Raw genomic sequence first — 60,948 nt, forward strand, 5'->3', positions numbered from 1 at the left:
ATCAGGCAGGCCGGCAACATGTATTCCACTGTCCCATAGCCAATTCATATGACACTCAGTACTGAACCTGGTAAGATTTCACCACACACGGAACCAGCGGAGCAATTATTCTGGCGTACCTTGCCAAACACGTCTTTGCTTTTGTGGTGCAAGGTTGCGCTGAAAATTAACTGGAATTATATACCTCCAACCCAGTGGGTACTAGCACACAGACGATGCATCATTATAAAAACACACACAAGGCAAACGAAAGAAAGCAAACAATTCTCCTGCCCAAATTCAAAAACCCTTTCACGCACCCTTGTATATGCTAAAAGTAGAAAAATATTTTCCTCAAAAATTCAAGGCACATGCAACGTCAGATCATTAACAAAAATACTTTTCTCCCTGCCCAAACAACCTCATTCCACAAACTGAAGAAGAGCAACGTGAAAAAGGTTGCTTTTGGATTCACCTGCCATCTTGAAAACAGAAGCTTGATTTATTTGCTGAACAGAAGGACAATGTAACTTTAAGAGTGGTAGACAGAAGCATGTTCACAGCATTGTGTTCTGTTGTGGAGCCCACATCCCCTGATTTTCAGCGTGTAATGGCTAAGAAGTCACAACTTTTAACTAAGCTCATGTCTTCAGTCCCCAAGTAGGGACCAGTTGTGTAGACGGTCCTCAGAACTCTTCAGTGAAGGCACTTTGAAATTTCCAGCATCCTTGCGGAATCTGGGTCCACCATAATTTTACAGAAAGGTACACCCCCCCAAAAAAAGCAATTAAGCACCCAGTGTAGGCTCTGGACAGTTTAAAGCTTGTTTTCCGTAGGGGGAAGAGATTGCTTCTAAAAGCAGGAACAAGAGTGGGGTTTCATCTTTGTCTTCTGAGCGAAGACTTTAAATTATGGCATCGTGTTCATCACTGGAAAAAAGAAGACAACATTAAGTATTAAATTTACACTGATGAAGCATCACTCAATATATTGTGTGTAGCGGACCTTCTTAGTATACGGCTTACTTGTGGTGCTCTGGCTTTTCGGTTTTCATTGTTTTTATTTTGTAAAAAAATATTTTTTATTTTTTTCAATTTTCCAAACGAACATCCAATACAAATATCCCATCTGGCTTCCCTCCCCCAACTATCATGGTTCCTTCGGTTATAATTTTCTTACTGTATCTCCTCAATAGTCCAATTTTCATTTATTCTCTCACTATTTCTTAGTCAATCGTTTTAACTATGCGTTTTAAGATGATCCTATTTGTACACAATAATTTTCCCAACAGTTTACACAAACTCCCCGTTCTTTATTAAAAGTTGTTTCTTCCTGGTTTCCAATTCTTCCAGCGAGTTTCTGACATTTCAGAATAGTCCATTAGTTTCATCTGCTACTCTTCCTTGGTTGGAATGTTTTCCATTGTTTTTAACTGGTTTTAACTGTTTAGGGAAGCTTTTAATGTTTAATAGGTTTTCGTATTTTGGAAGCCGCCCAGAGTGGCTGGGGAAACCCAGCCAGATGGGCAGGGTATAAATAATAATAATAATACTAATAATACTACTACTACTACTACTAATAATAATAGTAATAATAATAATTTCAGTGTTAGTTGCTTACACTGTGACTAAAATGTCATAAACAGTAATAGACTCAAGCTACCTAGGGTATCTGTGACATCTAAGCAGTGAAGTTTTTTCATGACAGTCTTTCTCAATGCAGTGCTTGCCAGATGTTTCAGCCTAGAACACCCATCAGCCTCAGCGGATGTAGTTGTAGTCCAAAACATCTGGAGGGAACCCCCTTGGGGAAGGCCACCTTATGGGTTTGAGCCACAGTCCATGGGGAGTGATCACTGTTCAGCAGTGTGCACTGTACAGTTGGACCCAAGCCTTATTCTCTAGCATTTTCACTGAAAAAGATCCAGTAGCAGGGAATCCCAGAGGTTTACCATTAGATGGACTAATTATGTGATCTGGTATAAGGCAGCTGCTCATGTTTCTCAGGCCAAGACAGCTAGAGATAATGCTGCACTGTGAAGTGGAAAAGCAGGAAGTCACTGACCGATCAACGATTCTCAAGCCTGTAGGAAGGGAAGGGACTACCAACAGAGATCGAACCCAATTCATGGGTTCCCTCTCTTACAAAATTGGGTGGGGAAGGGGAGAGCAGCAGAATAGGCCCCCTGCGTCACAGTACTGTGTGCAGCCTTGTTGGTGGTGCCCCCACCAAGGTCTCCCTGGTTGGTGCCAACCCATGACAGAGCCCTTTTAGTGGTAGCTCCCTGCTTGTGGAATGTGCTCCCTAGCAAGGTGAGTCTGTCTTCATCATTATTAACCTTCAGGAGGAATTTGAATTTCCGTTTACCCAGGCATTTGGCAGCAGAAAAATACCGTCCCTGGCAAGTGGATGGAAGAATGTTTATAACTTCCTTTAGAACAGCAGTTCTCAACCTGTGGGTCCCCAGATGTTACTGGACTACAACTCCCATCATCCCTGAGCTCTGGCCTTGCTAGCTAGGGGTGATGGGAGTTGTAGTTCAACAACATCTGGGGACCCACAGGTTGAGAAAGGCTGCTTTAGAATGTTTTTTCTTTGTTTTCTTTTTCGATAGTTTGTCTATTTGATGCCCTGGGCTCCTTAGAGAGGAAGGGCGCGATATAAATTCAATCAATCAATCAATCAATCAATCAATCAAGCCATGCGTGGGTCTTCCCTCTGTCCACATACCCTCCCCAATCCTTCGTAACTGGCATTTCCCTACTTAATATGGGGGCAGAATTAGCGGACACATGAGGGATTTTTAAGCATTACTTTTAAAAAATGGGGGGGGGTATGAAGGAGCCAGCTACGTTAACAAAGAAAACATGTCAAGGATATATACATGTGCAAGCATGTCGGAAAGATCTTGCACACAGGCGTACAAATGTGCATGAATGAACTAGCAAAACACAGCTTGATAACTACAGCACATCAAAGCTAAGTGCAAGGAAACCTCTGGATGGTTGAGATTAGATGGACCCCGCCACCACTGAAGCCAGCCTTGGGCTGAGCATTCCATGCATAAATGGGAGTCTGGAACTGCAAATAAACAAATGCAAAGATAAAACAGGCTGAGCTCGCTGAGAAGGAATGGCAATGTCCGGCATGCCAATTCCTCTTCCTTTGTCCTAAAGATAGTTGACTTTGGAGCAAAGGTCTAATCCTCCCCCCACAGAAGAATGAGGAGGAGGTGCGCCCGGGACATGGCTTTGCACATTTTGAAGCAAGTGGAATAACGCACCTAGGCATCTAAAGGTGTGGGCAATTGTTGGCCCTCCAGATGTTGCTGAACTTCCCATCATCCCTGGCAGTATACCTGAAGGAGCGTCTCCACCCCCATCATTCTGCCCGGACGCTGAGGTCCAGCGCCGAGGGCCTTCTGGTAGGTTCCCTCATTGCAAGAAGCAAAGCTACAGGGAACCAGGCAGAGGGCCTTCTGGGTAGTGGCACCCGCCCTGTGGAACACCCTCCCATCAGATGTCAAAGAAATAAACAACTACCTAACATTTAGAAGACATCTGAAGGCTGTTCAGTGAAGTTTTTAATGTGTGACATTTTAATGTATTTTCCATCTTTGTTGGAAGCTGCCCAGAGTGGCTGGGGAAACCCAGCCAGATGGGCGGGGTACAAATAATAAATTATTATTATTATGCTTGCTAAGGCTGATGGGAGCTGTAGTTCAGAAACACCTGGGCATAAGATGAACTTGTTGGTCCATCTAGTATGTCACAGATCAGGCTTCCCCAAACTCAGCCCTGTTTTTTGGCCTACAACTCCCATGATCCCTAGCTAGCAGGACCTGTGGTCATGGATGATGGGAATTGTAGTCTCAAAACATCTGGAAGGCTGAGTTTGAGGAAGCCTGTCATAGATGACCCTTGGGTCCCTTCCAACTCTTATAATTCTATGGCATCCTGTTCTCAGTGGCCAACCACATGTATGGGGGCAAACTTGCCAGCAGGACACGAGTGCAGAAGTACTCTTTTGTGTGGTTTCCAGCAAACTGGTATTCAGAAATATGCAGCCTCTGACCAGAGAGGCTGAGTATAGCCACCATGTCTTTATTATTATTATTATTATTATTATTATTATTATTATTATTATTATTATTATTCTGATTGGGTTACCCCGGCCATTCTGGGCAGCTTCCAACAATACAGTGGTGCCTCGCAAGATGAAAAGAATCCGTTCTGTGATTCTCTTCGTCTAGCGGTTTTTTCGTCTTGCGAAGCAAGCCCATTGACGGATTAGCGCTTTTAGCGGCTTTTCTGCTGATCGGATCAGCTGATAAGCGGCTTAGTGGCTTAGAAAAATGGGGGGAAAGGGGAAAAAACCAGCAGGAACTCGCAAGACATTGTCGTCTTGCGAAGCAAGCCCATAGGAAATTCGTTTTGTGAAGCACCTCCAAAACGGAAAACTCTTTCGTCTAGCGAGTTTTCCGTCTTGCGAGGCATTCGTTTTGCGGGGCACCACAGTATATGAAAAACGTCATGAAACATCAACCCTTAAAAACTTCCCTGAACAGGTCTTCTAAAAGTCAAATAGTTGCCTATCTCATTGACATCTGATGGCAGAGTTTCTACAAGGTGGTGCCACCACCAAGAAGGCCCTCGGAGCTGGACCTCAGTGTCTGGGCTGAAAGATGGGGGTGAAGATGCTCCATCAGGCATACTGGGCCGAGGCCGTTTAGGGCTTTAAAGGTCAGCACCAACACTTTGAATGGTGCTTGGAAATGTACTGGGAGCCAGTGTAGATCCTTTAGGACCTGTGTTATATGGTCCCGGAGGCTGCTCCCAGTCTGGCCTCCAAGAACTTATGCAAGAAATCTGAAGGGCTGAAAGTTCCCCACATCCAATCTAAAGAGCTCACCAACACACTGCTAAACGTTCAGAGTCCAACAGCACTGCTGAGGAGTTTAGCTTTGCTCAAGGGCTAACGCAAGAAGCAATTCTGAAGCAAGACGGGGCTACGTGCACATTCGTAAGGTGGGGATTTTTTACGAACAGCGGGGAGGGACGGAAGTTTATCGCTGATAAGCAGCAGAAGCTAAGAGGGCAGCAAGGTGGCTGAAGGAGTTCAAAAGAGGGGATGTCACAGAGAGCCTGGCCTCTCCCTTTGCCGAGAAAAATCAAAGGAAGCCATCAAACGAAATGAAACGAAGCAAGCAAGCAAACAAACAAAAAAAGGGCTTTCATGGTTAGACAGGAGAACAAAGCAACGTGGCGTTCATGCGAGTCTTGCCTAGAACAGGGACAAAAACTGCAGCATGGATGAAAACACAGGCAGGCATTTGGGTCACTAGAGTACTTGTTCTTGCGCTGCATTAAATGTGTGAAGATTGTGAGCCCAGTCTAAGGGGGACACCAGGAGGGTGAATCTGCAATCAAAGGCAGTATAATGCCATTTTGGGGGCCCAGGAGTTCTGCAAAAATGTTGCAGGAGGATACTAGCACAGCACTGCCAGGGCACACACAATGGGCTGTGTTCAACTAACTACAAACCACGGACCTTAATGAACCTCAAGTCCTGCCCATTAACTCCAGTGGGTCTACTCTGAGTGTGAGCAGCACCGAATACCACACCTTATACTTTGGATGCTCACTGGAGCCAGGCAGGCTGTGAATGCAGAGTGCTGCCTTGCACTGTGCCAGACAATTTAGATCCATTTAGATCCGTTCGTGGGCAATGACTCCCCAAGGTTTCATACACGGAGGTGGCCAGGATCAAACCTGAGACCTCTCAAGTTTGTTTGTTTTGTTGGAACTTATTAGTCACAAAAAAAGTGATCTCAAAGCGACTCACAATGTAATACAAAAATTAAAACCAACATAATCTAGGTCAGCAACGAAACACTCCACTGACCGCTACATACATGGTTCGGTACTGGACGCCCCGTTTTGCGTGGTACGTCCTGCATCCGATGTAGCCAACCGCAAGAAGTCCCAGCGTCAAGACGATGCCGCCGATGAAGCTGCCTGCGCTGAACCCTGAGGATGAGACTTGAGCCGCTGCACCTTTGGGAGTGACTGAAAGAAGACAGACAACCAGCCGACATGCTTATTATACGAGGTGCATTCCCCAAAGTTTTATGCCCCAGAATGCTGAGCAATAGCCATGGCACCAGGGCACCATTTCACACCGTTATGGCTTCCCCCAAAGGACTCTGGGAAGTGTAGTTTGTGAAGCATGCTGGGAGTTATTAGAGAGACCCCTTACAGAGCAACAAGACCCATAATTCCCTGTGAAGAGAGACTGTTTGTTGAACTATTCTAGGAATCACAACCAAAATACCCTCCTTTTAAGAGAGTCCTGCCCTTTGGAGCAACGGTCCTCTTCGGTGTGATGGTACTTCAGGTATTTGGAGGGTGCTATCATGTCCCCCACTCCACCCTGGTCCTCATCTTCTCCAGTCTAAACATGCTGCTCCTTCAGCCCCCCTCATAAAGGAAAGGTAAAGGGACCCCTGACCATTAGGTCCAGTCGTGGCCAACTCTGGGGTTGCGGCGCTCATCTTGCTTTATTGGCTGAGGGAGCCAGCGTACAGCTTCCAGGTCATGTGGCCAGCATGACTAAGCCGCTTCTGGCGAACCAGAGCAGCGCACGGAAACGCCGTTTACCTTCCCACCAGAGTGGTACCTATTTATCTACTTGCACTTTGACGTGCTTTCGAACTGCTAGGTTGGCAGAAGCAGGGACCGAGCAACGGGAGCTCACCCCATCGCGGGGATTTGAACTGCCGACCTTCTGATCGGCAAGCCCTAGGCTCTGTGGTTTAGACCACAGCGCCACCCGCATCCCTTCAACCCCCCTCATAAGACCACTTTATATAGCATCTTCACTGCCTTCCTATAAGCCTGTTCAGATTTACCTGCATCATTCTTAAAGTGTGGCATCCAGAACCAATTACAGTACCCATGACAATGTCTGACCAGTGCAGAATGAAGTCTATCGGTTCGCATGACTTCTTTTACTGCAGTCAAATCACACCACTGACTGGCTACAGTCCCAAGAGCTTTATGACATGTCTTCACCCCTGCTTTTAATCTCGTCTTTATCATTTTTCCACCTCCCTTTTTCTGAGGGGCTTTAAAAAGATGAGGTCCTTAGAAGACTGCCCGAATGAACCTTCGTACCTTATTTCTCACAACCAACTCTCAACTTGGCCCTGCGTACCTGAAAGAGCGTCTCCACCCAAATCATTCAACCTGGACACTGAGGTCCAGCTCCGAGGGCCTTCTGGCGGTTCCCTCATGGTGAGAAATGAAGTTATGGGGAAGCAGGCAGAAGGCCTTCTTGGTAGTGGCACCCGCCCTGTGGAACACCATCCCATCAGATGTCAAGGAAATAAACAACTATCTGACTTTTAGTAGACATCTGAAGGCAGCCCTGTTTAGGGAAGTTTTTAATGTTTGATGTTTTATCGTGTTTTTATATATGCTGGAAGCCACTCAAAGCGGCTGGGGTAACCCAGTCAGGTGGGCGGAGTACACATAATAAAAATATTACTATTATGATGGAACAATTCCATGAAGGATAAGTCTATCGAGGGCTACTAGTTTTCAGGATCTTTTCCTTTCCTACTGGACCGTAGCTGCAGATCAACACGTACCTGTCGCAGAAGCAGAAGGCAAAGTAGCCTTGGAAGTCCCTGTGGTCACATTAGGAGACACAGGTTTCACTGTGGTGGGCTTTGCGCTTGTTTTATTTTCAGGGTGGGCACTGGTGCTTACGTTGGTTCCGACTGTGGTGGCAGGAGCAGTAGGGGTTGTTGCGTTTGTCACATTGTGGGCAGGAGTGGTAGCATTCGGTTTAAGAACACCTGCGGACATGGCAAAACAGTAGGTTTTTTCTTTTTTCTAAGTTTTTATTATTATTATTATTATTATTATTATTATTATTATTATTATTATTATATTTTAGTAATACAGAAAAAAATGCACCCTATAGGTGCAAAGACATACAAAAATAAGGCTACTATTTACATATAAAAAATCCTTCCCACCCCCTTATCTTCCCACCACCACACCCTTTGACCCCCCTCCACAACATCTCGACTTCCTTATCTTACACATTCAATACCATCATTGCATTTTTTAAATTTTAAATTTTGATCTCATTATGACATTCCTAATTAATAATTTCTACTTTACTCCTTTAATCTAAGCATATCAACATAATCTTTCTTGAACAATGTTTGTCCATGTATTCTTCGAAACACTGCCATTCTAGTCTGAGTTTTTGGTTTGTCTGTCTTATGTATGGCATTAGCTTTGCCATTTCTATAAATTGACTTAATTTGTATAGCCAGTCTTCTTTTGTGGGTATTACTTCGCTCTTCCATTTACTGGCATATAGTATCCTGACAGTGACTGTAGCATGTAAGAAAATTCCTTTCTTTTTCTGCAGTATGTCTTTTCCCAATAAGCCTAATAAATATGTCTCTGGTTTCTTTTGTAAGTACAGTGGTACCTCAGGTTACAGATGCTTCAGGTTACAGACTCCGTTAACCCAGAAATATTACCTCGGGTTAAGAACTTTGCTTCAGGGTGAGAACAGAAATCGTGCTCCGGCGGTGCAGCGGCAGCGGGAAGCCCCATTAGCTAAAGTGGTGCTTCAGGTTAAGAACAGTTTCAGGTTAAGAACGGACCTCCGGAACGAATTAAGTTCTTAACCCGAGGTACCACTGTATGTTTTTAACAATTTTTTTTAGTTCTTCATAAATCATACCCCAGTAGGTCTTGGTTTTTTCGCAGTTCCACCAGATATGGAACAATGTTCCTTCCATTTTTCCATATTTCCAGCATAAATTAGACAAATTTATGGCAAAACAGTAGTTTTATGACTACCCAGTAGCCAATGTTAAAAAGAGACTACATGGGACTCGATTTAAGCAATAATTCATTATTATTTTTTAATTCTGCAGGAATTTATTATTCTTTATTCAATTTGCCTACCACCCTACAGGGGGGTCAACTTGAATAAAATACTGGGGGGAGCAGAGCTGCATAACTGGTCACATGACGCGATGCACGCTGGAGCTGATGGGATCCAATAGACTGAGCCGGCATAATAATGTTGTGTATTTAGAGACTGCACTCCACATTTTCACGAAGACCTTCCCCAATCTCACCCCCCCATGGTGTTTTGCATATCAAACTGTTGCTTACCACTTAGCAAGGACTCAATGAAGATAAAGTAACAGATGTCAACCAGAACTTGTGAAACGACATTCCGTTCCCTTGTTTTAACCTTGGGGAGCCAAGCTGAGCCTTTGGGAAGGAGACCCACAAACACCTCCCCCATCCCTTTCCGCTGCAGCTGAATTTTCATCAACGGGAAGAAGATGGATTGCATCAAGAGAGCAGGGAATCAAATTCACATCAAGTATGCATTCCTTAGTGATGTGTTTTGAAAAGCAGGTAGAAAATAGCGCAGCAGCTTGAACAAAGGTATGCGCTGCCTGTTACACTAAAAAGCAGCCTTGGTCAATGTTGATTGATTCCTGGTAATTATCCACATTTTGGGAGGATACCGAGAAAATTCAGTGGATTCTCAGGAATTTCCAAGCATCTTTTCCCAATCTTCAAATTTCTTTATTTTTGCTATTATTTACATCAGAGGTGGGGAACCTCAGACCTGGAACTCAAGGCTCTATCTGACCCTTAGGACTAACCTATTGTACAAATGAAAAACAAAACAAAACATTTGTTGCCCCCTGGCGTGTGACCACTGAGGTTGTTCAGGGCTCATGACCCCGATGCCTAACACCACAAATACTGAATTAGATTTTAATTGTTTTGCTTAAGCTTTCTGTCAAGATGGCTACTGTTTGTATGTTCTTTGCTATATTTCAGATAATGTACCTTTAAATTTCCTGTAATTCTATGTGATTCACTGCACATGTTGAGATCCATTTTAATGCCAACAGCATCAGCTTACTACACTTTTTAATGATAGCTGATCCATGGCCATTTAATGTACCTTTGGGGACTATTAATTTGGTATGTATTTATTATTGGTTGGTTAACATGCAGGCCTGCCATTTCTTTCACTGGTTTTCATTTCATATTATTGCTAGGTGATGAAGATTTATCACGGAAACAGTTCATTATCCTGGAAGAACTGTACTGTCTGCTGCTGTGCTTGGAGCATCCTATTGCGATGTTTGGAGCACCCATCATCTCACATTTGTAGGATATTGACTGTGGAAAGGTACAGTGGTGCCCCGCAAGACGAATGCCTCGCAAGACAAAAAACCCGCTTGACGAAAGGGTTTTTCGGTTTTGCGTTGCTTCGCTAGACGAATTTCCCTATGGGCTTGCTTCGCAAGACGAAAACGTCTTGAGCTTTTTTCTTAAAGCCGTTTGAAGAGGCGCAGTTGCGACGGACCGTGCTTCGCAAGATGGACCGTGCTTCACAAGACGAAAAATGCGGAACGAATTATTTTCGTCTTGCGAGGCACCACTGTATTCTGCCTCCATTTCAGTGATCTCTGATAGTGACTTACCACTCCTACCATTCCTGTTCATGGAACATTTATTTGATTCTTATTCGTTTGTGACTCCATGCACATATTATATTATATGTCTTCGGTTTGTGAATTTTGAAACAGTATAGCGTTATAAAAATATTGTCAGTATCTTATGAGCCGATGTATTGCTTGTTCTTCAGTGTGTTCTGTTTTGCAACACAGGGCACTTTTTTTGGTACCTAACAACACAAGCCTGAACAAATTGTTGCATGCCAAGCTGACCAGAGTTCAGTACAGTGGTACCTCTGGTTAAGAACTTAATTTGTTCTGGAGGTCCGTTCTTAACCTGAAACTGTTCTTAACCTGAAGCACCACTTTAGCTAATGGGGCCTCCCGCTGCCGCCACCACACAATTTCTGCTCTCATCCTGAAGCAAAGTTCTTAACCCAAGTTACTATTTCTGGGTTAGCGGAGTCTGTAACCTGAAGCGTATGTAACCCGAGGTACCACTGTAGCCATGTTTTAGTGAGGGGGAAAGGCCTCTTTTCAAACAAGAAGCTAACAGGCCTGTTGCAGAAGCTGCTCTGACTCATTTTGCAGCAAACCTTTAAAAAGGAAATACTTCAGCACCCTGCAAGCTGAGGTTTCTCAAGTGAAACTGCACACATCCTCAAACAAGTCTCATCCCATCCATCTCTCGCGTTGTACAAGAGTGCGCATAATGACCCCCCCAATGCAAAAGACAGTGTTAATTAAGGCTTGCTAGCCATCGGGCTCTTCCACTGATGTACTCACCTTGCAGCAATTAGGAAGCGTTGTTCCTTTGCAAAGCATGCATGAAATATAGGAACACATCAGACACATGAGGCAGACATGGAAAGCAAAGCCCTCCAGAAAAAGGATGGCCTTCACTAAACATCGAAATGTGCTCTCTTTTGGGTGTGTGTGTGTCAATATGTGCTTTATTTCATGCAGCACTTTCAATGCTCGTGTTAAACCCGCAACGAGTCACACTGTTTAGTCAATAAAGGTAAAGGTACCCCTGCCCGTACTCTAGGGTTGTGCGCTCATCTCACTCTATAGGCCGGGAGGCAGCGCTGTGCGCAGACACTTCCGGGTCACGTGGCCAGCGTGACAAGCTGCATCTGGCGAGCCAGCACAGCACACGGAACGCCGTTTACCTTCCCGGTGGTAAGCGGTCCCTATTTATCTACTTGCACCTGGGGGTGCTTTCGAACTGCTAGGTTGGCAGGCGCTGGGACCGAACGACGGGAGTGCACCCCGCCGCGGGGATTCGAACCGCTGACCATGCGATCGGCAAGTCCTAGGCGCTGAGGTTTTACCCACAGCGCCACCCGTGTCCTTGTTTAGTCAATACAACAGGTCAATGTAGATGCTTGAAGGTCCTTGAAGGTCCTCAAATAGGTGTGAGAACATTTCACAGATAGGTGGAGAGCATTGACGAGTCTATCACAGGGAATGTTTGTGTTTGTGCATAGAGAAGGAAGTGGAACCACAATTCCTGCCCCTCCCTCACTACTTTAATTTATTTTATTTATATCCTAGCTTTTCTCCAAAGAGCACAAAGGTGGTATACATTGTTCTTCCCCTTTATCAGTTAACCCCCCAAACAACCCTGTGAGGTCAGTTAGGCTGAGAGGAACTGACTGGCCGAAAGTCATCCAATGGTTGAATGGGGATTTGAACCCGGGTCTCCCAGGTCCGAGTCTGACATCTGAACCACTACACCACACTGGGTCTCCAAAACAGATATGCCAGAAATGCAGTTTGAACCCACCCCTCCATCCGGAGACCAGAACACCCAACACACAGGTTAAGGCTGTTTCTTGGTTCCCTCTTGGAACATGTACAAAGTTCTGAGATAAAAATATCAACATTTAGCGTGTGCGCGCACACACACAGCCTTGAGGAATGGGGCTGTGGGTCAAATTAAGCTCAATACTTTTCAATTGCCAAGCTCGTTTTGCAAATACAACGCTTGAACCTCAATCACGTAATAAAATATCAAGGTTTACAAGAGCAGCAAAATTAATCCAAACCGGACTTAAGCAACAACACAGAAGACAAAAGTAGCATCAGAGCGTTCAAAAAGGAGGGAGGACAAATAATAGAATATAGAGAAGAAAGCGTTTCACAAATAAAAGGCAACTTTTGCTTTTTGCCAGTGAAAGGCATAGGAACGATGACTTGCGCCACATCTTGCCTTAACTCGCACATGGCAACATGCCCAGCTGTGGTTTCTCCAAAGCAGGTAATTAATCTATGATGAAACATTGAAAAGCTGGGTTGTTGTTTTGAGTTAGGGGGGTCCCCTCCCCCCTTTTCATTTTTTTGGCCCCCGGTACCTTTGTTCTAGGTCCAAAAACAGAAACTGGAGCTTGATGTTTGGAACCAACAGCTCCAAAAGAAACGTTTCTCAAAAGTCAGCAGAATAATTAAAAACGAACCAATCAATCAACCCTGCAACTTTAGATCAGGGTCATAGATTTGAGCCCCCCCAATGGGAGAAATTTCCCTGCATTACAGGGGATTGGACTAGATGATCGTCATATTCACTTCTAACGCTATGATTCATGGGCGTCGGGTGAGAAAGAAAATAACTTTTAAAAAGTTCTTCTGAATAACAATAAGGTCGTTGGAGTGCCACGTGTGGATTTCATTGGGTGCTGGGCACATAGGGAACTCAGTTACTCTTAACTTGTATGTATTTGGGCTTTAGATACAGGAATGCATATCATTAGATCGTTTTCAATGTTCTTAATGTTTATATTTTTAATTGCATTATTTTATTATGCTTTTGGTTTGCCGCCTTGGGCTCCTTTGGAAGGCAGGATACGACAGGATAGGCTAGGATAAGATAAATAAATAAATAAATAAATACAGCTTAAAATACAACTGCGGATGTCACTCCAGAATATAACAACACACCATTATTTCAGGCATGCACTTTAAACCATCATGGCTTCCTCCGAAGGGTTCTGGGAGATGTAGTTTGTGAGGGGTGCTTAGAGTTGTTAAGAGACCCCCATCCTCCGAGCTGCAATTCCCAGAGTGGTTTAATGATCAATCTCAGAGGAAACTCTGGGAACTGTAGCCCTGTGAGCCAGATACCTGCATCCCAAGGCTCTTAGCCATAGGGTTGCTCCCTAAATGGAATAGCTTGCAAGGGTGCTTTATTGGAATTGCAACCTGAAGACTCTCAGCCAAATAATAATAATAATAATAATAATAATAATAATAATAATAATAATAATAAAAAATCTGACCTGCCCAATGTGTGAAAAGTATATCAGTCATTCCTGAGCAGCAACTTCAACAAGGATGTCCTTGACATCTTCAACACAATCCTTCTTTCCCAATGCCAGTTACGCAATTACTCAGAACAGAGAAGCAACCCCCCTGCCACAAGCCGTTTGGATAAGCAAATCATTTGCCTTGGATTTGGGGGCCACAGATGCAAGTGCTTTCATCTTAGTAAAGCAGAAGGGAAAAAAAATCAAGTAGAGACCTACTTGTTATTGAACTTGAATGGGGAGCTGCGGAAGTCACGTTCGGTCCTGCAGCAGTCACTGAAACAAACACACATAACATAGTGATAAATACATTTGCATTATTTTACCTTTCAAGTCTGAGAGGTGGGCAGAACCCATCCACCTATTAAAGTTGCCTGCCAGAGGTGGGGGAAGCTAGGATTCAAAGTGTTGGTGCTGACCTTTAAAGCCCTAAATGGCCTCAGCCCAGGATACCTGAAGGAGCATCTCCACCCCCATTGTTCTGCCCGGACACTGAGGTCCAGCGCCGAGGGCATTCTGGTGGTTCCCTCCCTGCGAGAAGTGAGGTTACAGGGAACTGGGCAGAGGGCCTTCTTGGTAGTGGTGCCCGCCCTGTGGAACGCCCTCCCATCAGACGTCAAGGAAATAAACAACTATCTGACTTTTAGAAGACATCTAATGTCTTAGAGGGACGCGGGTGGCGCTGTGGGTTAAACCACAGAGCCTAGGACTTGCTGATCAGAAGGTTGGCGGTTCGAATCCCCGTTACGGGGTGAGCTCCCATTGCTCGGTCCCTGCTCCTGCCAACCTAGCAGTTCGAAAGCACGTCAAAGTGCAAGTAGATAAATGGGTACTGCTCTGGCGGGAAGGTAAACGGCGTTTCCGTGCGCTGCTCTGGTTCGCCAGAAGCGGCTTAGTCGTGCTGCACCTAATGAAGCGGCTTAGTCATGCTGGACACGACTGGACCTAATGGTCAGGGGTACCTTTACCTTTACTAATGTCTTAGAAGGCAGCCCTGTTTAGGGAAGTTCTTAATGGTTGATGTTTTATCGTGTTTTTGATATTCTGTTGGGAGCTGTTGGGGTAATGGCTGGCAGGCAAGGAGGGCGACCAGGCAAATGACATCAGGCATGCCAGCCCGTCTCTCTGGTCTGTGTGCCACTCCTGAAATCCATCATTCTTCTTCCACGATGAGATTCTGTGACTCATGTCCGGAGACACTGAGCACACGTTAGCAGAGAAACAACATCAGCAGAATCCAGGCCTGAGGTGTGAGCACTAAGCTAGTTTATTTATACATACAAATCAGGACAAAGGAAAACATGGCTTCTCTCCTTCTTGCTCTCAGAGAGAAGAAGGAAACATAAGCAATACAGAACGGAACATCCGTTCACAAGACTCCGACAATCAGTGCTGGATTGTAAAACACAGACATGTAATTAAAACAATCCCACATGTCTGTACAGTGGAGGAATGGAATGCCAACAGGAGCTGCCCAGAATGGCTGGGGAGGCCCAGCCAGATTGGGGGGGGGGGTATAAGTAATAAAATTTTATTATCATCATCATCATCATCAGATCTAGGTTGCCAGCTGTATCCACATCCTCGGCCCTGATCTTGCTCAACCCCATGCTAAACACAAGAATCTTGCAACTACAAGTACTATGGTGAAAGGCTCAGAAAGCTTGGGACATTCACGACAATTTCCAGGAGCTTGGATTTGGCAACGTTAACACTATGAACCGAACCGGTCCGAAAAAAACATCTTTACGCCTCCAGCCTAGGTCTTAACGCTCTGAGATTTTGTACATACGCTGAAACAGAATGTGCCACTGTGTCATATGTAATGTCTTGTGACAATTAAGTTATCGTGTGATGGGATCTGTCTTGCCCATGAAGAGGAGTTTCTCTGGAAATGTACTGTATGTTCGATGAATATCCTGTTTGAAGGGCCTTTCACCAGAGCAATGAAATCTTACACAAACTTAATTGCGAGAAGATCCCATTGACCCCGGTGGGATCTATCTGGGGCTACACTGAGTGTGGCCCAGTTCAGACATCACATCATTCACCATGCTTTATTGGAAAAAAGCTTTGCGTCTTTGTGCTTTCTCACCATTAACCGCTGGCCCCACACTTTCCTTTGAGAAGATATTGTGGTTTGCTGAACCGTTGTCAGTGACATCCGAATCAGGAAATGGATAAGATTTAGATTTCTTAGCCTTGTTGGGGATGGGGACCCTGTGGCCCTCCAGATGTTCTGGATTACAACTCCCATCTTCCTTGACTACTGGCTGTGCTGGCTGGTGCTGATAGGACTCCAGCCACCTCTGCAGGAGGTCTACCTGTTCCCCATCCCCAACTTAAACCATCGTTTCCCTGTTTGGTTGCCACTTGAACAAACCACAGTATCCTCCCTAAAGCCAGGAACATGAGGGGAAGGGCAGAGCACATAGACATTTCACCCCCAGTATCTCTCTCCCAACGCTTTTAGGAACAGAGGGCAAGGCAGGGGTGCCTGGGCAACCTCCAGAGACCAGCTTTGGGATAAACACAGCAGCATGCAGATCTGTACGTAGGCAGTCTGTTCTCCTGGACTGCTTGCTAAGAGCTTCTGCAACCCACGCTAGGTGTGCGGTAAGCGGATTGTCATGCCCTGCCCCCAAAAAAGGACTAAGCGGAAAAAGGAAGAGATGCAGATTAGATAAAGGCTATATGCAGAGCTTTTATAAGGAGAGAGGGCAAAATACTGCAGTTAGGAATTAGCACTCTGCTAAACACAGATTCCTATGTTGGCTGGGCCACTGGAAAAGCAAAAGCATCCCTCTTCCATTTGCCTATGCCAGGAGAGGGGAACATGCTGTTTTCCCCAAATAAATTGGTAAAAATAAAGAAATGAAGGTTTCGGGAGGGGGGGGGTAAGTCACAGAAAAGAGCAAAATGAGAAAACCTGGTCACCTTTTGTAAGGTATATGAAGCAGAAAACTCCCTTCTCACTGCCAAGATTTTAAAAAATGAGACATGGACAGTGGTACCTCAGGTTAAGAACTTAATTCGTTCTGGAGGTCTGTTCTTAACCTGAAGCTGTTCTTAACCTTTGGTACCACTTTAGCTAATGGGGCCTCCCGCTGCTGCTACACTGCACAATTTCTGTTCTCAGCCTGAAGCAAAGTTCTTAATCCGAGGTACTAATTCTGGGTTAACAGAGTCTGTAATCTGAAGTGTCTATAACCCAAGGTACCACTGTAATCATGTGTGTAGATGTGCATATGTTAAAGGTAAAGGGACCCCTGACCATTAGGTCCAGTTGTGGACAACTCTGAGGTTGCGGCGCTCATCTCGCTTTATTGGCTGAGGGAGCCGGTGTACAGCTTCCGGGTCATGTGGCCAGCATGACTAAGCCGCTTCTGGCGAACCAGAGCAGCGCACAGAAATGCCATTTACCTTCCCGCTGGAGCAGTACCTATTTATCTACTTGCACTTTGACGTGCTTTCAAACTGCTAGGTTGGCAGGAGCAGGGACCGAGTAATGGGAGCTCACCGTCATGGGGATTCGAACCACCAACCTTCTGATCAGCAAGTCCTAGGCTCTGTGGTTTAACCCACAGCAGTCGCCATATTTCAAAAAGTGAAAATCTGCACACAAAGGGTGTTGAGCTATTTTTAAGGAATTTTGCCAAAATATATGCTTCTGACATGGGTGTGTGTGTGTGTACACACACACGCACACACACATATACGTGTTCTATGGGGAACTGGCTTAAGGCACCAGCGCCATTGCCAAACCAACTGTGTAGCAAACATGACACGAAGGCTGGAAACATCAGCTCTGCCATGTGACAACTGGACACCATCATTTTCCCCAGCTGTAACAAAACATGTCTCTCCTGCACTGGTCTCTACAGCCACAGCAGGCACTAAACTCTCCAATAGTTTGACTTTACCGCCAAAGGCACACTCCTCCATTGTCTCTTGAGACAGATGAGTGCCATCATATATATATGAGAATGGGATGATACTATAAATTATAAAGCACGTTTAGGCAAACTAAGGCCCAGGGGCCGGATCCGGCCCAATTGCATTCTCAATCCGGCCCACGGATGGTCCAGGAATCAATGTATTTTTACATGAGTAGAATGTGTGCTTTTATTTAAAATGCATCTCTGGGTTATTTGTGGGGAATAGGAATTCGTTCATTTCCCCCCTTCAAAATATAGTCTGGCCCCCCACAGAGTCTGAGGGACAGTGGACCAGCCCCCTGCTGAAAAGGTTTGCTGACCCCTATTATAAAGCGTTGCAGACTAAATTATAAAAGTGATTTGCTTCTAGTGATGTGTTTATTTATAGCAATTCTTAAATAATAAAGTTAGAACTGTGACCAGATTCATATTATATGTGAGTTTTATAAGTGCATGCATATTAGTATCTATTTATATGTTTATGACAACACAAAATAAAGAAAATAAATAGAAATTCGGAATGCTGGCTTTCTCGACAAGGGGTTCAATGCTGTTAATCATTCTGATGATTCATTCAACCGGTACTTTCCCAAACACAGAAATTACACCTGTTGCTTTTCTCCACCTGTTAAAGAAGTCTGCCCTCCTTTTTAAGTTCTGAAGTGTCTGTTGACACTAGGAATCTGGGGCACTGTCTTGTTTCCATACCCACAGAATAAGGTGCATGTCTTGCCCTCATGATGTCTGTGTCTTTATTTTGGAGATGTGGCGAGGGATCAAGGGTCCAACTTATGCCGCAGGGCACAGTGAAATTGCAGGCTGTTATGCTCCATATCTAATTCACCCTTTTCAAATACCTCTAAGAATCTCCAGGCATTTTTGGTAATACTCATGGCATGCAGAAAATCTCTCCTCCACCCCATCACTTTCCCCCTTGCCCCCCCCCCACTCAGGAATCTCCAAAATTAAAATTGCTCTCCTGGCTTTTAGCCCTCCTTCTAAGGTATAATGTGAATCCCCCCCCCTTAAAGAAAGCTTTACCTAGGTACCTGGGACACCTGTGAAATGACTGTAGGGTGGCCCAGAGACAAGTTAAGCAGGTGTCACTCACCCTACCACTGCAAAATCACCTTGGGAGAAGCTGCAAGGTTTAAAGCAGGCATAGGCAGGCAAACTCCACCCTCCAGCTGTTTTGGGACTACAACTCCCATCATCCCTGACCACTGGTCCTGTTAGCTAGGGATGATGGGAGTTGTAGTCCCAAAATTTCTGGAGGGCTGAGTTTGCCTACACCTGGTTTAAAGCAAAGAGGGGACAAAGCTTAATTTCAAAATACAGTGGAACCTCAGTTTTTGAGCATCTCAGAAGCCGAATGTTTTGGAAGCCAACCGCCGAAAACCCGGAAGTAATTGCTTCCGTTTTCGAATGTGCCCTGAAAGTCGAACGGATTCCACTGCAAGTTTTTCTCTTTTTTCTCAATGGATTTTGCCGACTGCCCATTGCTCCTCGGTTTTCGAATGTTTCACAAGTTGAACGGCCTTCCAGAACAGATTACGTTCGAAAACCAAGTTTCCACTGTAGTGTTTTCGGAAGAGGAGAGGGAGCAAGTTACACCCTGGGAAAACTGGTTTTAAGAGGGGTTTAAAAATGCAATGAACAATGTTTTCCAATATAATCTGCAGTGTAAATCTTCCACTTCCTCCTAAGGCTGTTTCCTGCAATTGTTTCCCCTACTGCTATTCTAACGCTTTCTATGCCTATGTGGTGAGCAAGACCACTTGGCAATGCTACCCAATTCGATTTGGCTGCCTGCTGTTGTTTCTGAGCACAGACAAAACCAGTTCAGAGCACTATTAATACATCCGGCACTGGCTGCATGAGATCCTACTCAATTGGGGATCATTATTCTCCCCTACCAGTCAATGACACCCATGCAGCGTGAGAGCTGTGCTTCCTAAAGAAGCAAACTTTTCCGTCTTCCTTTGCAGCAATTCGGGGAGTTACCCAAAGGGATGCCTTTCTTACACTGATGAAAAAATTCACAAGATATCCCCCTTTGGCTCAGCCCTACTAACAATGTTTCTGCAGTTCACTGAAGTGGTGAAAGTATGATTTTTATCAGTGCTTCTCAAGCTATCTGATGTGCTGGAGTGGGATTTCCCCCACCCAATGGGCCAGGAACCAGTCCCAAATTTGGTCCTTGAAGCATCCCACCCAACCTGTAGTGAAGACATTGCGGACCAGCACTGGTCCATGGATGACACTGTTTCACAATATGTAAGAATAGCAACACTGATGGATCTGTTGGTTCCTATACAGATGCTGCTCTCTGGCACACAAGCTTGAGAAAGATTGTTGGAACAGTAAACTAAAATACACGGGGAGGGTGGAAAAGGAGTAGAAAGACAGAGGGAAGTATATCAGGAGCCAAGCATAACACTGGATGCATCGTTGTGGTTTTTAAAAGTTCTAGCAAAAACTTGCAAGCTGTGTTTAAATTGTCTGTTTACCTCTTGTCAAAAACCTGCAAATCCCCAAACCTTTTCAAAGCTACTTGACTTTTCTGGTAGACGTTACAGGAAATGCAACCACCTAAAATGGCTGATGCACATCCTTTTCGTTCTGTCTACTTCACCTCGTTTACCTTGTGTCACGATGTTCTGCACTTGCCTGCATATAAGGCTCACATTTTTATCTGCTAATTTTGGGGGTGGAGAAAATACAACAGGCCACATTGTCCCCAGTGAGATGAGTTCCACTAGACATCACCTAGACTTGCAGTGGCCATTTACAACCCACTTCAGGCTGGGCCTTGAGACGAGCTCAAAGGGTCATAAATTCTTTTTAGCTACAGGAAGGCAAGCTATGTTTATTACTAGCAAGTTCCCCCCCTTTTCACAAATGAATCCTGAGTCAGTGTTAGAAATTCAGATATAAAAACTAGGCACCAAATGGCTCCTTCTACCAGGTTTGCTGTCGCCAAAACAGAATGCCTAGTTGCCATTTTGGGGGCAGACGGCTCGGAAGTTGTATTTTTCAATAGGACTTTTTGGTTCCTGTAATTAATTCCGATTGTGCAGATAAACTATCACTGTTAGAATTCTACAGGATGTGTTGCTACTCCAGATTCAAGGAGGCACATACCTCCAGATGATATAGACGCCGGGCACTATCCTGACACTCAGCTATCTTCACTTGGTTGCAAATGGCCAATATGCAAAATGCGCCTGGCAAATTTCAAAAGCTGCCTGAGATGCTACATCTATTTCAGAGCAACTGTGCTACGTCCCTCAGCTGCTAGATATTTCACAGCACATTAAATTTAGCAGAGTTCCCTTCAGGCTTCTCAAGGGTCAAGGAAGACTGATTTACAACCCAGAAAGAGATAATGTAATCTTGAACTATCTTCTTAGCCAATATTTTCTACCTAGGTCTTTTCCAAGGTCAGGCCAGCTGTTCCATCAGCTCCATCTGTGTGGGGCTGATTCATCCGAGTCTTATATAGCAGCAAGATCACTGAAATCATCCAGAGGAACTACGTTAGTTGCCCCCCCGTGTTTCAGAAAGTTGAGTGTTTAGCGCCACTGGTTCCATGCTGTGGAACACCTTTGCAGCACACACCTGTCAGGCACCCCTACCTTTTGATTTTCAGGCATCTCTTCAAGACTTTTTTTTTTAATGTCAACAGGCCAATTCAGCAGCTTAAACTTTCAGGAGGAGCCAGCCATTTTTATGCATATCCTGCATTGCTTTTAATGCTTTAATTGTGTCTCTTTTGAAGGGTTTTTGGAGAGGAGGAGTACAGTGGTACCTCTGATTACGTACTTAATTCGTTCCGGAGGTCCGTTCTTAACCTGAAACTGTTCTTAACCTGAAGCACCACTTTAGCTAATGGGGCCTCCCGCTGCCGCCACACAATTTCTGTTCTCATCCTGAAGCAAAGTTCTTAACCCAAGGTACTATTTCTAGGTTAGCGGAGTCTGTAACCTGAAGCGTATGTAACCCAAGGTACCACTGTACCTGTGGTAGGGGGCATGTCATGCTCCTTCTGGGGTAGCTTGCCCAGCCTTGGTCCCCTACCCTGCACTCAGCTCTCACCTGTGGCTCACAGAAGCTGTCAGCGTGCAACGGAGGCCACACCTCGGAAATGGCTTTGACTGGCTAGCTAAACCAGGTGAGGGGTAGCCGACTGGTCTCAAACCCTTGGTGAGGGACTTCCCCTGCATGCAAAGACAGGCTCTGGTGAATTGAGCTGACAAGACCAATAGTGGCCCGAAGAAGGTGGTTTATGCACTTGCTGTAGAGGGAAGTGAGGGCCAGATGGGGCTCATCAACCTGGGAAGGCAGCCCATCCAGGAGAAGGAAAACCTTGATCCTCAACCTCTGCTGCCCTGCGAGGTATTTTAGGGGGAAGAAAAGGTCAAGGAGTAAACCCTATGCAAATCTGGAGTATAGAGTCCCTAAGATGGCTGGAGGGTGCCTTGTACACCTCCTTCAGGCAACTCCTCCAGCCAAGCTGGTACCGAACGTGCTGCTCTGCTTTCCTTTGGACCACATCAAGGAGTGATGGCAAGGAGTCTTGCCATCTGGGCAGCCCAGAAACTCCATGCGCACTGCCCAGGCTTGTGCCCCAGAGAGGTCCCTTCGGTGCTGCTAATGCAGCCATTTAATTTCACTCCCGGAGGCGCACTCCACTCTCTCTCGAGACAGATGGATGCCAACAATCTCTCTTGTAATTTTTGTTGTATATATGATATATGAGGAGCAGTCTCTAAATGGTTTTTTATACATCAACCACTTCTATATTCTCAGGGGCTCTTCTACCCTCCAGGCACTAATCTGGGGACCAAATGACCCAATGTCCTTGTGGATACTCAGACTTGTTGGCACGATCAGTCTGGCAGGTTTTACAGCACATGCCCCCTGATGGTGTGGGGTCACCGACTCAGGTGCTGAGCACCAACTGCGGTTCCTCCAAGTTCCCCTAAAGACACGAAGGCAGTGGACCGTTGCCTTCTTCCTCCAATGCAAGTGAGAGCGCAACACAGATGCATAGCATGTCATGCTAAATTTAAACCATGGTACACTGCAACATGCATGATCTGCAGCAAACTCAAGGTTTGGTACCCCCCTCCATCCTCTTCTGCATCTGGGAGAAAGACTTTGAAAAATTAACTTTTGGTTTTGCCCAAACCAGGAACCATGGTTAACAATACCTATGGCTCATTAAAGGAAGCCAGCTGCGCAATCTATGGTTTAAAGTTGGTTTAACAATTAACAGCAGTCGGTTTCAAAACAAGACCATTTTAAACCATAGCTTATGAAGCTGGATTCTTTAAACCAGGCATAGCCAAACTTGGCCCTCCAGATGTTTTGGGACTGCAACCCCCATCATCCCTAGCTAACAGGACCAGTGGTCAAAGATGATGGGACTTGTAGTCCCAAAACATCTGGAGGGCCAGGTTTGACTATGCCTGCTTTAAACTAATCATGGCCGGTGTTAATCACGGATGAAGCAGGAAGCCATGGTTGACTAAAAGCAAAAGTAGAGCTTCCTACATAAATACAGTGGTACCTATGGTTACGTACTTAATTTGTTCTGGAGGTCCATTCTTAACCTGAAACTGTTCTTAAGCTGAAGCACCACTTTAGCTAATGGGGCCTCCTGCTGCCGCTGCACGATTTCTGTTCTCACCCTGAAGCAAAGTTCTTAACCCGAGGTAATATTCCTGGGTTAGCGGAGTCTGTAACCTGAAGCGTATATAACCTGAAGCGTATGTAACCCAAGGTACCACTGTAATGCTAATACTAATTATTGCCCCTAAAAGTAGACCTTGTCATTAAGATTTAGTAGGTCAAGCTATTCTAGCCTTTGGCAAGCCGGTGCCCTTCAGTCCAGATGTTTTCAATCACAGCTCTCATCAGCCAGGCTGTGCTGGAGGAGCCTGATGGAAGTTGTAGTTAAAAACATCTGGAGGGGGCCAGGTGGGCAAAAGCTGCTCTAGAAAGCAACACTTGCCCTTTGTTGGCAAATAAATGAGAGAACAGAGTTTTGATTGGTGAGATTCTTATCTTAGCAAACATGTCTTAAGATCTGCAGGCCTTACTTGGAAGGGTTTACTTCCAAGCCAATGTTTTGCCTCAGCATGTCAGTCTTTTGTTTACATGCTCTGGCCTTTGCTATGATGGATCACGAAGTGCTTGCAGTTTACACTTCATCCCCCAAGATCCTCCCAAGGGCTAGAAATGAAACGACCCTCTTTCTTTTGGTAGCAACAACAAGACCACGCTGTTTGTTACTCACGGAACTGCAATAAAGCCACACAGACTGACACAAACCTCAGTGACCTCAATCCTCCCTAAACCTATTTTCCAACAAGAAGCAAACTGCTTGCTTGGTGGTAGGTCAATTTCTGGCTGCGTTCACACGAAGGTCCCTTTGTCGTGCAAGAAAGGATGTCGGAACGGGATGGAAGAAAGGCGTCCCAGTTCTATTTGCTCTGAAAACATGAAACAGCGTCTAAGACCCATTGCTCCATCTGTTCTGGCACTGTCTATTATGACAGGCAGGGATTTGGGGACCGTCCAGACCTGCTATCCCCTCCGTTTTTGTTTTGTTTTTTTTAAGCTGAGATTTGGTTTAGAACTGCGCTGGAACCGAACCGGGGACCTTCTCCGTGCAAAAATTAAAATAAAAGCACGTGCACTTCCTTTTCTGCGGCCGGCCATGCAACCTAGACGGCGCGCACAACACACAAACGAAAGTTACCCCGAGGTCTCCAAATAACTTTCAGGGTTAAGAAAGCGGGGGCTTTTAAAAACTGGCGACCCCACTTCTTGAGCTGAGCCGACTCTGCGGCGGGAGGAAGGGGGAAACATTACAAAAATCCGTGCAAGTTCCCGCTTGCAACAGAGAGGGAAATGAGCAAACCTTCTTCCGACGCATCCCTTTCCGAAAAGCAGAGGGCGTGGGAAGGCGCGCGCGAGGGGACCTGATCCGTGGAGAGGAGCAAAGACAACTTTCCCTTTTTCTCTCGCTCGCGGCGGGGGGGGGGTCTTCCCCGCCCCCGGAGAAGAAGTAAAAAGGCGACTTACCCGACTGGGCGGCAAAGCAGACGAGCAGCAGCGCGGCCCCCAGCAGCTTCTTCATGGCGGCCTCGTGGAGAGGGACGAGAAAGCGAGGAGAACAAGGTCGACGAAGAGGAGGCGATCGCAGGCGCTGCTCTCCGACCCCACGCGGTTCTGCTCCTGCCCCTGTTGCTGCGAGGAGCCGCGGGGCTCTCTTCCCACGTGACGGGCTAGGAGGAGGCTGGGCGGTGGATGCGGGCCTGGGCGGGGAGCCCGGAGTGGCGCGCCATTGGCCTTTTGTCTCCGGCGCGCCCCGCCTGGAGAGGGAGAGCCTGGCCACTTGCAGCGCCGAGCGCGAGCAAGGGGGAGGGAATCGTAGCATTTGGGTGGGGCCTCGAGGGTCATCTAGTCCAGCCCCCCCCCTCATACCTCCCTCCCCGCGCGATGCAGGCATCTTTCGTCCGACGTGGGGATCGAACGCGCAACCCTCGGGAGGTTGTGGACTCTCCTTCCTTGGAGGTTTTGAAGCAGAGGTTGGATGGCCATCTGCCACGGATGCTTTAGCTGAGTTTCCAGCGTCGCAGGAGGTTGGGCTAGATGACCCTTGGGACCCCTTCCAACTCTGCAGTTCTGCGAAAATTCTCACGCTCTGCGGACTGAGCGAAGGAAGGAGGCGGTGGTTGCAAAAGTTGTGCATGAAGGAACAGCGGCTATTGTTGATTAAGAGCAACAGGGTCAAAACCTGTGGGAGGAAAACTATGAATCCCCGTGACTGGTGGTGGTGGAATAATAATAATAAAATAATAATGGCTGGGTGTCCTAAATCTTCCATCATTTGGCTTTGTTGCCTGCCCATGAGTTCTAGCGTTATGAGGGAGGGATAATAATAATAATAATAATAATATATAATTTATTATTTATACCATGCCCATCTGGCTGGTTTCCCCCAGCCACTCTCTTTCCTCTTTCTCCATGCCATTGTACAGTCATACCTTGGGTTACAGACGCTTCGGGTTGTGTTTTTTTGGGTTACGGACCACCGAAACCCGGAAGTACCAGAACATGTTACTTCCGGGTTTCGGCGGTCGCGCATGCGCAGAAGTGCTAAATTGCACTTTGCACATGTTCAGAAGCGCCGAATTGCAACCCGCGTGTGTGCAGACGCGCCACTGTGGGTTGCAAACTCTGTGGGTTGCAAACGTGAATCCTGCACAGATCACGTTCGCTACCTGAGCGTCCACTGTATAAGCTGCTAACTCACCTTTTCTCATCATTACAGAAATATAACAAGTGGTCATAAGCAATAGAGAAAAGCGTATCAAGAAGTATACAATAAAATGAAACGGGCCCAACGTAAAAAAAAAAAGTCTGGCACTATTTTATTTTATTTTTTTGCAAAAAAAATGTAATACCAAGAGCAGCAGAAAGTAAGCTCCTTGAAAATTAATTCTTGACCCCCAACATTAAATCCTTAAACAACATCCCCCCCCCAAGCGTCTGTAAGCATCCTCTAGCAGGTCCTGCAGGCCTCACAACAAGGATGACCGCTCGCTTCTGCAGCATTTTTGTAGCTGGAGTCAGTCAGGGCCCTCCCAGGCCTGGTGGAAACAGGCTAGCAAGGCAGGGAGCAGGTCTTGTATCAGTCAGTCAGTCAATTTTATTGTTTATAGCCAGTGGCCATCGCAATACAGGATGAGCACAAATCACACAGCTACAAAACAAAAGACGTTGCATGGACTTGCAACAAAGATGGTCTCTCTACAGTTTCTTGAAAATAAAATCTTTAAACTGGATGTGGACTACTTGAAATAGACCCGTAGTCGTTATACTGTTCAGACACCGGGCCCCTCTTTAACCCAAACAAGGGTTTGGGGACTCATTTATTGTTCTTCTTATTATTTTTGACCCCTGTATCTTTCTGGTGGTTGTGCTACTGCAATACACCTTTGGCCAGGCCTAGCAGTGGGTACCATGGCATCTTCTGAAGGCCCATGAAATGATAGGACCGACATCATCAACATCATGATTATAGTATTTGCATGTCTCCTGTCCACAAAAAGGAACATGCTCTAAGCAGTTTACAGCAAAGAAAAAAAGGAATACGCCTCAAAACCAATGGTTGCAAGAGGAGTTTCGTAATAACATAATAAAACAGGAACATGACCGTGAAAATAGCAACATGCAAGAAAACATTTCGGTACTATAAATACAGCAAGATTACACTCACAACATTGCATCTCCTGGTAACAGCAAAACAGCTGGATGGTATCACCTTGGTCCTAGAAACAGCCAGTGTTAGAAACTGGGATAGAAAAGCTAGGAGCCAAATGGCTTCTGGGACCAGGGTTATGGGTGCCAAAATAGAATGTCTATGTCCAGAATGCCTAGACTGGGGTTGGGTGGTGGGCCACAATTTTCATTTATTATTTTGATGAGCATGAATTAATACGCAATTCACAAGAAGTGACACATTGTTAATATCACACTTTTAGCAGAAATTGTTGATACATGTTTAATTTGGTGTTTTCAGTAAAAATATTGGTACCATACTTGAGTTTTCAAAGCACTCTGTTTAACATATTGTCTAGCCTAGCTTATACCTTGAGGCTTCAAAGCTCATACGTTTCAGTAATCCTTGAGTGTCAGCCAGGCGCAAAAAATGGCGCCAGGCTTTTTGAGGTGCTTGCAAATGGAGAATCTCGAGGCGCAAAATGCGTCTGGCGCCCTGCTAATTTCGAACCCTGGAAACACCCCTCTCATGATGCTGCTCCCAGTCCCTCTCCTGCAGCAACTCACAAGGCTTCCAAAAGCAAGGGCAGAGAGAGCGGGAAAACCCCTCCCATGATTGTGCTCTGAGGTTGACCTCAGACATTTCTTTCAATAGAGCGCTGCCCTCTGTATACAAAGGGGGGCCACCCTAGAAGTAAGTTGAGGGCTCAGTAGGTCCTGGACTCAGCCACACTTGCCCAGAGTAGCCTAATGCCCACATGTGCACTCATTCATTGGCATCTGTCTGTCTCAGGAGACAGTGGAGGAGTGCTCCAAAGCATTGGAGAGTTACAGCGCCTGCTGTGGCTGTAGAGACCGATACGGGAGAGACAAATTTTATTGCAACTGGGGCAGATGAAGGCGCCCAGTTTTGCTGCTGCAGATGCACCATGGCGTTTCTTATCCCTTCACATTTATTGATTTCTTTGTTACAAAAATGTATATCTTGCTTTTTCCCTCCTCTGCACACGTTCCAGTTTGTCAAGATCCTTCTTAAATTGTGGCACCCAGAACTGGAGACACCATATTCCAGGTGTGGTCTTACCAAGGCAGAATAGAGTAGTACTATTACTAATCAGTTCATGAAGTTCAGCAACGACAGATATTTTCCCGTGTCCGTGTGGGGTAGGTGTGTAAGTATGTTGATATGTATAGTATGTTGTTGTTTAGTCGTTTAGTCATGTCCGACTCTTCGTGACCCCATGGACCAGAGCACGCCAGGCACTTCTGCCTCCCGCAGTTTGGTCAAACTCATGCTGGTAGCTTCGAGAACACTGTCCAACCATCTCGTCCTCTGTCGTCCCCTTCTCCTTGTGCCCTCCATCTTTCCCAACATCAGGGTCTTTTCCAGGGAGTCTTCTCTTCTCATGAGGTGGCCAAAGTATTGGAGCCTCAGCTTCAGGATCTGTCCTTCCAGTGAGCACTCAGGGCTGATTTCCTTCAGAATGGATAGGTTTGATCTTCTTGCAGTCCATGGGACTCTCAAGAGTCTCCCCCAGCACCATAATTCAAAAGCATCAATTCTTCGGTGATCAGCCTTCTTTATGTATGGTATAGGTAATATAGAGTAATGTAGATATGTTTTATGTTATGAAGATAAGGTAGTGTGTTGTGTACGTGTATTGTGTAAATGTATATGTATGTGGTTTATACGTTAATAAAATAATTTATTTTTTTTTAAAAAGTTCAGCAACGACAGAGTTGAAATGTCTCCAAATGCCAGCAAGACACAAATAGAGGGGATAATACCTAAAACTTTGGGGCAGGGTGTTCAACATAGGAGCATTTAGAGCCCAACATAGGAGCCCAAGGGGCTGCCAAAGCAGTTTGCAAAGAGTTTTGAAAATCGCACATGCAATCTAAAATGGACAGAAATTGCATTGGGTGGTGTGAATAGAGAGCCAAGATGCTTCAAGTCCTCATGCCACAGCATCCAACAGGAATGTGGGAAGCTGCCTTAGACTGAGCTAGACCATTGGTCTATATAGCTTACTATTTTTAACCCTGACCGGCGTCTGCTCTCCACTGTTTCCAGCATGGGTCTCTTCTGCCATTACCTGGAATCACTAGGTATTGAACCAGGACCTTTTTGTGTGCTGAGCATCTGCTCTGCTAAGTTTCATCCCTGCCCCTGCCAAAATCTTGGAGCTGAGCAGCTGGACCTCACGCAGCCCGTGATGGAAGCAGTCTTGCTTTTTCTGGGAGTTGGCAGGCAGCAAGTCCTCTGAAGGGAGGGAGCAGCTATTGATTTACTGACAATATTTGTGCACTGCCCAAGGACAAAAAGTTTGCCGGGTGGTTTACAGTCAACTGCAGAACCATAAAAGGTTGCAAACGGAACATAAAAATCTAGAACTATAAACACAGCGGCAAAAGCAAAGTAAAACCAGGAAGGGCAGAGGGTTGGTGCAGAATGTGGCTGCTAGCTTGCTTGTGGGGAGGGGGAACTACTTTCAGAACGTAACACCCTCCCCGTGGGATTTGCCCTGGCTGCCAACCTGTTCCTGGGCCAAGCCCAAGGTGTTTGACCTAACATATACAGCCCTATAGAGCTAAGGACCAGGTTACTTGAGAGACTGTTTTGTCTCATACACCCAGTAGATTGCTTCAACCTGTGTTACAGTTTTTCCTGTAAGTTCCAAAGATCTTCAGGGGGTCCTCTCCACAGTAACTCGGAGCAGGGTTTTTAATGTGGCTGTCCCTGATCGCTGGAATACCTGTCAAGATGCAACAGGTATCACTTTCTGGAAACAATTGAAGACAGTTTTGTTCTGACAGGCTTTCCCCCCTGGAAACCAGATCTTTACAAGAAGGTATTAGGGTATTAGTGTATTAGTGTATGGGTTTGCTGTTTTTGTGTTTTAGCTGTTTTTAATTATCTCGTGCAAATCACCTTGAGATAGTGGTTCAGAAGGTAATTCAATAATAATAATAATAATAATAATAATAATAATAATAATAATAATACAGGATTTTTAAAGACTGAAAGACCTGAGAAAATACAATGATTCTCACAATGCTTTTTTTCTGGAAAAAAGGTGGTGGGGACTCATCACAAAGTTGTTGTTGGCCCTGTCACAGTGCCCCCCTCCCCACCTCAGGCAAAGTCTGAATGTAAGATGTGATTAATAAACTCAAGCAGACCACTACCACCTGCAACAGAAGGCTCACTTTTCATTTTTTAACCACACACACCCATTTTACAGCTATTGCCCCTGTAGGGGCTCAGGGACTGAATGTCTAGATGTCCTCTTTGCTCTTGTTGTATGTCTTCTGTATTTCCTGTTACTTAAGTGCAGTGTGTGTGTGTGTGTGTGTGTGTGTGTGTGTGTGTGAAGTGACAAGCCTAATTTCATCTTGGTACACCAAGTTTCTTTTGCACAAATAGTATTCTCAGTTTTTTTTTCCTGAGGCAGTGGTGCAAGGGGAATGTGCCTTGATTTACTTCTTGTTGTGATTTAGTCATTTAGTCATGTCCGACTCTTCGTGACTCCATGGACCAGAGCACGCCAGGCACTCCTGTCTTCCACTGCCTCTGTGGCATTTATATACCTTCCTTCATAGTATTTATCCCAGGATGTTTTAAGTACCAATGAGAACAAAGCAATAAGAAGATATACAGCAACACAATTCAAAGCAGACAGCCCCCAAGCCAAATTCTGAACTTGTTCATCCGGGGAGAACCTTTGCCCATGAATTCTGCTGATTTGTATAAAATGGCCTTCGGGTAAATGAAATGTTTTAGTCATGTAAGTAATCGGATTTGATGTAAACATCAGCTTTGCTGCCACCTAGTGCAATAGTGTTTTTATCTTTTTTTATTCTAGGGATAGATTCCAAGCATAACATTCCATCCCACTCGGTTCTTGTGGAACAGACAGACAGTTTTTATGGTGCAATTCTCCCTCCATGTAATGTGTACAAAAATGATATACTGGAGAAAAGTGTGCATATAAATACATATATTAGTGGCGGGGGGGGAGGGGAACATACAACAAGAATATAGTTTTGGAAAGTGTAAATTAAATAAGTTTACCTTTAAATGCAAAGTGAATTAAATTTCTTCCCAACCCCTAAGTTCAGCTGAATCCCAGATTCTTCCTTGTTTGTTTGTTCTTTGAACTAGAAGCTCCCTGCTTCAGGGCTGTGTTTTAGAACAAGGCCACTGAGCTGTATATAACCTTGAAAATAAGACAGTTTTGTTATCACCATCTGTGTGAAGGCTGAATCCAATACTGTAGTCAAGGTTTAACAGACAACACATACTATTTATGAACATAACAGTCTTAATACAAGAAATGAGGAATCATGTTCTGGTAGAAAAGGAGGTCTTTAAAGTAGTTATTGTTAAGTTGTGGGTGAACATATCAGACGACACAGCGATTCTTCAAACAGCTCTTGTTTATTCACAGGCCAGAACAGAACTGAACTGAAGGGTTCAGTCAGCCTGCTTATATAGAGCTCTAGTACAACGTAACTGTGACAGTTTTCTAAAACTATCCAATCACTGAATGTTACTTTCAATCCCTTATTTGCATAACTATCTACAGTATCCCCTGCTGGCCCAGGGTGAGAACTTCAGTACATAACAGTTACCGTATTTTTCGTTCTATAGGACGCACATATCCCCCTCCAAAAATTAAGGGGAAATGTGTGTGCGTCCTATAGAGCGAATGCAGGTTGCGCCGCTAAGCCCAAAGCCAGAACAGGAAGACGGAGCACTGCGGACCGCTCCGTCTCGCTGCTCTAGCTTGGGGACGGCTGCGCGCAAACCTCTGCAGGGCAGCGGGGTGCCTTCACCCCGCTGTCCTGCAGAAGCTAGCAAGGCTGTTCCCAAGCCAGAACAGCGAGATGGGGTGCCTTCACCCCGCTGTCCTGCAGAAGCTAGCAAGGCTGTTCCCAAGCCAGAACAGCGAGATGGGGTGCCTTCACCCCGCTGTCCTGCAGAAGCTAGCAAGGCTGTTCCCAAGCCAGAACAGCGAGATGGGGTGCCTTCACCCCGCTGTCCTGCAGAAGCTAGCAAGGCTGTTCCCAAGCCAGAACAGCGAGAGGGAGGGCTCCATCTCGCTGCTCTAGCTTGGGGACGGCTGCACGCAAACCTCTGCAGGGCAGCGGGGTGCTGTGCTCCAAAGGCTTCAGGGATCTTTGAGGCTGGCGGTGGAGGAAAGCAGCGCTTCCCTCCACCGCCATCACCACCAGGTCTGGTGAATGTACCTTGAACGCACCTTGTTTTAGAGGGGGAGAACAAGAAAAATCCCCCCCTGTTCTCCCCCTCCTATGGTCCGGTGCGTCCTATGGTCCGGTGCGTCCAATGGAGCGAAAAATACGGTATGTCTGGTGTCTCTCAGAAATTCTCAATGGATGTGAACCACTGGTGTATTTGGTGAGAAAAAGCCCACTTAGGTGGTCCATAGAAAGGTTGTGGAGCAGCTGAGTGTATCTGCATTTGGTTGATTGATTCGGACGACAAATTTTGCAGAACTTTGCTCACCCAAAGCAGGGGGATTCACTACATTAAAAATGGAAGATGTCAGAAATTAAAATATGAATTATGCACTTTGTTTTGAAGAACCAAAAAGGTCTAATACGTGGTTCGCAATTTTCAGGCTGTCATTGAAGAAAACGAAAGCTTGAGAATCTAGGTAAAATACTTATGAGACAAGAACTGCATTGTCCATCAGATGGCAGACTGAGACTAAGAAATCTCTATAGTAGATTGCATAGTAGATTGCTGTTACAGATAGGTAGCCGTGTTGGTCTGCCATAGTCAAAATAAAAAAAATTCCTTCCAGTAGCACCAAGAACTAACTTAGTTGGTCTTTAAGGACCAAGAACTAACTTAGTTGGTGTTTAAGGTGCTACTGGAAGGAATTTTTTTATTATAGTAGATTGCTGTTTTTCTATGTCCAGGAGGGCAGTTTTTTCCCTATGGCTTGCAGTTCAGGGCAACTATTTATGGCTCCATCTGCACTATACACTTAAAGCAGTATCATATCACTTTCCCCAAAGTATTCTGGGAGCTGTGGTTTGTTAAGGGTGCTGAGAGTTGTTAGGAGATCGCTATTCCCCTTGGAGAGTTACAGTTTGCCAGAGTTCCCTGGGAAAAGCAATTGATTGTTAAACCTGTATGGGAATTGTAGTTCCCTGAGGGAATGAGGTCTCTTAACAACTCTCAACACCCTAATAAACTACAGTTCTCAGGCAGGTAAAAGAAGTGGAGCTGGGGGTTATAGTAGATAGCTCAATGAAGATGTTGACTGAGCATGCGGCAGCAATGAAAAATGCAAATTCCTTGCTTAGGATCATTAGGAAAGGACTTGAAAATAAAACTGAGAATATAATGCCATTATACAAATCTTTACAAGGTGAGCAGTACCTTTCTCAGGACCAAAATTGAGCATGCAAGCTTTCGAGTCCTCCAGAATGCTTCATCAGTCAAGTTGTTTCAGGAAAGAAGAGTTTAGGGGGTGGGAGGAGGACGGGGGTAAAAATAAATAAGGCTGGATTTTGAAGGCGTGAGATTTGCGTTTAGACTCAGTCTGAAGATGAAAATTACAGACTCATACTCAGGCTAATAATAATAATAATAATAATAATAATAATAATAATAATAATAAATTTATACCTCTCCCATCTGGCTGTGTTTCCCCAGTCACTCTGGGCGTGTCCCAACAGAATATTAAAAACATGATAAAACATCAAACATTAAAAGCTTCCCTAAACAGGGCTGCCTTCAGATGTCTTCTAAATGTCAGATAGTTGTTTATTTCCTTGACATCTGCTGGAAGGGCGTTCCACAGGGCGGGCGCCACTACCGAGAAGGCCCCCTGCCTGGTTCCCTGTAACTTGGCTTCTCGTAATGAGGGAACTGCCAGAAGGCCCTCGGAGCTGGACCTCAGCGTCCAGGCAGAATGATGGGGGTGGAGACACTCCTTCTGGTATACTGGGCCCAGGCCATTTAGGGCTTTAAAGGTCAGCACCAACACTTTGAATTGTGCCCGGAAATGTACTGGGAGCCAATGCAGGTGGCAGGTTGCATCTGGGATTCTGCAGTGGAAGAATAATGATATGGATGTGGGAAACATTTCATAGAATTATAGAGCTGGAAGGGAGTCTGAGGGTCATTGATCTAGTTCTCATTTAAAGGAAGCTCTATCTAATTCATACCTTCTGAAATAATAGGTGAATCGAAACACAGCTGATGGGAAATTCACGCCTCTGAAATTTGCACTTCTCCAGGTTTTGCAATTCAGCCAAGTAAGGTGTGCATAAAATGTATATACCAAAGTAAAGTATGCATAAAAGTGCATATATTAATGAAAATAAATCACAAACTGATGTTGAAATATAGCAGAACTGTAAGAGTTGAAAAATGAGAAACTGAAGGAAACTGAAATGGACAGATTCACTCATCCCTAATGGCTGGTTTCCATTTTTGAAAACGTAAAGCGTGGCTGCTACCTAGAATTGTATTGTTCCTGGTTCCTGGTAAGACAGACATAAAGAGAAGCAGGGCCATCTAGCCTGTGGTTATCTGAACTCCTGCATTGCATCACAGTACTGGCCTGTGAAATCCCATGATGTACAGACATGCATTGTCCTATTAGATAGTACGCCTTATGTAACAGTTTCCCATCCTGCACAAAGCAGTACAGTGCAGCAGCTTGACAAATAGAGGGAGAGACCTGCTGCCAAATGCTTAAATCCTAAAGCTCTATGTGGATCTACTAATTTCCTGGTATTTTCTGTTTGTCAGTACTGGAAGGCATCACACCAGTCCTTCCAGATGACTGAGACATTTGTAGTGGAAGCTGGGGATGTATGAGGCAGGATGTGGGAACAATGGGGAAATTTGCTGGGCATTTTCTGTTGATGCTGCTGCTGTTGTTATTCAGACCTGTTAGTTGCTTGTCATCTGAAGGTCTGCAAGTATATATAGCAATACATGCATACTATATGTATATATATATGCATCGTATCCTAAAAACAAAACAAACCCCCAAAGTCATGACTTCCCCCAAAGAATCTTGGGAACTATAGTTTATTACAGAATTGAATGCACTCATTGAGAGCCCGTGTGGTGTAGTGGTTAAGAGTGGTGGACTCATAATCTGGTGATCTGGGTTCGCTTCCCCGCTCCTCCACATGCAGCTGCTGGGTGACCTTGGGCTAGTCACACTTCTGTGAAGTCTCTCAGCCCCACTCACCTCACAGAGTGTTTGTTGTGGGGGAGGAAGGGAAAGGAGATTGTTAGCCGCTTTGAGACTCTTTAGGGTAGTGATAAAGCGGGGTATCAAATCCAAACTGCAACTCCTCCTTGCTGTGCTCCTTAGGCCTGGCACTCCTGAGCTGTCTTTGTGTCTTCTAATAAAGAGTTAACTTCACTTACACAGTGTGATTTATTGCTGGTCACTCCTGGCAGTAGGCAAGTCCTAGTTTGGACTGTGTGTATGTATGAGGGAAGGGCTGTAGTTCAGTGGCAGAGCACCTGTTTTGCATGCAGAATATCTGAGGTTCAATTCCTAGCATTTTTGGGTAGGACTGAAATCCTGGAGAGCTGCTGGCATTCAGTGTAGACAATACTGACCTAGGTAGACTAATGGTCTAAGTCAGTATAAGGCAGTTTCCTGTTCCCCAAACATCCAGCTCCTGTGCCAGATAACAAACTAACCCTTAAAAATGCTTACAGACATTTTTTATAAATTAAACTGCTTTATTTGAAGCTTTTTTCCCGATCCCAAAAGAGCAATACATTAACCGACAGTTCCTTAGCCACTCCTTTGAAACATAACAGCAAAATTTCACTTGCACATTCTCTTTTCAGAGTTACAAGTGATTAAATTTGTTGAAAGAATCACGTAACATTCACATTTGCATAATTTCCACCTATTTCCTTAATTTATTAAAAGAGCAAGGATGTCGATGCCAGAATCACAAGACACTGTAAATATGAAGTTGTCTATAGTTGTCTACTCAACGCAGACCTACTGAAATTGTCGGGCGTGAGTAACTTAGGCACGTTCATGTCAACAAGTCTACTCTGAGTACAATTTAGTTAATCGGTTGGATTAAGTCTAGCAGAAGTCATTGGCCTTTTAGGGTAATCAGAAGCAGGAACCAATTCCCTTAGAACTTATCTTTCAAATTAGGGTAGAAAAAGGTCTGCAAATTTGCATATATATTCTGTCTGCTGTAAGCAGTATACATACTTAACTTACAAAGCTTAAGTGATTTTTTAAAAAAGATTTCACACTTCCCCATTTTGCAGTTTTGCTTCATTAAAATAACAATTAAAAAAAGGAAATGTAAGAGCAAAATACGGACATTTTATTTCTTCTGGAACATGTGAGGGGATTCATTTTCTTTTACCTGTGTGGAAGCAATATAAACAAAATTAAATAGAAATTTAGAAAGAGGTATTTTTAAAAATCCATATAGATCACAATGGACAAGATACTCTCAAATGCATACATTGTGTACATTACAAAAAAGGGAGGAAATTGTTATTGTAGTTAACCAGACGTTAACCTAATAGGGTATTCATAAAAAACACAATATCTTTCCCCCCCTGTTATGTTATGTTTTCTACATGGGAATGGGCGATATAAACACAGTGGGCAGCATGTTGGGGTGGTGTCACTGACCTGACCTCCCAACAGCTGAGTTGCTACGTCTTTTGGGGAAGGAGAGGGGAAGGTTGCAGAAAGTTTGGTGCAGTGCAAGAGCATTGCTGGTGTGTTTGTGCTGCGCTGACCTGCCCACCGCCTTGCTCAGCTCCTTCCTTCCTGGTAAGCAGCAGCGACTAACCCGTCGGGAGGTCAGGCGAGCACAGCTGCCCCACCACACAATCCGTTACTGACCAGTGTTCGGTCTTCTTTACTAGTTTCCAAGTCCATTTCTCCTGGAAGGTTTTTGTTCCACCAAGCCATTAGTCAAATGAACTGCTATGCGTTTTATGTATTTTGAAATTTGCAGGAAGGGTTCACATGTGCAATTTGGATGGATATTGATTGTTATATTGATGTTATTGTTCCTTTATCATTTTGGTAGCACCCCCGATTGCTGCACAGACCCACATTTGAATGAAATAAAATGCAAGCCTAATCACCAGTGTGTTCAGCTGGAAAAACTGGCTATAAATGAGTTTTTGAGCCCTCCAGGTATCATTTCACGTAGATTTCGTTTGAGTATTTCTGAACTCGGGGAGATTGGTTATTTTTTGTCCCAGGTTGTTAATTCATTTTACTGCTATAGTGAGTAAGAACAAGTCATGAACTTCCAAAGTAAAGCCTGTTCCTGAAATAACTGCATTTCGCAAACATTCAACACTTGTGTTTGGGATCCTTCCATTTCTTTCTTTTTTAATATAATATTTTTTATTTTTTTATTTTTTTCCTTTGTAACAATATTTCTTCATCACATATATCTTTGCTCAAATTGAGCTTTGACTTCTTCCTGTCCGATCCTTCCATTTCTTGAGCAGTTCCTGTGCTCATCAATAGTTGCATTTTTTCAATGTCACATAATTAATTCACATATATATATATATATATATATATATATATATATATATATAATCAGGCTTCAATTTCTCTATGAAACCACACTTCGTTATAACTAATTTAACATAGGGAAGGAACTTTAGACAGTGAATTTACCGTATAAACTCTGGATTCCGTCCCTGTCGTCATCTGAGAGACGGAAGTTATTTGGGTTCACATAGGAATAGGTAGGATACATCAAAGCGCCATAGACATTTGAATGAGCCAGCCCCAAAGAATGACCAAATTCATGTGCAGCCACAAGGAACAGGTTGACTTCTAAAACACAGAAAACAACTCAGATGAGCAGTGCGTATTTGCAGGGCCGGCCCTATCATTAGTCAAAGTGAGGCAACTGCCTTGGGAATCTTATGCTGGGAGAGGCAGCATTCCCCTAGACTAGGGCTGTGTACACACCATACATTTAAAGCAGCCTCCCCCAAAAGAATCTTAGAAGCTGTAGTTTACCCTTCACAGAGCTACAAATCCCAGCACTCTGAACCTACTGCAATTCTCAGTAGCATTTTATAAGCACAGTGCTACTGAAGGAGACCCACGTGTGTCAAAGTTGCTGTCAGGGATTCTTTAGATGTGATTCCTGCATTGCGGGGGTGGGACTAGATGACCCCTGGGCTCACCCTGCTCCCTACAGTTGCTAGCAAGTGCTTCTGGAAAGCATACAGATAGGGAGTGTAGTCAATAAAACCCCCTTTTCCTGTTGCTCCCTGCCAACTGCTATCCAGTGATTTCTGAATCATGTCTAGAAGCCATTGATAGACTGATCCTCCATGGATTTGCCCAGTTCTCCTTTAGCTGTCTATAATAGGTGCTGTTCTAGGGATGCGGGTGGCGCTATGGGTTAAACCACAGAGCCTAGGACTTGCTGATCAGAAGGTCGGCAGTTCAAATCCCCGCGATGGGGTGAGCTCCCGTTGCTCGGTCCCTGCTCCTGCCAACCTAACAGTTCAAAAGCACGTCAAAGTGCAAGAAGATAAATAGGTATCGCTCCAGCAGAAAGGTAAACGGCGTTTCTGTGCGCTGCTCTGGTTCGCCAGAAGCGGCTTAGTCATGCTGGCCACATGACCTGGAAGCTGTACACCGGCTCTCTCTACCAATAAAGCGAGATGAATGCCGCAACCCCAGAGTCGGTCATGACTGGACCTAATAGTTAAGGGCCCATTTACCTATAGGTGCTGTTACCTGCGCGTGACAGCGAATTCCATGCATGAATTGTATATAAAACAGTGCAGAGTTGTTGTTTTTGAGGGGTCGTATTTGCGCACAACACATTGATGCCCCAACGGGACCCGGCTCACACATTTTGAATATATATATATATTTACCTCTGTTGGTTTCTGACCAGCGTTCGGCCTCATCGAAGTGGGCATCTCCACCAAGGCCTGGCCCAGGGGCAAAAGCATGAGCCAGAACTCCGCTCCTCCCATCGAAAGGGATGTTGTCACCATGCTCTGAGTTGGAAAGGGAAAACGAGGTATTACCAGCAGTTCAGTCTCATCCATTAGTCTTGAAGTACACAGGTTGCAAGGACAGCCTCCCCCAACAAACTCTTCCTGGCTCTGAATTCTCAGCCTTATTCCTTAGCTCAGACTCATTCAACTATGGCAACTTCCGAGTTTGTTGTAACTTCAAGATCTGTCTGCGCTGTTTGTGTTCAGTTGCCCTGCCATGATGAGTTTTATAATGTAATTATATTATTATTATTTATATTGTATTTTAATAATGCTTAGGTATGCTGCTCAGAGCCATTACATTAAATTGCAGTTAAGAAACAGTAAAAAGAACAACAGCAACAGCAGCAACAACAACTTAGATTTACTACACCCAATCTCAAAAAAGTCTTTTGGTTTTTGGGATTGCTGTGTGTGGCTTATTTGCTTGTGGAGTTATAGATGTTAAAAGCACAGCTCGTCCAGTTGGAATTTACAGGATTATTATTATTTTTAAAATGAAATGGAACAATAGTCCACATAGTCACAGTTTATCATGCCCATTAAGCAACTAAGCATGGGTAAAATCAGCTAGCCCCTTTCTAATAGATTACCATAGAAAAGTTGTTACTGATGGCAATTTAAACTTGGATCATATATAATGGGGGGAAGGGAAGGGTTGACATCATGTGACGATTGGCATAAATCTATGTTGTTGTTTAGTCGTTTAGTCGTGTCCGACTCTTCATGACCCCATGGACCAGAGCACGCCAGGCACTTCTGTCCTCCACTGCCTCCCGCAGTTTGATCAAACTCATGCTAGTAGCTTCAAGAACACCATCCAACCATCTCATTCTCTGTCGTCCCCTTCTCCTTGTGCCCTCCATCTTTCCCAACATCAGGGTCTTTTCCAGGGACTCTTCTCTTCTCATGAGGTGGCCAAAGTATTGGAGCCTCAGCTTCACGATCTGTCCTTCCAGTGAGCGCTCAGGGCTGATTTCCTTCAGAATGGAGAGGTTTGATCTTCTTGCAGTCCATGGGACTCTCAAGAGTCTCCTCCAGCACCATAATTCAAAAGCATCAATTCTTCGGCGATCAGCCTTCTTTATGGTCCAGCTCTCACTTCCATACATCACTACTGGGAAAACCATGGCTTTTACTATACGGACCTTTGTTGGCAAGGTGATGTCTCTGCTTTTTAAGATGTTGTCTAGGTTTGCCATCGCCTTTCTCCCAAGGAGCAGGCGTCTTTTAATTTCGTGACTGCTGTCACCATCTGCACTGATCATGGAGCCCAAGAAAGTAAAATCTCTCACTGCCTCCATTTCTTCCCCATCTATTTGCCAGGAGGTGATGGGCCCAGTGGCCATGATCTTCGTTTTTTTGATGTTGAGCTTCAGACCATATTTTGCGCTCTCCTCTTTCACCCTCATTAAAAGGTTCTTTAATTCCTCTTCACTTTCTGCCATCAAGGTTGTGTCATCTGCATATCTGAGGTTGTTGATATTTCTTCCGGCAATCTTAATTCCGGCTTGGGATTCATCCAGCCCAGCCTTTCGCATGATGAATTCTGCATATAAGTTAAATAAGCAGGGAGACAATATACAGCCTTGCCGTACTCCTTTCCCAATTTGGAACCAATCAGTTGTTCCCTATCCAGTTCTAACTGTAGCTTCTTGTTCCACATAGAGATTTCGCAGGAGACAGATGACGTGATCAGGCACTCCCATTTCTTTAAGAACTTGCCATAGTTTGCTGTGGTCTACACAGTCAAAGGCCTTTGCATAGTCAATGAAGCAGAAGTAGATGTCTTTCTGGAACTCTCTAGCTTTCTCCATAATCCAGCGCATGTTTGCAATTTGGTCTCTGCTTCCTCTGCCTCTTCTAAATCCAGCTTGCACTTCTGGGAGTTCTCGGTCCACATACCACATATGCCTCCCCTTCATGGATCACTGTCTTGCCGTGGCGAAGGGGCTTGAAGAACTCAGAGAAGCTATGAACTATGCCGTGCAGGGCCACCCAAGATGAACAGGTCATAGTGGAGAGTTTTGACCAAACGTGATCCACCTGGAGGAGGAACCGGCAAGCCACTCCAGTATCCCTGCCAAGAAAACTCCATGGACAAAGACAACAGGCATAAATCTATAGAAGCCGTTTTCCAAAATGGCCACCTGCCATAACCCTGCAGTTCTTTGTACTCCATTTTTGTTCCTAATACCACCCTGTATAATTTGGATACATCAGTAACCCAGGCTGCCTTATAGCTTAACCCTACCTCCAAGTCATTTATGAACAAGTTCGAAAACACCTGTCCTGTCCAGATCCTGGGATCCATTTTTTTTATACATCCAACCACTGTCCATTTAGTCTTAGCCTCTACTTCCTGCCCCTGCACCAATTACTGATTTAGAAGAGGAAGTGCCCTTTTATTCCACGACTGCTATGCTTGTCGGAGGTTTCGGCAAAAGCTTTTCGAAAGTCCAAGTACACGGTGTCTACAGGATCATCCCTATCCATAAGCTTGTTGACACTCTCAGATAATTTAGAAAGCTTAGTCATGCTGTATCAACATCACGGCAGCCACTTCCCCATGCCCTTGTCCTATGTCACTCCAGTAGTGTTGACAGAGGAGAAGTGTGGGGAGAAAGAATCACATGGCTGCTTCCACTGTGAATGTCAGCAGATGGTAACATACGACCTCATCCTGCAGTCGGGAAATTGGTATGAATGAGTCTGGTACAACTCTGTACAGAGAAGAATTGTGGCTGGCAGGTCCAGTGTTTGGGGGCAGTTGTCACGGGTGGAGTTTAGATGCAACAAGCTTTGGAGTGCCCCAGGATCTGTTACTTAGGTAGCAGCGGAGAATGGTAGTGTACAGGGCCGGATTTAGGTTTGATGAGGCCCTAAGCTGCTGAAGGTAATGGGGCCCTTTATAAGTCCAGCTTATATTTTGTCAACAGCAAATCGTTGCTGTTTTTTGTGTTGAATATATGCAGGGACGCGGGTGTCGCTGTGGGTAAAACCTCAGCGCCTAGGACCTGCCGATCGCTTGGTCGGCAGTTCGAATCCCCGCGGCGGGGTGCGCTCCCGTTGTTCGGTCCCAGCGCCTGCCAACCTAGCAGTTCGAAAGCACCCCCAGGTGCAAGTAGATAAATAGGGACCGCTTACCAGTGGGAAGGTAAACAGCGTTCCGTGTGCTGCGCTGGCTCGCCAGATGCAGCTTGTCACGCTGGCCACGTGACCCGGAAGTGTCTGCGGACAGCGCTGGCTCCCGGCCTATAGAGTGAGATGAGCGCACAACCCTAGAGTCTGGCAAGACTGGCCCGTACGGGCAGGGGTACCTTTACCTTTATCTTTATATGCTATATGGTAATGTATGGACCTAATAGGTATCTAAAGCCATTTGCACATAACAAAGTATGTACATCACAGGAGCCTACACAACACAAAACACTGTTGCTGTATGTAGGTTTTATTTTATTTGTTTTTTATCTTATACAGTCGAACCTCTGTTTACGTAACCCTCTGGTTATATAAACTTCGGGATGCGCGTGCAGCAAACCTGGAAGTATTTTACCGCTTCTGCAGAAGCAGTCTGCACATTAGGGCGGTTCATAAAAAACCTTTTTTTTTTTGGAAAATGCCTGCTCCAAAGGTCTCATCTAGGAATTATATAGCTATATCTGAAATTTCATGCATATCGGTTAATATCTTGACCCTGCTCCATGAAAATAGCTATTTACTTGGCCGTTTTCCTATGTCGGGAAGGCTGAAATTTCAATTCAGTGGAGCAGGGTCAAGGTATGCATGAAATTTCAGATATAGCTATACAATCCCTATTGTAGTAAGACAAGACCTTTGGAGCAGGCATTCCCCCCCCAAAAGTTTTTAATGAACTGCCCTACTGTGCATGCGCAGAAGTGGTCCTCAGGTTGCAGAAACCTCGGGATCTGAACGGAACTCCGGAATGGATCCCATCTGCAACCAGAGGTACCACTGTATTTTGGAAATGTACATCCAGTTTCTCCCCTTTATTTTTTTGGGGGCCCCCCAAGAGAATGGGGCCCTAAGCTATAGCTTGTTTAGCTTATATGTAAATCCGGCACTGGTAGTGTAGCTATAGGGCATCAAACAGGTGTGAATGGCTATACAATTGACCCTACCCATGTGGCTCTTCTTCGTTCATGCACCCCCGCCCCAGCGCTGTAGGATTGCATCATGGGGGAGTGGCCTCGACCATCTTGAGGACAGATTCCTGCAATGATCCTAGGATGGGGCTGTCCTTGGAGATTGTTTGGAGACTAACACCATGCTCCTTTAGGGCATGATTCTTTGTCCCATAAAAGGTTTTAAAAGGTGAACACTGCATAAACAAGGCATTGCCTCCTATCCATCATGGTCACTGCAATCTGCAGAGGCTTCTTGGCAGTGCTATACACAGTGCTATACACTGAAGAAGTGTGCATACACACGAAAGCTTATACCAAGAACAAACTTAGTTGGTCTCTAAGAAGAAGAAGAAGAAGAGTTTGGATTTGATATCCCGCCTTTCACTCCCCTTCAGGAGTCTCAAAGCGGCTAACAATCTCCTTTCCCTTCCTCCCCCACAACAAACACTCTGTGAGGTGAGTGGAGCTGAGAGACTTCAGAGAAGTGTGACTGGCCCAAGGTCACCCAGCAGCTGCTTGTGGAGGAGCGGAGACACGATGCTACTGCACAATTTTTTAAATTTTTAAAATATATTTTGACTGTGTCAGACCAACACGGCTACCTACCTGAATCTAGTGCCTTGTGTATAGTAATGCAGAAAGGTGTTATATGAACTAAAAGTGACATGAAATTAAATGAAAGATAAATAGTGTGAACGTATATAAAGGCAAAGCTGACGACGGCTACTTAGCTACGAAACACCTTCCTCTGAAGGTCCTTCATACCAAATTTCAGATATTTCCCCATATATATATGTTTCAAAGGCTTGAGCAAGTTTTTAACAGTTGGGGATATTTTTTTAACTGCATTTCCCCTGTAAAAATAAATAAATCTCAGGTTCTCTGAAGAGGTATGAGACATGGACATGAGCAAAACACATCAGCCAAGGCAGCCTTACCATTATATGCAAAAGAAATTTCAATATCAGCAGGTCCTGTTGTTTTCCTGAACTGCAGGGGGGTCACATCGCTCCACACCTTAAATGCCTTTGCTATGGCCGCGTCTACCTTGCTTCGAGTCATATCAGGGGTGTAGTTATTAATCCTTTGAGCAGTGGAGGAAAATACGATATTAGTACTTAGCCAATTTATTTATTTATTACATTTTTCAGAAAGGTGAAGCTCAGCTAACCTGTAAGTCAGTAAGTTTTTATTCCATCTCTCAGTTCCGAAAGTACGATACTCCAAGACATCTGGCACGCCACATCTGGGCTGATCCATTACCTGCACAGTCTCTGTGTCAATCTTTCCTGTTACCTTCAAGTGAAAGAATTCCTGCATTTGTCTGATTTGTTCTTCCAGGGTATGCTTCAATACTTTTTTCACGGCTGGGAAAAACCTGTTCAGGTAAGCCTGGAATAAAAAAGGGAGAGGGGGACCATTTAGTTTGGATCTTTAAGAACATGTGAAGAGCCTGGTCTCACAGCGGCCAGCTAGATGCCTATGGGAAGCAGGCAAACAGCATTCTCCCAACTTCTCCCCATTCTGGCTCATTGCTTGCTCATTGTTTATCCTCTGAACATGCCAGTTCTCTCGCTGGCATTTATTTTTAAGTCTAATCTGCATTCCAATCACCCTCCTCCATCTATTGCCTTAAAAAAGCACCTGCAGTGATTTTCGAAAAAAGCACAGAACAGAGAGAAACCATTTGTTGCATTCTGTGTACAGAAGCCATAGAAAGAAGTCCAGTAATGAAAACGTTCCTCAAAATTAGGGATGGAAGAGAAATTCAATTCACTTTGCATTTAAAGGCGAATCTACCTAATTCACAGTTTCCCAAACAATATGCGACCCAAAACCCAGCTATGAGAGCCAGTGTAGTATAGTGGCTAGAAAGGGTGGACTAAGACATGGGAGGTTAGCGTTCAAATCTCCCCCTCGGCCATGTAGATAACTGGGTGACCTTGGTTAGTCGCTGCCTCTCAGCCTAACCTTCCTCAGAGGGTTGTTGTGGGGATTAAATGAGGAGGGGGAGAACAATGTATGCCACTTTGAGCTCTTTGGAGAAAAAGGTGGGATATAAATGTGATAGATTAGATGACGTGAGAGAGAGAGAGAGAAGATACAATTTGCTATTCTCTGAATTTTGCAATGCAGTTCTTCAGTCAAATACAAAAATGTATATATTAGTAAAAAGACTCTGCAAAAAGACATTATATTAGGAAAAAAATCTTTACAAATTCATGTCTAGCATGCAATACTATTACAGTGGTACCTCAGGTTAAGTACTTAATTCTTCCAAAGGTCCGTTCTTAACTTGAAACTGTTCTTAACTTGAAGCACCACTTTAGCTAATGGGGCTTCCTGCTGCCATTGCACCGTCGGAGCACGATTTCTGTTCTCATCCTGAAGCAAAGTTCTTAACCCGAGGTACTATTTCTGGGTTAGTGGAGTCTGTAACCTGAAGCGTCTGTAACCCAAGGTACTACTGTATTATTATTTTTAATGTATACATTAGGAGAAATCAGCAATAACATGCTGATGAATCTCCGTGAAGACTTGAAAATTTGCAAACTTATGTGGAAATGTGGAGAACCAGATTTAAGATAGGAAAAATGAGAAACCTAAATTGACAGATTTGCCCATCTCCCTACTCCACACAACAGCAGCAGGGCCCTTTCTCTATCGTTCTATGGCATTATCTGTTAACGCTGCGATGGCTACATACCTCAATGAATTTCAGATCCCTGATTTTCAATGCCGGATTCTGAACTGGAAAGGTGGAGCTGCAAGGCAACAGCATCACAGCCCACAGGAGCATCACATGCCTCATAGTGGAGGTTGCTGAAAGGTTGCCTGCACCAAAAGAAGACAGCCTTTGGTGTATCGCATCTTGGAGCCCAAATGGGCAAGCTTATATATGCCTGACCAGTGTGGCATGTTGTAAAAATCCAGGTGACTCACTTTATGGCGCTCGCCTGCTTTTTGTGTGTGAATGGCTCTGGATGGTCAAATGTCACAACTCCAAAATGATTACGAGGAAACATTAAAGGCATGTCTTTCCTCCCCTCCTCCTTGTTGTTGACATTTCCACTGATGTCATTTCGCTTTGTCCCCATCCCATCTTTCCTTTCACTCTCTAAAACCACAGGACACAGGGAAGTTGGCTCTTCCAAATCCACCTAAAGCATCTACTGTACGACCCCACCCTCTTTGGCTTGCCCAATCTTCTTTGTTTGCCGCTGAGACGCATTGCGACATTGTCTTCTGCCTTGTCTAGCTTTCCAGGTGCAAAGCAGGTGACTCGTCCACAGCTTAGGCTATGTGGTTAGAATTCTGCGCTTTCGGAAAGGTTTCTGTCAAAGGGGTTCCGTCTGAGGATCCGCTGTCAGTCGAACCGCTGGAAATCTAGAAGAGGCTGGCTGAAATGGTTGTTGTAACGTGCTTCCTCCCAGAGGACAAGAACAGGCCAAAGGCCCATCTTGTCCACTATTCTGTTCTCACAGTGGCCAGCTAGATGCCTTTGGGATGTTCACAAGAAGGACATGAGCTTAATGACACTAATTAATTAATTAATTAATTAATTAATTATACCCAGCCCATCTGGCTGGGTTTCCCCAGTCACTCTGGGCGGCTCCCAACAGAACATTAAAAACACGCTAAAACATTACGATCAAACATTAAAACATTAAAAACTTCTCTAAACAGGGCTGCCTTCAGATGTCTTCTAAGTCAGGTAGTTGTTTATTTCGTTGACATCTGGTGGGAGGGCATTCCACAAGGCAGGCACCACTACCGAGAAGGCCCTCTGCCTGGTTCCCTGTAACCTCACTTCTCGCAGTGAGGGAACCGCCAGAAAGCCCTCGGAGCTGGACCTCGGTGTCCAGGCAAAACGATGGGGGTGAAGATGCTCTTTCAGGTATACAGTGGTACCTCGGGTTAAGAACTTAATTCGTTCTGGGGGTCCGTTCTTAACCTGAAACTGTTCTTAACCTGAGGTACCACTTCAGCTAATGGGACCTCCCACTGCCACCACACAATTTCTGTTCTCACCCTGAAGCAAAGTTCTTAACCCGAGGTACTATTTCTGGGTTAGCGGAGTCTGTAACCTGAAGCGTCTGTAACCCAAAGTACCACTGTACTCTCTCCTCCTGTGGTTTTCAGAGGCCCATTGCCTCCGACAGTGGAGCCCTCATAGCTAGCAACCACTGGTAGCCTTACTGTATATGTCAGCTTTAGTGCCAAGGAGAGGGGTGTCCCTTGAGTTGTGCTACTTCCTTTTTTTTTTTTTTGGCCAAACAATTTCTATTAGTTTTTCAAATGAGTTGTGCCACTATCCATTGCACTTTCCATGCAGTGCTCACAATTAAATTGGATGCTTGTATTCTTATTGCTGCCTTTGTATCTGGGACACACTCACCGTGAAAATGGCTACAGCTTCTTCTTACTACTATTTCTGCTGCTGCCATATTTGGGACATGCTCATCTTCTTTTCCACAAGACCCCCTTTAAATATTCTTTGAGAGGGACCTAAAAGCACTGGACTTAAAGCACACAAGAGCCTCAGAAGATCCCTACTAGATCAGATCAATGATTGATCTAGCATCATGATTTCTGCAAAGACCAAGTTGATGCCTTAGTACTTCTTACGATACCTCTGGAACAGAAAAAGACAGAGAGAGCTCTTCTTATGTTCTTAATTATACATTAGAGGGGTCAATGGTTTGTCTCTATCTTCATCATTTGTCTTTCTGGAAATTAAACACAGATGCTACTGATTTCCTAATATTTTCCATGTAGACAATTTACCTTCATCTGGTGGTTGTGAATGATGGAATGCACCAGTGCCACAACCACCATTTTTATTTTTTAAAAAAGTGAAAGAAAGAGAATTATGGAGAGCATAGTGAGGCTTAATTTAGCAGAGACTTAACTTGTCCCCTTGATTTCAAGGGCTCTTAAGCATTTTGAATTTTCTGGGGCCACTATAAGTTGTTCCAATGTTGCAGTTTCCCTAGTCTCAGTGGTGGACTATAGGCCTTAAAGGGTTGAAGGCAAGTGATAGAGATTAGACATTTCAGGGTTTTGTTTGGTCTGCTTCAGTGGCATTCTGACTCAAGGTAAGCTCATAATTTAGATAAAGCCAAATGGTGAGTGTCTGTATCTGGTGTCTAAACAATCTCTGAACCATCTTGTGGGAACCAGACTGTTTTAATTACCTACCATCTGAATGAGACTTGGAAAATCCTTTCCTCACAAGGAAGTGCTGGGGATTAAGTTACTTCAAAAAGAACAACAATGTGCCCTTTAGCTTTATTTGTTTTGGGAAAGTTAAATGTTCATGCTTAAACTTTAAATTATTAACAGTTGCATTGTTTCATCCATTGATTTGTATGCTGTGGAATACCTTTCAACAATGCGAAGAAATTGATTTTTTAATTAATTTGCTTAAAAATACCACAATGACTAATTATTCTGGCATTTCATTCTAAGCAGTGATGTGATGTGCTTATGATCACTTTGGAAACGACAAGTCTGATTTACAAAGAACGCTTCTGTGCAGGAATGAGAGTAGGCAGGAATAAGTAGGTTTTCATCTTAGGGTGGTTGTAGAAGTATGCAGTTCACTCTGGGAAACAACAAGTGATCACAGGTTTACAGCTGAGTTATATATGGAGTGAATATTCATTCCTTCATTCATTCATTTATATTGTGCCTTTTTCTAAATGGCCTAGAGGCATTAGTACAGCATTAAAATGCTATAAAAAGAACAGTAAGCCTACTAAGAATGGCAGGCAAAACGGTTACGCCAGCAAATAACTAGGGCTGCCATATTTCAAAACAAAAAGTGAAGATCCGGACACAAGTTGTTGAGCATTTTTGGGGGGGAAATCTCAAAAGGAAGAAGTTTTTGAGCTTTTCTTAAAATGAAATTTGCCAAAATCTTCACTTCCGACATGGGTTGCCATACGTCTGGATTTTCCCCGGACGTTGTTTCCAATGGCTGAATCCTGGCTATGTCTGGGAAATTCCGGATGTTTGGCAACCCTAAAATAACACACACACACACACACAGAGAGAGAGAGAGAGAGAGAGAGAGAGAGAGAGAGAGAGAACCAGCACAGTGAGAAACTAAAAGGCATTTCAAATATTAGGACAAGCATGAGAGAACAAGATGGCTACCAAATTTAGCTAAGAAAGCTAAGAAAGCATAACAAATTCTGAAGGGCAACACGTCAATTACCTCTGTGTTTAGGCCTGGGGAACAGCATTTTGGTGAGCATGCTGAAAAACCTCTCTTTAAGATGGCTAGCACCCCCTCACCTCACAGAACAAATGTTATCAGAAACAGTTCTGGTTGCCTTACCTCGGAAAGGATATTGTAGTGATGGAAAAGATTTAGAGGTGACATGACAGAAGTTTATAAAACCATGCATGTCTTGGAGAAAGTGGATAGAGAAAGGTTTTCTCACTCTCTCATAACACTGGACCTCGTGGACATCCAACTAAGCTGATTGTTGGAAGACTCAGGACAGATTAAAAAAAGTATTCCTCCATGCAGAGCATTGTTAAATTATAGAACTTGCTCCCTCAGGAGGCAGTGATGGTCACCAACTTGGATGGCTTTAAAAGTCGATTAGACAAATTCTTGGAGGATAGGGCTATTGATGGCTACTAGACATGATGTCTATCTTTTGCCTCCATGGTCAGAAGCAGCAATGCTTTTGAATACAGTGGTACCTCAGGTTAAGTACTTAATTCGTTCCGGAGGTCTGTTCTTAACCTGAAACTGTTCTTAACCTGAAGCACCACTTTAGCTAATGGGGCCTCCCGCTGCTGCCGTGCCGCCGGAGCACGATTTCTGTTCTCATCCTGAAGCAAAGTTCTTAACCTGAAGCACTATTTCTGGGTTAGCGGAGTCTGTAACCTGAAGCATATGTAACCTGAAGCGTATGTAACCCGAGGTACCACTGTACCAGTTACTGGAAACTGCAGGAAGGCAGAGTGATCCAGCAGACTCTCCTTATGTTCTTGTATCATGCAGTGGTCCAGTTAGATCCTTGACAATGATCTTAGAGGACCATGTGCATTTTATCAGTAGTGTGATTTGTGAGGAGAGGTAGGTCCCGAAAGATCTACAATGGCTCCCAGCACATTTCTGAGCACAATTCCAAGTGTTGGTGCTGACCTTTAAAGACTTAAATGACCTCGGCCCAGAATACCTGAAGGAATGTTTCCACCTCCATCGTCCAGCCCGGACACTGAGGTCCAGCGCCGAGGGCCTTCTGGCGGTTCCCTCACTGTGAGAAGTGAAGTTACAGGGAACCAGGCAGAGGGCCTTCTCGATAGTGGCACCCACCACTGTGGAACGCCCTCCCATCAGATGTCAAGGAAATAAAGAACTGCCTGACTTTTAGAAGACATCTGAAGACAGTCCTGTTTAGGGAAGCTTTTAATGTCTGATGTTTTATCATGTTTTTAATTTTCTGTTGGGACCCTCCTAGAGTGGCTGGGGAAACCCAGCCAGATGGGTGGGTTATAAATAAATTAATTCTTCTTCTTCTTCTTCTTCTTCTTCTTCTTCTTCTTCTTCTTCTTCTTCTTCTTCTTCTTCTTCTTCGCCAGTGACATCCTCCTGGTCACAATGTGCTTGCCAGGACACAGATGAGGCAAGGCAGCAAGGTTGGGAGAATTCTGGACTGGTGCCACCAAAACAGGCCTTTCCTCACTGCTACCTATCAGGAGAACACCACCACCTCTTCTTCTGCCCCATCTCCAACCATGAGCCACTGTAGCTTAAATCACGGCATCATCTTGACCCAAAAATTGATTGTGCTTCTGTTGCCCACATTGATTTGAGATAAAGCACCACCTTCTGATAGAAAATGATTTTATATTATCTAAGCGAAGATAATAAAGTGAGCACCTGCAACTATGAACACACCTAGCTGGCTGCCACCTGAACATAACATTTGTTTTTAAAAGAAGGATGCTGCAGCAACCAGCGTTGGTGTATCTGGGTGCTGGCATGCCCAGGCTGACTCTGGTGATGATTTCTGACCTCTTTGTTGCTTCCCCCATCATTTGCTACTCTCTGGATGGTCATTCGGGATAGCTCAGTCGGCAGAGCATGAGACTCTTAATCTGAAGGGTCAATACCCACATTGGGCAAAAAGACTCCAGGATTGCAGGGGGTTGGATTAGATGACCCTCGTGGTCCCTTCCAACTCTAGAATTCTATGATTTTGGGGGAGGCCCTAGGCTATACTGCACTGGACTCTGATGCCTAGCCCCTAGTGGGATGCCCTGTGGAAATACTGATGAATCAGAAATAATAATAATAATAATAATGGTTCCTGCCTTGCCCTTCCTGTTTATAACCAGCACAGTCTGTATCCACCATATTTGCTCTTGCATTAACTATTAGGCATTAGCACACTTCCTTGATCTCAGATGAAAATGATCCGCACTCTTATTTCGTGCTTAATGCTTCACACCAGATCTTGGTGGCTGCCCATTGTTCTGTCTGCAAGCAAACATAAGGCTTTGAGGTTTATCCAGGAATTTGTGGTGCCTTGCCTGAAGGAAAGAAGATGTTTGTTCTTGGTCTTGGCTGGCTCTCAGATGACCCCTTCTCTCTGGACATTGCACAACGTTACGGCAGGCAGCTATATTAAGAGCACAGGAAGATCTCTGCTGGCTCAGGCCAAAGGTTCTGGCCATTTAGTCCATTGGCCAACTAGATGCCCTAACCTAATGGAAAGTTCACAAGCAGTACCCACGTGCAACAAGCACTGTCCCTATTGGTCAATCCCAGCAGCGGCATGTTGCCTTTGAGGCTGGAAGTATTTGTAGTCATTGTATAATCTGTCTTTCAAAAGTAGTAAACAGGTGAAATAGAGGTGTAGGTATATTGCAATTTTCTTGCATGGATAGAAATATTCCTTGGATGACTTTATGATCAGAATGCAGTAACAGCTCATTAATTTCATTGCATCTGAGGGTTTTGTTTTTCCAAAAAAGCAGCAGGAACCACATTAACCCTTATAACTTATAATTTAGCAGAAGTGCTAAATCATGTTTTGCGCATGCGCAGAAGGCCAAATCGCAACCTGCGCATGCGCAGACTCGCAGACGTGGGTTGTGAATGCTGCGGGTTGCAAACGTGTATCCCACACGGATCACATTTGCAACCCAAGCGTCCACTGTATAAAGGCAAGGAAAAGTTTTTTACAGTCCTTTTTTATTTCAATCTTTACAGAGGCAGGCTATAGAACCCAGCCTCTTGGATAATGGCGTTGTTCCGAGTGAATCTCCACCCTCCCATCTCTCCCACTTCCTCATTCATCACTTCTATGGGTGCCACTAAGTGCCCTCTGTCTTTGAGCTCTTTGCTCTCCTACTTTTAAGGCTCGCTTGGTTCTGGGAGATGGAGGGTCTAGAATACCTTCTAATGATAACGTGTCAGCCGGGTGTTGCTCTGGATCTCCCATGATTTCCCAACTTTCCCCCTCATCTGCCTCTAAGCTGCAACCGCCCTTAAACCACTGTTGTAAATCTACACTGTCTTCCTTTTCCTCCTCTGGAAGGGTCAGGATAGAGAGGCAGTCTCCACCATTCCTCCTCTGCCCAGTCCCTGGCAGGTAGCAAAAAACACTAAGGTTTTCAGCAGAGCTCCCTCTTTGAGTCCCTTCATCTTTGAAGGTGTTGGAAGTTATTGTTAGGATTATGATGTTCCGTTCCACCTAAACAGATGTGTGGAGCTGTTGTATGTCACATGTCTGCTTACATTCCAGCATAGCTTGCTGGGAACTTCTGTTTGTGTATTGCTTTTGCTTTGTGCTTCCTGCTTTTGCTTGGACACGAAGGGGAGCAGACATGTTTTTCCTTTGTCCTGATGCTGAATAAAATGCTTGTAAATATGCTTACATATGCCTCTGTCTGCCTTTCCGTTGCAAAGAGTTCTTATCTCTGCAGGTTTGCGTGCTCAGTCTCTAAAGGTTTCTGAGGCTTGAGTCACAGTTTTGATGCTGTTCCGAGAACCGAAGTTTGCCCAGCTGCCGGCCGGTGGGCTGGAGCCAGCTGGGGCTGCCAATTGCCCCTGGCTCTCAGGACGCACCCCAGCAATTATTGGTAAAAGGTCTTCACAGTGGCTGGGCAACCACTGGCCAGAGGGCAGAATATGGGTCTCCAGGCCTCTCGGTCTGGCCTGTGAAACTTTCTCCAGGCTTTGCTCCTTATTGGGCCAAATGGTTTTACATAACTGGAATACGTCCTTAAACTCCAATAATGCCTCTTGCTTATGGAGGATAGAGTGTGATGAAACTAGCCCAATAAAGTCCACATTCATTGCTCCGCCCACTGTTAGCTCTGGCCCTGCCCACCACTGGAATGTGGCCCTTGGAAGGTTCTCCAGAAGGAACTCTGGCCCTCTGCTTTAGTTCTGTTTTGTAAGCTGTGCCACAAATTTCCTTGAATAGTGAGGTAGAAATTTCCGTAGAAAAAAAATTATGAAAATAAATAGCACAAATTTAAGATATTTTGCTTTATTATTAAAAAGGGCTTTCCTGCCCTAAAACAAATGTGAACTAAACAAGGTGGAAATAGTTCATGGTGTTGAAACATGTAATTGGTTCATCCGTTACAACCCAGTTTGTGGGTGGAACTGAACAGAGAACTTTAAAAAAAACAGCCTTGCTGTGTGTGTCAAAGTTGATCAGGCCTGAGACACACAGCATAATGTTTTCTTTGCAAAAGGTAAGACAATGATATCAGGACAAGCAACCATAACCCAGAGTCTTCCTTTGCAAGCGAATACATAGATAAATAACCAGACAGAAAATGAAAGTTCAAAGCTTCATCACCTAATTAAGTATTGCAGATTTTAGGACTTTTTCTCCCTTGTAAAGGGAAGCCTTGGAAAAGGGGAATAGAGACTAGAGTGAAGAAATTCCCCTATATGTGAATATATCGTAAACATAAATGTCTCTAAGTTGGCCCTAGTGCTACTTCTTGTTAGGGTTGCCAAAGATGTTTAAAGATACAAGATGAATTTTATCCGTGATGCTTTGAGGGTTTCACTTTGGCAGTCCTGAGGAAGAAAAATAAGGATATTTAAGAGACAATAAATAAATTATGCAATTAAGTTAAAATATCCAAGGAAATACTACCAATATCTACACAAGTATCTTCAGACAAAATTTGCTCAGTAAGGAAATATAGGTTTCCACCCTTATTTCTCATACATATCAATGGGGCTGTATTGATGTATAGGATTGCAGACTTACTATATTTTATGTTTGGTTTTAAGTCTTGTGGACACAGCCATAAGACTGTACGCAGTATGAAAAATTTCCCTTTTACCCTGTATTCAGTTTTGTGGTGTGTGGTACCAGTAAGTATACTACTACTACTACTACTACTACTACTACTACTATTTCCATTATTATTAATAAATTAATTAATTTTATTAATATTCTGGGTGGCTCCCAACAGAATATTAAAAACACAATAAAACCTCAAACATTAAAAACTTCCCGAAACAGGGCTGCCTTCAGATTCTTTCTAAAAGTCAGATAGTTGTTTATTTCTTTGACATCTGGTGGGAGGGCGTTCCACAAGGCGGGCGCCACTACCGAGAAGGCCCTCTGCCTGGTTCCCTGTATCCTCACTTCTCACAGGGAGGGAACTGCCAGAAGGCCCTCAGAGGAGGACCTCAGCGTCTGGGTTGAATGCTGTGGCTGGAGACTAAGTGGCCCAACATGAGCAAGTGGGATTAGTGCCTCTTCCAATGATAATGTGGTAGCCAGTCATGCTCTCCAGCCAATACATTATTGCATGGTGCGCACTATATGCAACAATGGAATGTTAGATGATGGTCAATTTCCATGGACTAAAAAGAAGATCCGTATTCTTACATATCCTTACAGCTTTGCATAGATCTCCTTTGCTTGATGAGAGCCACTGAAATTAGCTTGAGGGTATAAGGTTGGGAGGGGAGTCTGATTAATATGGAATTAATTGTGGGAAACAAGATTATTCACAGGGAACTTACCGTATAATCTCTGAATCCTTTGCCTGTCGTTGTTTGGGAGGTTGAAGTTATTTGGGTTCACAAAGGAATAGGAAGGGAACATCAAAGAACCACGGACATTCGAATGGCTCAGTCCCAAGGAATGGCCAAATTCATGTGCAGCAACAAGGAATAGGTTGATTTCTAAAAGACAGAAGAAGAAAAACAGGGGAGGGAGCAAGGTGAGTGTCGGGTACATATTCCAAGGGGATATATGGTGGCATGTGTCCACCTCCAGCCCACAGACACATTCCCCATGGCACATGTTGAAAAATGAAAATACTGCATCTAGAAAACTGTCATAGGGACATAATAATAGCCTGCTAGATGAACTCAAAAGCTCATTTAGTCCAGTATCCTGTTCTCACAGTGGCCAACCAGGAGGGAGCCCCATTCAATTCAATGGAACTTACTTCTGGGGTAGCTATGACTAGGATTGAGTTGTTGGTTCTGATCCTCATATCAGAATTCAGAAATAATGGTTTTCTGAATCATCCCTAGGGGCACCTAGAACTTGGAACACCCTCCCTAGAGGGGCATGCCTGACCCCATCACTGCTCACTTTTGGACAAGCAGTGAAAATGGTATTATTCCAGCACTTTTCTCAACTGACTTTTGTTGCTTCACCTAATATTTTGTCATTGCTGTGCTTTTATCTCCGTAAGGTCTATTTTATAATGATTTGATTGTTGCTTGTGCTTTCAATCTGCCTTTTTACACTGGGGGTTGGGAAAGACGGAACAGAAATGAAACCAACCAACCAACCAACAGAAACGCTCAGCAGAAAATCGCTTACCTCTGTTGAATTCCGAAAAGCGCTCGCTGTCATCAAAATGAGCATCTCCCCCTATGCCTTGTCCAGGAAAATAGGCATGAGCCAACGTCCCTCCTCTTCCATCAAAAGGAGAACCGTCACCATGGGCTGCATTTGAAAGGAAGTAACAGCTACTGTCAGCGCAAAACTTGCAGTTAGGTTAGCAGTCACAATACACTGACATTTTCCGCCTGCTCGTGTAGCCCCAATCACCCTGCGGCTATTTGGCTCTCCAAATGGCCATGTATGGACACCATATGGTTCCCCTCCTGATTGGTATTTCATTGTAGGTATATTCTGCAGCATGTTCTGGTCACAATAACAAGGCGTCAGCGGTGGATTCATTCAGCTTTATTAGTTGAATCTATACTGGACCCTGCTTAGTTTTGCAAATATGCTAGCAGTTTTATTGCTGCACCACTAGGAGGACCTGAGATGCTGCCTAGCACCTTGTGGTTGTCCAGAGGGGCTCTAGCACAACAAAAGCAGAACCAAACATTTGTAGTATGAAAAGGAAGTTATGGAGTATGCCATGGCAGGAAAGAAAGCAGAACGACCAACTCAAAACTTTTTCAGGTACAAACAGTCTTGAAAGCAGACTCAGGTGTGACCACACCAATAGAATCATGAGCACATATCATCATGAGTGCACATGCAAAAGGCTGTCTGCAGGCGCTCCATATCAGTGGCAGCAGTGGCGGCAGCGATTAAACCTTTGGATGAAATGCACTGTTCGTTGTGCTTCCACAACTCATGTTTCCAAAGAATTAGGAACGCCTGAGTAAAGGGAGTGACAGGTCTAGACTGGGGAGAAGTCAACATGTCCTCCAGAGGTCATTGGAAAGCAACTGCTGCCATCCCTGATCACTGATGCTGCTGAACGGGACTGATGGGTGTTGGAGTCCCACAACATTGGGACGGTCACAGGTCTAGGTGGTGGTAGTTGCTTTTTGGGGTGGCGGTTTTGGGATATATATATTTTGCCCCTCAAGGACCCACTTCCTTTTAAAACAGAACTATACTGTCTCTAACTGAGCTAAAGGGACCCCTGACCATTAAGCCCAGTCGTGGGCGACTCAGGGGTTGCAGCTCTCATCTCGCTTTACTGGCCAAGGGAGCCGGCGTTTGTCTGCAGACAGCTTCTGGGTCATGTGGCCAGCACTTCTGGCAAACCAGAGCAGCGCACGGAAATGCTGTTTACCTTCCCACCAGAGCGGTACCTATTTATCTACTTGCACTTTGACGTGCTATCAAACTGCTAGGTTGGCAGGAGCAGGGACCGAGCAACGGGAGCTCGCCCCCTCCCTGGGATTTGAACCACCGACCTTCTGATCGGCAAGCCCTAGGCTCAGTGGTTTAGACCACAGTGCCACCCGCATCCCTCCTAACTGAGCTAGTTAGGGCTTACTTCTTTTCATAAGGACTGACAGGTCCGGACAGCACTAATGTTAAGGATAGGGCCGGCTCGACCATGCCTCAGGCTGAAACAATCAGCTCAGGTCTGAATGGTGCAGCAAGCATTTTTAAAGTATTAGCCCTAGTAGAGGCAGGGAGTACCATTGCAAAACATATTTGCCCCTGTTTATGGACAAAGAAGGCTACCGTATTTTTCGCTCTATAACACGCACTCGACCATAACACACATGTAGTTTTTAGAGGAGGAAAATCCGTAGGCATGCCACCCGTAGGCATTCCCTCCATAACACGCACAGACATTTGCCCTTACTTTTTAGGAGGAAAAAAGTGAGTGTTATGGTGCAAAAAATACGGTACTTAGAATTTGATCAGTGAAAGCATCTCCCCCCCCCCCATGGTTAACTCAGAGGCGATTTTCTGATGACTGTTCCCGAGTAATGCTCCAGAAAAGGCCCCACTCACTCTATGTGTTAAAAAAATTTAAAATGTTCATGTTTTATTTGGGTAGTTCATAAATATAAACATCCCTTACCACCAGTTGCAAACCAGATTTCAATATCAGCAGGTCTGGAAGTTCTCCTGAACTGCAATGGGGTCACATCGCTCCACACCCTGAATGCCTTTGCTATTGCCTCTTCCACCTTGGACTTCGGCATATCTGGGGTGTAGTTATTAATCCTGTGAGCAACAGGGAAAACCAAAATATTAGTATCCAGGAAATGTCACTTCTGATATGTTATGTACTGAAGTTCTCACCCTGGGCCAGCAGGGGGATACTGTAGATAGTTATACAAATAAGGGATCGAAAGTGACGTTCAGTGATTGGATAGTTTTAGAAAGTTGTTACAGTAACATTGTACTGGAGCTCTATATAAGCAGGCTGACTGAACCCTTCAGTTCAGTTCTGTCCTGGCCTGTGAATAAACAAGAGCTGTTTGAAGAATCGCTGTGTCGTCTGATATGTTCACCCACAACTTAACATGATATTTCAAAGGGAGAGAAAGAGAGAGGAGACTTTAGCAGGGCTAACCTGTACGTCAGCAATGTCTTTCCCCATCTTACTGCAGATTTTTCTGAGATATCTGAGACTCCACACCGAGGCTGCTCCATTGTCGCCATCGTTTCTTGGTTCATTTTCCCAGTGACCGTCAAATGAAAGAAACTCTGCATTTGTCTGAGCTTCTCCTCTATGCTTTGACCGCCACTTTTAAGATGTGATGATGATGATGGGAAGTACTTATCGAGATAAGCCTGTACCAGGAAGCAAGAAAGCCAAATTAAGAGCGCTTCATCATGCATTTATTGCACCTTGCAAATGACATTTTACTGATGGTGTGATGGAGGCACCTGGGCCAGACATTTGAGTTGCTTCCTTTCCTTCAGGAAAATGAAAGGTTTTCATCGGCAGAAAGGTGTGGGAAGTGATTTCTTTTGGCAATCTCCCTCCCTTCACACCCTCTCTGGAAGGTCCTCTAACCCATGATGATATGCACACCAACACATAAAATCCTACCTACAATAAGAACATAAATACGGTGCAATTTTATAAAGAATATTGTATAGTGGCCTCCACCAATCATCTCAATAAACTGCGCCTTTCGAATGGTGATGGAAATATGATACTAAGGGGGACCAATGGTACCTCCAGTTGGATGGCATCCCACCATTGGGACAGCCTTGCATCACCTTGTAACAGGCAGTGCCCAACCCTGGTACCACCAGAATGCCCTTCACCATTGATCTTAAAGCCTGAGCATTCAAGGTCCACGACATTCAGGGGTTTTGTACACCAGAGTAAAACCCTCAGATCAGGTCCAGTAGCATAAAGGCAACTGGTATTATCAGAAGGATGTTGTCCCATTAAGGCAAATGGGGAGCTGCCCACCAATCCCCAGTCTGCCCTTGGTCAATCCCCTGCCTCCTTATTTACAACCAGCTGTGGGGCTGCTCTGCCTGCCATTGGCTCTGGCTCCCCCCAGTGTTGGTCTTGTGCCCTACCAGCCTTAATGGGCACCAGTCACTGCTGGGTATTACATGGCTCCGCCTTGGGATACTGTACAGCAACCAGACTGCAGCATTATTCACCAGCTGCAGCTTCCTGGTCGCCTTAAAGAACATTGCAGCAATCCAGTTGTGATCACCATGTTTGATTAATGTGTTTGTCTCGTTTGCATATAAACTGGGGGTGGGTGGGGTGGAGAGAGGAGTCCCATTTCAACATGAAAAGGGACTTATCAGTGAGAGGAGCTGAACTTCCTTCCCCTGCTTAACTCTTCTGTGCTCTGTTGCCCCTGCCACTTTGGTCCAAACTCTGCAAAAAAAGGCCTATTTGTTCGAATAATGTAATGATGATGATCATGGCAGGATCAGACCCCCACTATAAACATGCATATGTAGATGCATGGCTGCTGCAGTCACTTCTAGGTTGGCTGTAGTTTGGACAAATTAGACCACCACATCCTTTTCAATTAAAGTTTGTGGATGCAACCAATTCCATTGCAAATCTCAATTTCCGACTAGGACTGTGGATTGAGGGCAGCTGCTGTTGCTGCCTTGCAGCAGTTAAGTGGGTCTGGCACTGGTCAGTGCCTGGATGGGACTGACAAAGTCTACTATGCAGAGAGCAGCAGCTTTATATTGGAAGAGATGATATACACCTAGAAGCAACAGGTCACGTGCTGCCCACAAATATTTACATCCATCCTTCACAGCAACATAATACATGATTAAAAATAAAGCCTTCCCTACAATATAGTGGCAGGACAGCTATTATTTACTGTACAATACAGACGATAAAAGTGTTGGCGTCACATACCTCTACAAACTTCAGATCCTCAACGCTCTGTGCTTCAGGGTCGTGAGCTATCGGGACAGCCAAGCTGTAAGGCAGAAAAAGTGCCATGCAGATCAGAGCGCCATTCATTGTGGATCTCACTTCAGGACCCGTATCAGAGGAGAAGATCTTCAGCCTGTGATGTCTGCCATCAACAGCACATGGAACCTTTATATAGAGACATTGCACATCTGGTGGTAGCCCCCACTGACTCATGCCATGTTGTCACATTGTCTGTGGCTTTGTGAGTTTATGTCATACTTTTTTTGGGGGGGGGGAAACATGAAGTGGTAACTCTCTAAAGGAAAAATCCCCACCGCTCATCAAGTGTCAGTCTTACATAGGAAGCAACCTACCTTATTCCTCTTTATTGCGTTGTCAGCTGAAACCTCAGAGTAACAAGGAGACTTCCCCAAACCCATCTGCAGACAATTTCTTTGCTAGAGAGATAGTCAGCTGAGGTTGTTTCTTCTTCTTCTTCTTCTTCTTCTTCTTCTTCTTCTTCTTCTTCTTCTTCTCCTTCCCCTCCTCCTCCTCCTCCTCCTTCTCTTCCTCCTCCTTCCATCATCATCATCATCATCATTATACAACCATC

The 60,948-nt window shown here is 44.7% G+C and overlaps 3 protein-coding genes across 3 annotated transcripts in view; all 3 read right to left on the reverse strand.

The window, feature by feature from the left end:
- The window catches only part of TMEM123 (transmembrane protein 123), a gene marked incomplete at its 5' end in the record, with an annotated part of 25,397 nt that extends 203 nt beyond the window's left edge, over positions 1-25,194 (reverse strand). The window contains 5 exons of the mRNA XM_082219583.1: positions 1-908; positions 5,894-6,047; positions 7,631-7,840; positions 14,026-14,082; positions 24,840-25,194. The exon at positions 1-908 is cut by the window's left edge and continues 203 nt beyond it. Of these exons, the coding sequence (XP_082075709.1) occupies positions 884-908; positions 5,894-6,047; positions 7,631-7,840; positions 14,026-14,082; positions 24,840-25,194 (801 nt within the window). The 3' untranslated portion in view covers positions 1-883. The remainder of the gene's footprint in view (positions 909-5,893; positions 6,048-7,630; positions 7,841-14,025; positions 14,083-24,839) is intronic.
- A 10,578-nt stretch (positions 25,195-35,772) lies between these two features.
- On the reverse strand, positions 35,773-46,184 carry LOC309530552 (macrophage metalloelastase-like). Its single transcript, XM_082219593.1, has 6 exons — positions 45,946-46,184; positions 44,410-44,630; positions 44,177-44,322; positions 38,965-39,090; positions 37,739-37,900; positions 35,773-36,449 (listed from the first exon to the last, which is right to left on the reverse strand). The coding sequence occupies exons 1-6, from the start codon at positions 46,048-46,050 to the stop codon at positions 36,436-36,438; spliced, it is 774 nt and encodes a 257-aa protein (XP_082075719.1). The 5' UTR covers positions 46,051-46,184; the 3' UTR covers positions 35,773-36,435.
- A 7,564-nt stretch (positions 46,185-53,748) lies between these two features.
- LOC309530538 (collagenase 3-like) lies at positions 53,749-60,513 on the reverse strand. Its single transcript, XM_082219567.1, has 6 exons — positions 60,336-60,513; positions 58,551-58,771; positions 58,053-58,198; positions 56,087-56,212; positions 55,273-55,434; positions 53,749-54,309 (listed from the first exon to the last, which is right to left on the reverse strand). Exons 1-6 carry the CDS (start codon positions 60,441-60,443, stop codon positions 54,296-54,298), a joined length of 777 nt encoding a protein of 258 aa, XP_082075693.1. The 5' UTR covers positions 60,444-60,513; the 3' UTR covers positions 53,749-54,295.
- Positions 60,514-60,948: the final 435 nt, after the last annotated feature.

The sequence above is a fragment of the Podarcis vaucheri genome (assembly GCF_965113315.1).
Source record: "Podarcis vaucheri genome assembly, chromosome: 4".
Classification (NCBI taxonomy): Eukaryota; Metazoa; Chordata; class Lepidosauria; order Squamata; family Lacertidae; genus Podarcis; species Podarcis vaucheri.

Coding starts and splice junctions, on each gene's coding strand:
- LOC309530538 (XM_082219567.1), bottom strand. CDS start 60,443: ATGAATGGCGCTCTGATCTGCATGGCACTTTTTCTGCCTTACAGCTTG. Junction 56,213..58,052: donor AATCTGGTTTGCAACTGGTG/GTAAGGGATGTT, acceptor TTTCAAATGCAG/CCCATGGTGACGGTTCTCCT. Junction 55,435..56,086: donor CTTTTCGGAATTCAACAGAG/GTAAGCGATTTT, acceptor TCTGTCTTTTAG/AAATCAACCTATTCCTTGTT.
- LOC309530552 (XM_082219593.1), bottom strand. CDS start 46,050: ATGAGGCATGTGATGCTCCTGTGGGCTGTGATGCTGTTGCCTTGCAGC. Junction 44,323..44,409: donor AAAAACTTACTGACTTACAG/GTTAGCTGAGCT, acceptor CACTGCTCAAAG/GATTAATAACTACACCCCTG. Junction 37,901..38,964: donor CTGGTCAGAAACCAACAGAG/GTAAATATATAT, acceptor TCTGTGTTTTAG/AAGTCAACCTGTTCCTTGTG.